This window comes from Vidua macroura (assembly GCF_024509145.1).
Source record: "Vidua macroura isolate BioBank_ID:100142 chromosome W unlocalized genomic scaffold, ASM2450914v1 whyW_random_scaffold_48, whole genome shotgun sequence".
Classification (NCBI taxonomy): domain Eukaryota; kingdom Metazoa; phylum Chordata; class Aves; order Passeriformes; family Viduidae; genus Vidua; species Vidua macroura.
This window is the reverse complement of record NW_026530536.1, coordinates 656,473-727,848: the sequence shown is the minus strand read 5'-3', so window position 1 is coordinate 727,848 and position 71,376 is coordinate 656,473. Positions and strand designations below refer to the sequence as shown.

The 71,376-nt window shown below is 48.9% G+C and overlaps 1 protein-coding gene across 1 annotated transcript; it reads left to right on the top strand.

The window, feature by feature from the left end:
- Positions 1 to 19,670: 19,670 nt before the first annotated feature.
- LOC128822750 (uncharacterized) lies at positions 19,671 to 54,451 on the top strand. Its single transcript, XM_054004559.1, is given in 14 exon segments — positions 19,671 to 19,762; positions 20,633 to 20,773; positions 20,921 to 20,978; positions 21,910 to 21,950; positions 22,130 to 22,266; positions 22,601 to 22,684; positions 35,079 to 35,614; positions 35,616 to 35,767; positions 35,769 to 36,378; positions 36,380 to 36,515; positions 40,825 to 40,900; positions 41,819 to 42,052; positions 53,816 to 53,863; positions 54,157 to 54,451. Coding segments are annotated over 14 exon segments (2,640 nt in total).
- Positions 54,452 to 71,376: the final 16,925 nt, after the last annotated feature.

Sequence of the window (71,376 nt, the reverse complement as noted above, 5' to 3'; positions counted from 1 at the left end):
AGGCTTGGGAAGCTTGGTCTCCCTGCCGAGGTAAGGTCGAATGTCCTGCCGAGCCTTACACTCGATCTTATGCTAAGCCCACTTGCCTCACCTTACTCGGCTTGGGAAGCTTGGTCTCCCGGCCGAGGTAAGGTCGAACGTCCTGCCAAGCCGTACACTCAGACTCCAGCCAAGCCCCCTTGCCTGACTCTCCTACAAGGCTTGGGAAGCTTGGTCTCCCAGCCGAGGTAAGGTCGAAGGTCCTGCCGAGCCTTACACTCGACATCCAGCCAAGCCACCTTGCCTGACCCTACAAGGCTTGGGAAGCTTGGTCTCCCTGCCGAGGTTAGGTCGAACATCCTGCCGAGCCTTACACTCGAACTACGGCCAAACCCCCTTGCCTGACTCTCCTACTAGGCTTGGGAAGCTTGGTCTCCCTGCCGAGGTAAGATCGAACGCCCTGACGCGCCGTACACTCGAACTCCGGCCAAGCCCACTTGCCTGACACTCTGACTCGGCTTGGGAAGCTTGGTCTCCCTGCCGAGGTAAGGTCGAACGTCCTGCCGAGCCTTACATTGTACCTCCGGCCAAGCCCCCTTGCGTGCCCCTTCTAGGCTTGGGAAGCTAGGTCTCCCTGCCGTGGTAAGTTCGAACGTCCTGCCGAGCCATACACTCAAACTCCGTCCAAGCCCCCTTGCCTGACTCTCCTATTAGGCTTGGGAAGCTTGGTCTCCCTGCCGAGGTGAGGTCGAAGGTCCTGCCGAGCCTTACACTCGATCTTAGGACAAGCCCCCTTGCCTCACCCTACTCGGTTTGGGAAGCTTGGTCTCCCTGCCGAAGTAAGGTCGAACGTCCTACCGAGGCTTGCACGCAAACTCCGGCCAAGCCCCCTTGCCTGACTCTCCTACTAGGCTTGGGAAGCTTGGTCTCCCTGCCGAGGTAAGGTCGAACATCCTGCCGAGCCTTACACTCGAACTCTGGCCAAGTCCCCTTGCCCGACTCTCCTACTAGGCTTGGGAATCTTGGTCTCCCTGCCGAGGTAAGGTCGAACGTCCTGCCGAGCCTTACACTCAATCTCCGGCCAAGCCCCCTTGCCTGACTCTCCGACTAGACTTGGGAAGCTTGGTCTCCCTGCCGAGGTAAGGTCGAACGTCCTGCCGAGCCTTACACTTGGACTCCAGCCAAGCTCCCTTGCCTGACCCTACAAGGCTTGGGAAGCTTGGTCTCCCTGCCGAGGTGAGGTCGAACGTCCTGACGAGCCTTACACTTGAACTCCGGCCAAGCCCCCTTGCCTGACCCTACAAGGCTTGGGAAGCTTGGTCTCCCTGCCGAGGTTAGGTCGAACATCCTGCCGAGCCTTACACTCGAACTCCGGCCAAACCCCCTTGCCTGACTCTCCTACTAGGCTTGGGAAGCTTGGTTTCCCTGCCGAGGTAAGATCGAACGTCCTGACGCGCCGTACACTCGAACTCCGGCCAAGCCCACTTGCCTGACACTCTGACTCGGCTTGGGAAGCTTGGTCTCCCTGCCGAGGTAAGGTCGAACGTCCTGCCGAGCCTTACATTGTACCTCCGGCCAAGCCCCCTTGCGTGCCCCTTCTAGGCTTGGGAAGCTGGGTCTCCCTGCCGTGGTAAGTTCGAACGTCCTGCCGAGCCATACACTCAAACTCCGTCCAAGCCCCCTTGCCTGACTCTCCTATTAGGCTTGGGAAGCTTGGTCTCCCTGCCGAGGTGAGGTCGAACGTCCTGCCGAGCCTTACACTCGATCTTAGGCCAAGCCCCCTTGCCTCACCCTACTCGGTTTGGGAAGCTTGGTCTCCCTGCCGAAGTAAGGTCGAACGTCCTGCCGAGGCTTACACGCAAACTCCGGCCAAGCCCCCTTGCCTGACTCTCCTACTAGGCTTGGGAAGCTTGGCCTCCCTGCCGAGGTAAGGTCGAACGTCCTGCCGAGCCTTACACTCGAACTCCGGCCAAGCCCCCTTGCCTGACTCTCCTACTAGGCTTGGGAAGCTTGATCTCCCTGCCGAGGTAAGGTCGGATGTCCTGCCGAGCCTTACACTCGAACTCCGGCCAAGCCCCCTTGCCTGACCCTACAAGGCTTGGGAAGCTTGGTCTCCCTGCCGAGGTTAGGTTGGACATCCTGCCAGGCCTTACACTCAAACTCCGTCCAAGCCCCCTTGCCTGACTCTCCTACTAGGCTTGGAAAGCTTGGTCTCCCTGCCGAGGTAAGGTCGAACGTCCTGCCGCGCCTTACACTCGAACTCCGGCCAAGCCCCCTTGCCTGACTCTCTGACTAGGCTTGGGAAGCTTGGTCTCCCTGCCGAGGTAAGGTCGAACGTCCTGCCGAGCCTTGCACTCGACATCCAGCCAAGCCACCTTGCCTGACCCTACCAGGCTTGGGAAGCTTGGTCTCCCTGCCGAGGTAAGCTCGAACATCTTCCCGAGACGTACACCCGAACTCCGGCCAAGCCCCCTTGCCTGACTCTCCTACTAGGCTTGGGAAGCTTGGTCTCCCTGCCGAGGTAAGGTCGAACGTCCTGCCGAGCCTTACACCCAAACTCCGGCCAAGCCCCCTTGCCTGACCCTTCTTGGCTTGGGAAGCTTGGTCTCCCTGCCGAGGTTAGATCGAATGTCCTGCTGAGCCTTACGCTCGAACTCTGGCAAAGCCCCCTTGCCTGACTCTCCTACTAGGCTTGGGAAGCTTGGTCTCCCTGCCGAGGTAAGGTCGAACGTCCTGCCGCGCCTTACACTCGAACTCCAGCCAAGACCCCTTGCCTGACTCACCTACTAGGCTTGGGAAGCTTGGTAACCCTGCCGAGGTAAGGTCGAACATCCTGCCGAGCCTTACACTGTACCTCCGGCCAAGTCCCCTTGCCTGACCCTACTAGGCTTGGGAAGCTTGGTCTCCCTGCCGAGGTAAGGTCGAACGCCCTGCCGAGCTGTACACTCGAAGTCCGGCCAAGCCCCCTTGCCGGACTCTCCTACTAGGCTTGGGAAGCTTGGCCTCCCTGACGAGGCAAGATCGAATGTCCTGCCGAGCCTTACACTTGAACTCCGGCCAAGCCCCCTTGCCTGACTCTCCTATTAGGCTTGGGAAACTTGGTCTCCCTGCCGAGCTAAGCTCGAGCGTCCTGCCGAGCCTTACATTCAAACTCCGGCCAAGCCCCCTTGCCTCACCCTACTAGGCTTGGGAAGCTTGGTCTCCCTACCGAGGCTAGGTGGAACATCCTGCCGAGCCTTACACTCAAACTCCGGCCAAGCCCCCTTGCTTGACTCTCCTACTAGGCTTGGGAAGCTTGGTCTCCCTGCCGAGATAAGGCCGAATGTCCTGCCGAGCCTTACACTGTACCTCTAGCCAAATCCTTTTGCCTCACCCTACTAGGCTTGGGGAGCTTGGTCTCCATGCCGAGGTAAGTTCGAACGTCCTGCCGAGCTATACACTCGAACTCCGGCCAAGCTCCCTTGCCTGACTCTCCTACTAGGCTTGGGAAGCTTGGTCTCCCTGCCGAGGCAAGATCAAATGTCCTGCCGAGCCTTACACTCGATCTCCGGCCAAGCCCCCATACCTCACCCTACTAGGCTTCGGAAGCTTGGTCTCCCTGCCGAGGTAAGGTCGAACGTCCTGCCGAGCCTTACACTCGAACTCCGGCCAAGCCCCCTTGCCTGACGCTCCTACTAGGCTTGGGAAGCTTGGTCTCCCTGCCGAGGTAAGGTCGAACATCCTGCGGAGCCTTACACTCGAACTCCGGCCAAACCCCCTTGCCTGACTCTCCTACTAGGCTTGGGAAGCTTGGTCTCCCGGCCGAGGTAAGGTCGAACGTCCTGCCGAGCCTTACACTCAAACTCCAGCCGAGACCCCTTGCCTGACTCTCCTACTAGGATTGGGAAACTTGGTCTCCCTGCCGAGCTAAGCTCGCGCATCCTGCCGAGCCTTACATTCAAACTCCGGCCAAGCCCCCTTGCCTCACCCTACTAGGCTGGGGAAGCTTGGTCTCCCTGCCGAGGCTAGGTGGAACATCCTGCCGAGCCTTACACTCGAACTCCGGACAAGCGCCCTTGCCTGACCCTCCTGCTAGGCTTGGGAAGCTTGGTCTCCCTGCCGAGATAAGGTCGAACGTCCTGGCGAGCCGTAATCTCAAATTCCGGCCAAGCCCCCTTGCCTGACTCTCCTACTAGGCTTGGGAAGCTTGGTCTCCCTGCCGAGGTAAGGTCGAATGTCCTGCCGAACCTTACACTCAAACTCTGGCCAAGCCCCCTTGCTTGACTCTCCTACAAGGCTTTGGAATCTCGGTCTCCCTGCCGAGGTAAAGGTCGAACATCCTGCCGAGCCTTACACTGTACCTCCGGCCAAGTCCCCTTGCCTGACCCGACTCGGCTTGGGAAGCTTGGTCTCCCTGCCGAGGTAAGGTCGAACGTCCTGCCGAGCTATACACTCGAACTCCGGCCAAGCCCCCTTGCCTGACTCCCCTACTAGGCTTGGGAAGCCTGGCCTCCCTGCCGAGGCAAGATCGAATGTCCTGCCGAGCCTTACACTTGAACTCCGGCCAAGCCCCTTTGCCTGACTCTCCTATTAGGCTTGGGAAACTTGGTCTCCCTGCCGAGGTAAGGTCGAACGTCCTGCCGAGCCGTACACTCGAACTCCGGCCAAGCCCCCTTGCCTCACCCTACTAGGCTTGGGAAGCTTGGTCTCCCTGCCGAGGTAAGCTCGAACGTCCTGCCGAACCTTACACTCAAACTCCGCCCAAGCCCCCTTGCCTGACTCTCCTACTAGGCTTGGGAAGCTTGGTCTCCCTGCCGAGGTAAGCTCGAACGTCCTGCCGCGCCTTACACTCGAACTCCGGCCAAGCCCTTTTGCCTGACTCTCCTACTAGGGTTGGGAAGCCTGGTCTCCCTGCCGAGGTAAGGTCGAACATCCTGCCGAGCCTTACACTGTACCTCCGGCCAAGTCCCCTTGCCTGACCCTACTAGGCCTTGGGAAGCTTGGTCTCCCTGCCGAGGTAAGGTCGAACGTCCTGCCGAACTATACACTCGAACTCCGGCCAAGCCCCCTTGCCTGACTCTCCTACTAGGCTTGGGAAGCTTGGTCTCCCTGCCGAGGCACGATCGAATGTCCTGCCGAGCCTTACACTTGAACTCCGGCCAAGCCCCCTTGCCTGACTCTCCTATAAGGCTTGGGAAGCTTGGTCTCCCTGCCGAGGTAAGGTCGAACGTCCTGCCGAGCCTTACGCTCGAACTCCCGCCAAGCCCCTTTGCCTCACCCTACTAGGCTTGGGAAGCTTGGTCTCCCTGCCGAGGTAAGCTCGAACGACCTGCCGAGTCTTACACTCAAACTCCAGCCAAGCCCCCTTGCCTCACCCTACTAGGCTTGAGAAGCTTGATCTCCCTGCCGAGGTTAGGAGGAACATCCTGCCGAGCCTTGCACTCGAACTCCGGACAAGCCCCCTTGCCTGACCGTCCTGCTAGCTTTGGGAAGCTTGGTCTCCCTGCCAAGATAAGGTCGAACGTCCTGGCGAGCCGTAATCTCAAATTCCGGCCAAGCCCCCTTGCCTGACTCTCCTACTAGGCTTGGGAAGCCTGGTCTCCCTGCCGAGGTAAGGTCGAACATCCTGCCGAGCTATACACTCGAACTCCGGCCAAGCCCCCTTGCCTGACTCTCCTACTAGGCTTGGGAAGCTTGGTCTCCATGCCGAGGTAAGTTCGAACGTCCTGCCGAGCTATACACTCGAACTCCGGCCAAGCCCCCTTGCCTGACTCTCCTACTAGGCTTGGGAAGCTTGGTCTCCCTGGCGAGGTAAGATCAAAAGTCTTGCCGAGCCTTACACTCGAACTCCGGCCAAGCCCCCTGGCCTGACTCTCCTATTAGGCTTGGGAAGCTTGGTCTCCCTGCCAAGGCAAGGTCGAACGTCCTGCCAAGCCTTACACTCGATCTCCGGCCAAACCCCCATACCTCACCCTACTAGGCTTGGGAAGCTTGGTCTCCCTGCCGAGGTAAGATCGAACATCCTGCCGAGCCTTACACACTAACTCCGGCCAAACCCCCTTGCCTGACTCTCCGACTAGGCTTGGGAAGCTTGGTCTCCCTGCCGAGGTAAGGTCGAACGTCCTGCCGAGCCTTACACTCGAACTCCGGCCAAGTCCCCTTGCCTGACTCTCCTACTAGGCTTGGGAAGCTTGGTCTCCCTGCCGAGGTAAGGTCGAACGTCCTGCCGAGCCTTACACTCGAACTCCGGCAGAGTCCCCTTGTCTGACTCTCCTACTAGGCTTGCGAAGCTTGGTCTCCCTGTCGAGGTAAGGTCGAACGTCCTGCCGAGCCTTACACTTGAACTCCGGCCAAGCCCCCTTGCCTGACTCTCCTACTAGGCTTGGGAAGCTTGGTCTCCCTGCCGAGGTAAGGTCGAACGTCCTGCCGAGCCTTACACTCGAACTCCGGCCAAGCCCCCTTGCCTGACTCTCCTACTAGGCTTGGGAAGCTTGGTCTCCCTGCCGAGGTAAGGTCGAACATCCTGCCGAGCCTTACACTCGAACTCCGGCCAAGTCCCCTTGCCTGACTCTCCTACTAGGCTTGGGAAGCTTGGTCTCCCTGCCGAGGTAAGGTCGAACGTCCTGCCGAGCCTTACACTCGAACTCCGGCCAAGTCCCCTTGCCTGACTCTCCTACTAGGCTTGGGAAGCTTGGTCTCCCTGCCGAGGTAAGGTCGAACGTCCTGCCGAGTCTTACACTCCAACTCCGGCCAAGTCCCCTTGCCTGACTCTCCTACTAGGCTTGGGAAGCTTGGTCTCCCTGCCGAGGTAAGGTCGAACGTCCTGCCGAGTCTTACACTCCAACTCCGGCCAAGCCCCCTTGCCTGACTCTCCTACTAGGCTTGGGAAGTTTGGTCTCCCTGTCGAGGTAAGGTCGAACGTCCTGCCGAGCCTTACACTCGAACTCCAGCCAAGCTCCCTTGCCTGACTCTCCTACTAGGCTTGGGAAGCTTGGTCTCCCTGCCGAGGTAAGGTCGAACGTCCTGCCGAGCCTTACACTCGAACTCCGGCCAAGCCCCCTTGCCTGACCCAACTAGGCTTGGGAAGCTTGGTCTCCCTGCCGAGGTAAGGTCGAACGTCCTGCCGAGCCTTACACTCGAACTGGGGCCAAGCCCCCTTGCCTGACCCTACTAGGCTTGGGAAGCTTGGTCTCCCTGCCGAGGTAAGGTCGAACGTCCTGACGAGCCTTACACTCGAACTCCGGCCAAGTCCCCTTCCCTGACTCTCCTACTAGGCTTGGGAAGTTTGGTCTCCCTGCCGAGGTAAGGTCGAACGTCCTGCCGAGCCTTACACTCGAACTCCGGCCAAGTCCCCTTGCCTGACTCTCCTACTAGGCTTGGGAAGCTTGGTCTCCCTGCCGAGGTAAGGTCGAACGTCCTGCCGAGCCTTACACTCGAACTCCGGCCAAGTCCCCTTGCCTGACTCTCCTACTAGGCTTGGGAAGCTTGGTCTCCCTGCCGAGGTAAGGTCGAACGTCCTGCCGAGCCTTACACTCGAACTCCGGCCTAGTCCCCTTGCCTGACTCTCCTACTAGGCTTGGGAAGCTGGGTCTCCCTGCCGAGGTAAGGTCGAACGTCCTGCCGAGCCTTACACTCGAACTCCGGCCAAGCCCCCTTGCCTGACCCTACTAGGCTTGGGAAGCTTGGTCTCCCTGCCGAGGTAAGGTCGAACGTCCTGCCGAGCCTTACACTCGAACTCCGGCCAAGTCCCCTTGCCTGACACTCCTACTAGGCTTGGGAAGCTTGGTCTCCCTGCCGAGGTAAGGTCGAACGTCCTGCCGAGCCTTACACTCGAACTCCGGCCAAGTCCCCTTGCCTGACTCTCCTACTAGGCTTGGGAAGCTTGGTCTCCCTGCCGAGGTAAGGTCGAACGTCCTGCCGAGCCTTACACTCGAACTCCGGCCAAGCCCCCTTGCCTGACTCTCCTACTAGGCTTGGGAAGCTTGGTCTCCCTGCCGAGGTAAGGTCGAACGTCCTGCCGAGCCTTACACTCGAACTCCGGCCAAGTCCCCTTGCCTGACTCTCCTGCTAGGCTTGGGAAGCTTGGTCTCCCTGCCGAGGTAAGGTCGAACGTCCTGCCGAGCCTTACACTCGAACTCCGGCCAAGTCCCTTTGCCTGACTCTCCTATTAGGCTTGGGAAGCTTGGTCTCCCTGCCGAGGTAAGGTCGAACGTCCTGCCGAGTCTTACACTCCAACTCCGGCCAAGTCCCCTTGCCTGACTCTCCTACTAGGCTTGGGAAGCTTGGTCTCCCTGCCGAGGTAAGGTCGAACGTCCTGCCGAGCCTTACACTCGAACTCCGGCCAAGCCCCCTTGCCTGACTCTCCTACTAGGCTTGGGAAGCTTGGTCTCCCTGCCGAGGTAAGGTCGAACGTCCTGCCGAGCCTTACACTCGAACTCCGGCCAAGTCCCCTTGCCTGACTCTCCTGCTAGGCTTGGGAAGCTTGGTCTCCCTGCCGAGGTAAGGTCGAACGTCCTGCCGAGCCTTACACTCGAACTCCGGCCAAGTCCCTTTGCCTGACTCTCCTATTAGGCTTGGGAAGCTTGGTCTCCCTGCCGAGGTAAGGTCGAACGTCCTGCCGAGTCTTACACTCCAACTCCGGCCAAGTCCCCTTGCCTGACTCTCCTACTAGGCTTGGGAAGCTTGGTCTCCCTGCCGAGGTAAGGTCGAACGTCCTGCCGAGTCTTACACTCCAACTCCGGCCAAGCCCCCTTGCCTGACTCTCCTACTAGGCTTGGGAAGTTTGGTCTCCCTGTCGAGGTAAGGTCGAACGTCCTGCCGAGCCTTACACTCGAACTCCAGCCAAGCTCCCTTGCCTGACTCTCCTACTAGGCTTGGGAAGCTTGGTCTCCCTGCCGAGGTAAGGTCGAACGTCCTGCCGAGCCTTACACTCGAACTCCGGCCAAGCCCCCTTGCCTGACCCAACTAGGCTTGGGAAGCTTGGTCTCCCTGCCGAGGTAAGGTCGAACGTCCTGCCGAGCCTTACACTCGAACTCCGGCCAAGTCCCCTTGCCTGACTCTCCTACTAGGCTTGGGAAGCTGGGTCTCCCTGCCGAGGTAAGGTCGAACATCCTGCCGAGCCTTACACTCGAACTCCGGCCAAGTCCCCTTGCCTGACTCTCCTACTAGGCTTGGGAAGATTGGTCTCCCTGTCGAGGTAAGGTCGAATGTCCTGCCGAGCCTTACACTCGAACTCTGGCCAAGCCCCCTTGCCTGACTCTCCTACTAGGCTTGGGAAGCTTGGTCTCCCTGCCGAGGTAAGGTCGAACGTCCTGCCGAGCCTTACACTCGAACTGGGGCCAAGCCCCTTTGCCTGACCCTACTAGGCTTGGGAAGCTTGGTCTCCCTGCCGAGGTAAGGTCGAACGTCCTGCCGAGCCTTACACTCGAACTCCGGCCAAGTCCCCTTGCCTGACTCTCCTGCTAGGCTTGGGAAGCTTGGTCTCCCTGCCGAGGTAAGGTCGAACGTCCTGCCGAGCCTTACACTCGAACTCCGGCCAAGTCCCCTTGCCTGACTCTCCTACTAGGCTTGGGAAGCTTGGTCTCCCTGCCGAGGTAAGGTCGAACGTCCTGCCGAGCCTTACACTCGAACTCCGGCCTAGTCCCCTTGCCTGACTCTCCTATGAGGCTTGGGAAGCTGGGTCTCCCTGCCGAGGTAAGGTCGAACGTCCTGCCGAGCCTTACACTCGAACTCCGGCCAAGCCCCCTTGCCTGACCCTACTAGGCTTGGGAAGCTTGGTCTCCCTGCCGAGGTAAGGTCGAACGTCCTGCCGAGCCTTACACTCGAACTCCGGCCAAGTCCCCTTGCCTGACACTCCTACTAGGCTTGGGAAGCTTGGTCTCCCTGCCGAGGTAAGGTCGAACGTCCTGCCGAGCCTTACACTCGAACTCCGGCAGTGTCCCCTTGCCTGACTCTCCTACTAGGCTTGGGAAGCTTGGTCTCCCTGTCGAGGTAAGGTCGAACGTCCTGCCGAGCCTTACACTCGAACTGCGGCCAAGCCCCCTTGCCTGACTCTCCTACTAGGCTTGGGAAGCTTGGTCTCCCTGCCGAGGTAAGGTCGAACGTCCTGCCGAGCCTTACACTCGAACTCCGGCCAAGCCCCCTTGCCTGACCCTACTAGGCTTGGGAAGCTTGGTCTCCCTGCCGAGGTAAGGTCGAACGTCCTGCAGAGCCTTACACTCGAACTCCGGCCAAGTCCCCTTGCCTGACTCTCCTACTAGGCTTGGGAAGCTTGGTCTCCCTGCCGAGGTAAGGTCGAACGTCCTGCCGAGCCTTAGACTCGAACTCCGGCCAAGTCCCCTTGCCTGACTCTCCTACTAGGCTTGGGAAGCTTGGTCTCCCTGCCGAGGTAAGGTCGAACGTCCTGCCGAGCCTTACACTCGAACTCCGGCCTAGTCCCCTTGCCTGACTCTCCTATGAGGTTTGGGAAGCTGGGTCTCCCTGCCGAGGTAAGGTCGAACGTCCTGCCGAGCCTTACACTCGAACTCCGGCCAAGCCCCCTTGCCTGACCCTACTAGGCTTGGGAAGCTTGGTCTCCCTGCCGAGGTAAGGTCGAACGTCCTGCCGAGCCTTACACTCGAACTCCGGCCAAGTCCCCTTGCCTGACACTCCTACTAGGCTTGGGAAGCTTGGTCTCCCTGCCGAGGTAAGGTCGAACGTCCTGCCGAGCCTTACACTCGAACTCCGGCCAAGCCCCCTTGCCTGACTCTCCTACTAGGCTTGGGAAGCTTGGTCTCCCTGCCGAGGTAAGGTCGAACGTCCTGCCGAGCCTTACACTCGAACTGCGGCCAAGCCCCCTTGCCTGACTCTCCTACTAGGCTTGGGAAGCTTGGTCTCCCTGCCGAGGTAAGGTCGAACGTCCTGCCGAGCCTTAGACTCGAACTCCGGCCAAGCCCCCTTGCCTGACTCTCCTACTAGGCTTGGGAAGCTTGGTCTCCCTGCCGAGGTAAGGTCGAACATCCTGCCGAGCCTTACACTCGAACTCCGGCCAAGTCCCCTTGCCTGACTCTCCTTCTAGGCTTGGGAAGCTTGGTCTCCCTGCCGAGGTAAGGTCGAACGTCCTGCCGAGCCTTACACTCGAACTCCGGCCAAGTCCCCTTGCCTGACTCTCCTACTAGGCTTGGGAAGCTTGGTCTCCCTGCCGAGGTAAGGTCGAACGTCCTGCCGAGCCTTACACTCGAACTCCGGCCAAGTCCCCTTGCCTGACTCTCCTGCTAGGCTTGGGAAGCTTGGTCTCCCTGCCGAGGTAAGGTCGAACGTCCTGCCGAGCCTTACACTCGAACTCCGGCCAACTCCCCTAGCCTGACTCTCCTACTAGGCTTGGGAAGCTTGGTCTCCCTGCCGAGGTAAGGTCGAACGTCCTGCCGAGTCGTACACTCCAACTCCGGCCAAGCCCCCTTGCCTGACTCTCCTACTAGGCTTGGGAAGCTTGGTCTCCCTGCCGAGGTAAGGTCGAACGTCCTGCCGAGCCTTACACTCGAACTCTGGCCAAGCCCCCTTGCCTGACCCAACTAGGCTTGGAAAGCTTGGTCTCCCTGCCGAGGTAAGCTCGAACATCCTCCCGAGACTTACACTCGAACTCCGGCCAAGTCCCCTTGCCTGACTCTCCTACTAGGCTTGGGAAGCTGGGTCTCCCTGCCGAGGTAAGGTCGAACATCCTGCCGAGCCTTACACTCGAACTCCGGCCAAGTCCCCTTGCCTGACTCTCCTACTAGGCTTGGGAAGCTTGGTCTCCCTGTCGAGGTAAGGTCGAATGTCCTGCCGAGCCTTACACTCGAACTCCGGCCAAGTCCCCTTGCCTGACTCTCCTACTAGGCTTGGGAAGCTTGGTCTCCCTGCCGAGGTAAGGTCGAACGTCCTGCCGAGCCTTACACTCGAACTGGGGCCAAGCCCCCTTGCCTGACCCTACTAGGCTTGGGAAGCTTGGTCTCCCTGCCGAGGTAAGGTCGAACGTCCTGCCGAGCCTTACACTCGAACTCCGGCCAAGTCCCCTTGCCTGACTCTCCTACTAGGCTTGGGAAGCTTGGTCTCCCTGCCGAGGTAAGGTCGAACGTCCTGCCGAGCCTTACACTCGAACTCCGGCCAAGTCCCCTTGCCTGATTCTCCTACTAGGCTTGGGAAGCTTGGTCTCCCTGCCGAGGTAAGGTCGAACGTCCTGCCGAGCCTTACACTCGAACTCCGGCCAAGTCCCCTTGCCTGACTCTCCTACTAGGCTTGGGAAGCTTGGTCTCCCTGCTGAGGTAAGGTCGAACGTCCTGCCGAGCCTTACACTCGAACTCCGGCCAAGTCCCCTTGCCTGACTCTCCTGCTAGGCTTGGGAAGCTTGGTCTCCCTGCCGAGGTAAGGTCGAACGTCCTGCCGAGCCTTACACTCGGACTCCGGCCAAGTCCCCTTGCCTGACTCTCCTACTAGGCTTGGGAAGCTTGGTCTCCCTGCCGAGGTAAGGTCGAACGTCCTGCCGAGCCTTACACTCGAACTCCGGCCAAGCCCCCTTGCCTGACCCAACTAGGCTTGGGAAGCTTGGTCTCCCTGCCGAGGTAAAGTCGAACGTCCTGCCGAGCCTTACACTCGAACTCCGGCCAAGTCCCCTTGCCTGACTCTCCTACTAGGCTTGGGAAGCTTGGTCTCCCTGCCGAGGTAAGGTCGAACATCCTGCCGAGCCTTACACTCGAACTCCGGCCAAGTCCCCTTGCCTGACTCTCCTACTAGGCTTGGGAAGCTTGGTCTCCCTGCCGAGGTAAGGTCGAACGTCCTGCCGAACCTTACACTCGAACTCCGGCCAAGTCCCCTTGCCTGACTCTCCTACTAGGCTTGGGAAGCTTGGTCTCCCTGCCGAGGTAAGGTCGAACGTCCTGCCGAGCCTTACACTCGAACTCCGGCCAAGTCCCCTTGCCTGACTCTCCTGCTAGGCTTGGGAAGCTTGGTCTCCCTGCCGAGGTAAGGTCGAACGTCCTGCCGAGCCTTACACTCGAACTCCGGCCAAGTCCCCTTGCCTGACTCTCCTACTAGGCTTGGGAAGCTTGGTCTCCCTGCCGAGGTACGGTCGAACGTCCTGCCGAGCCATACACTCGAACTCCGGCCAAGCCCCCTTGCCTGACTCTCCTACTAGGCTTGGGAAGCTTGGTCTCCCTGCCGAGGTAAGGTCGAACGTCCTGCCGAGCCTTACACTCGAACTCCGGCCAAGTCCCCTTGCCTGACTCTCCTACTAGGCTTGGGAAGCTTGGTCTCCCTGCCGAGGTAAGGTCGAACGTCCTGCCGAGCCTTACACTCGAACTCCGGCCAAGTCCATTTGCCTGACTCTCCTACTAGGCTTGGGAAGCTTGGTCTCCCTGCCGAGGTAAGGTCGAACGTCCTGCCGAGCCTTACACTCGAACTCCGGCCAAGTCCCTTTGCCTGACTCTCCTACTAGGCTTGGGAAGCTTGGTCTCCCTGCCGAGGTAAGGTCGAACGTCCTGCCGAGCCTTACACTCGAACTCCGGCCAAGTCCCCTTGCCTGACTCTCCTACTAGGCTTGGGAAGCTTGGTCTCCCTGCCGAGGTAAGGTCGAACGTCCTGCCGAGCCTTACACTCGAACTCCGGCCAAGCCCCCTTGCCTGACTCTCCTACTAGTATTGGGAAGCTTGGTCTCCCTGCCGAGGTAAGGTCGAACGTCCTGCCGAGCCTTACACTCGAACTCCGGCCAAGTCCCCTTGCCTGACTCTCCTACTAGGCTTGGGAAGCTTGGTCTCCCTGCCGAGGTAAGGTCGAACGTCCTGCCGAGCCTTAGACTCGAACTCCGGCCAAGTCCCCTTGCCTGACTCTCCTACTAGGCTTGGGAAGCTTGGTCTCCCTGCCGAGGTAAGGTCGAACGTCCTGCCGAGCCTTACACTCGAACTCCGGCCTAGTCCCCTTGCCTGACTCTCCTATGAGGTTTGGGAAGCTGGGTCTCCCTGCCGAGGTAAGGTCGAACGTCCTGCCGAGCCTTACACTCGAACTCCGGCCAAGCCCCCTTGCCTGACCCTACTAGGCTTGGGAAGCTTGGTCTCCCTGCCGAGGTAAGGTCGAACGTCCTGCCGAGCCTTACACTCGAACTCCGGCCAAGTCCCCTTGCCTGACACTCCTACTAGGCTTGGGAAGCTTGGTCTCCCTGCCGAGGTAAGGTCGAACGTCCTGCCGAGCCTTACACTCGAACTCCGGCCAAGCCCCCTTGCCTGACTCTCCTACTAGGCTTGGGAAGCTTGGTCTCCCTGCCGAGGTAAGGTCGAACGTCCTGCCGAGCCTTACACTCGAACTGCGGCCAAGCCCCCTTGCCTGACTCTCCTACTAGGCTTGGGAAGCTTGGTCTCCCTGCCTAGGTAAGGTCGAACGTCCTGCCAAGCCTTACACTCGAACTCCGGCCAAGCCCCCTTGCCTGACTCTCCTACTAGGCTTGGGAAGCTTGGTCTCCCTGCCGAGGTAAGGTCGAACATCCTGCCGAGCCTTACACTCGAACTCCGGCCAAGTCCCCTTGCCTGACGCTCCTTCTAGGCTTGGGAAGCTTGGTCTCCCTGCCGAGGTAAGGTCGAACGTCCTGCCGAGCCTTACACTCGAACTCCGGCCAAGTCCCCTTGCCTGACTCTCCTACTAGGCTTGGGAAGCTTGGTCTCCCTGCCGAGGTAAGGTCGAACGTCCTGCCGAGCCTTACACTCGAACTCCGGCCAAGTCCCCTTGCCTGACTCTCCTGCTAGGCTTGGGAAGCTTGGTCTCCCTGCCGAGGTAAGGTCGAACGTCCTGCCGAGCCTTACACTCGAACTCCGGCCAACTCCCCTAGCCTGACTCTCCTACTAGGCTTGGGAAGCTTGGTCTCCCTGCCGAGGTAAGGTCGAACGTCCTGCCGAGTCGTACACTCCAACTCCGGCCAAGCCCCCTTGCCTGACTCTCCTACTAGGCTTGGGAAGCTTGGTCTCCCTGTCGAGGTAAGGTCGAACGTCCTGCCGAGCCTTACACTCGAACTCCGGCCAAGCTCCCTTGCCTGACTCTCCTACTAGGCTTGGGAAGCTTGGTCTCCCTGCCGAGGTAAGGTCGAACGTCCTGCCGAGCCTTACACTCGAACTCTGGCCAAGCCCCCTTGCCTGACCCAACTAGGCTTGGAAAGCTTGGTCTCCCTGCCGAGGTAAGCTCGAACATCCTCCCGAGACTTACACTCGAACTCCGGCCAAGTCCCCTTGCCTGACTCTCCTACTAGGCTTGGGAAGCTGGGTCTCCCTGCCGAGGTAAGGTCGAACATCCTGCCGAGCCTTACACTCGAACTCCGGCCAAGTCCCCTTGCCTGACTCTCCTACTAGGCTTGGGAAGCTTGGTCTCCCTGTCGAGGTAAGGTCGAATGTCCTGCCGAGCCTTACACTCGAACTCCGGCCAAGTCCCCTTGCCTGACTCTCCTACTAGGCTTGGGAAGCTTGGTCTCCCTGCCGAGGTAAGGTCGAACGTCCTGCCGAGCCTTACACTCGAACTGGGGCCAAGCCCCCTTGCCTGACCCTACTAGGCTTGGGAAGCTTGGTCTCCCTGCCGAGGTAAGGTCGAACGTCCTGCCGAGCCTTACACTCGAACTCCGGCCAAGTCCCCTTGCCTGACTCTCCTACTAGGCTTGGGAAGCTTGGTCTCCCTGCCGAGGTAAGGTCGAACGTCCTGCCGAGCCTTACACTCGAACTCCGGCCAAGTCCCCTTGCCTGATTCTCCTACTAGGCTTGGGAAGCTTGGTCTCCCTGCCGAGGTAAGGTCGAACGTCCTGCCGAGCCTTACACTCGAACTCCGGCCAAGTCCCCTTGCCTGACTCTCCTACTAGGCTTGGGAAGCTTGGTCTCCCTGCTGAGGTAAGGTCGAACGTCCTGCCGAGCCTTACACTCGAACTCCGGCCAAGTCCCCTTGCCTGACTCTCCTGCTAGGCTTGGGAAGCTTGGTCTCCCTGCCGAGGTAAGGTCGAACGTCCTGCCGAGCCTTACACTCGAACTCCGGCCAAGTCCATTTGCCTGACTCTCCTACTAGGCTTGGGAAGCTTGGTCTCCCTGCCGAGGTAAGGTCGAACGTCCTGCCGAGCCTTACACTCGAACTCCGGCCAAGTCCCTTTGCCTGACTCTCCTACTAGGCTTGGGAAGCTTGGTCTCCCTGCCGAGGTAAGGTCGAACGTCCTGCCGAGCCTTACACTCGAACTCCGGCCAAGTCCCCTTGCCTGACTCTCCTACTAGGCTTGGGAAGCTTGGTCTCCCTGCCGAGGTAAGGTCGAACGTCCTGCCGAGCCTTACACTCGAACTCCGGCCAAGCCCCCTTGCCTGACTCTCCTACTAGGCTTGGGAAGCTTGGTCTCCCTGCCGAGGTAAGGTCGAACGTCCTGCCGAGCCTTACACTCGAACTCCGGCCAAGCCCCCTTGCCTGACCCTACTAGGCTTGGGAAGCTTGGTCTCCCTGCCGAGATAAGGTCGAACGTCCTGCCGAGCCTTACACTCGAACTCCGGCCAAGCCCCCTTGCCTGACTCTCCTACTAGGCTTGGGAAGCTTGGTCTCCCTGCCGAGATAAGGTCGAACGTCCTGCCGAGCCTTACACTCGAACTCCGGCCAAGTCCCCTTGCCTGACTCTCTTGCTAGGCTTGGGAAGCTTGGTCTCCCTGCCGAGGTAAGGTCGAACGTCCTGCCGAGCCTTACACTCGAACTCCGGCCAAGTCCCCATGCCTGACTCTCCTACTAGGCTTGGGAAGCTTGGTCTCCCTGCCGAGGTAAGGTCGAATGTCCTGCCGAGTCTTACACTCGAAATCCGGCCAAGTCCCCTTGCCTGACTCTCCTACTAGGCTTGGGAAGCTTGGTCTCCCTGCCGAGGTAAGGTCGAACGTCCTGCCGAGCCTTACACTCGAACTCCGGCCAAGTCCCCTTGCCTGACTCTCCTACTAGGCTTGGGAAGCTTGGTCTCCCTGCCGAGGTAAGGTCGAACGTCCTGCCGAGCCTTACACTCGAACTCCGGCCAAGTCCCCTTGCCTGATTCTCCTACTAGGCTTGGGAAGCTTGGTCTCCCTGCCGAGGTAAGGTCGAACGTCCTGCCGAGCCTTACACTCGAACTCCGGCCAAGTCCCCTTGCCTGACTCTCCTACTAGGCTTGGGAAGCTTGGTCTCCCTGCCGAGGTAAGGTCGAACATCCTGCCGAGCCTTACACACGAACTCCGGCCAAGTCCCCTTGCCTGACTCTCCTACTAGGCTTGGGAAGCTTGGTCTCCCTGCCGAGGTAAGGTCGAACGTCCTGCCGAACCTTACACTCGAACTCCGGCCAAGTCCCCTTGCCTGACTCTCCTACTAGGCTTGGGAAGCTTGGTCTCCCTGCCGAGGTAAGGTCGAACGTCCTGCCGAGCCTTACACTCGAACTCCGGCCAAGTCCCCTTGCCTGACTCTCCTGCTAGGCTTGGGAAGCTTGGTCTCCCTGCCGAGGTAAGGTCGAACGTCCTGCCGAGCCTTACACTCGAACTCCGGCCAAGTCCCCTTGCCTGACTCTCCTACTAGGCTTGGGAAGCTTGGTCTCCCTGCCGAGGTAAGGTCGAACGTCCTGCCGAGCCTTACACTCGAACTCCGGCCAAGCCCCCTTGCCTGACTCTCCTACTAGGCTTGGGAAGCTTGGTCTCCCTGTCGAGGTATGGTCGAACGTCCTGCCGAGCCTTACACTCGAACTCCGGCCAAGTCCCCTTGCCTGACTCTCCTACTAGGCTTGGGAAGCTTGGTCTCCCTGCCGAGGTAAGGTCGAACGTCCTGCCGAGCCTTACACTCGAACTCTGGCCAAGCCCCCTTGCCTGACTCTCCTACTAGGCTTGGGAAGCTGGGTCTCCCTGCCGAGGTTAGGTCGAACGTCCTGCCGAGCCTTACACTCGAACTCCGGCCAAGTCCCCTTGCCTGACTCTCCTACTAGGCTTAGGTTGCTTGCCTTCCTGCCTTTCTGCTTACTTGGGTTAATGCCTGCTCTGACGGGGACATCCTGCCCTGCCTTCCAGGGACATTCCCCTATCTGCTCTGACGGGGACCTCCATCCATGCCTGCCATCGACATCCTACCTGCCCTGTTATCCTGTCCTGCCTGCTGGGGACATGCCCTCTGCCTGGCGGGACTTGCTGCTCCTGCTTGCTAGGACATCCCGCCCTACATGCCCTGTTCTCCTGTCCTACCTGGCGGGGACATGCCCTCTGCCCGGTGGGGACATGACGTTCCTGCCTGCTTGGACATCCCACCTGCCCTGTTGTCCTGTCCTGCCTGGCAGGGACATGCCTTTTGCCTGTCGGGGACATGCTTTCTGTCTGCCAGGTACATGCCCTCTACCTTCCAGGTACATGTCACTCCTGCCTGCTAGGACACCCTGCCCTACCTGCCAGGGACATCCCACCTGCCGTCCTATCCCATCCTGCCGGCGCCAGGGACATGTCCTCTAGGACCTCCACATCCCACCTGCCCTGCTGGGGATATTCCCCTTGCCCTGATTGCCAGGGACTTACTTTGCCCATAGGGCACCTCCACACGCTGGGAGGAGGTCCTGCTTTACTTCTAAGGAGACGCCTCAGTCGCTCCTCTATTCCACTCGCTTCCCCCCGTTCCCGGTCGGCCCCTTCGCAGGAATCCGGAAACGCGGTACTAGCGGGTCCCTCTCACTTCGGGGGTCCGAGCTGCCGGCCCCCGTCTCACTCACTCACTCACTCACTCATTCGCTCGTCTCCCGGTTTTTCTTACCCATCCGATGCTCCTCTGCGTTGCTCGTCTCACGCGGATCCTAGGGTCCGAAGGTAGCCAGCAACTCCCGAGGGTCCCTCGAAGCAGATGGTCGAGCTGTCCAGCTGTCCGGGGGTCCTCTTCCGGCGTGGCTATCCCGGACGAGCCCTCAAATTGAAATGAACAGAGCTAATGCCTTTATTAATGTTCAGCTCTTTATTAAAAAGATCAGCTGGGCAGGGGGCTCAACGCAGAGCTCGCCCCCGCGGTTGTAGCTTTCCCAGGCAGCCGGAAGGAAGGCAGCGTGCAGAGTCGGTCACTGGAGTCCCGAGCAGCAGCTGTCCTTTCTCCTTTCCTTGTGGCACACCGGTGGCCCGAGAATGAGGAGGCGTGGCGTGCAGAGTCTGTTGCTGAAGTCCAGAACAACAGCTGTCCCCGCTCCTTCCGTGGTGGCAGCACCAGGGCTCTCTGTCTCTATCTCCCTGCTTCTCAGAGCCTAATATAGTCTGTTCTTTCTTAGGTGATGGCGATGGTTAAAAGCCAGTCAGGGGATGTGTTTCCCTCTTCCTCAGCTAGGGCATTTATCTAGACTCCTCTATTGTGTTCAGTTTTTGATTTATATTCATTTTTATCTCCTAAAAATACTCCCATGATCCTAAGGGGTTTTTATTTGCATGTTAGTCCCAGAATGGCAGCGTGGAGGGGTGGGAGGCCAGGTAGTTTAGAGAAAACAAACAGAGCAATTAGCTAATTAGCATTTCAATATCGGTACTTAGCTAGAGTTAGTAGTTTTCTTTTAGTGTTGTCATGGGAACTAGGAAAGCCCTGCCCGAGTCTCTGGGGAACACCTGGAAACTGTTCATAACAGGACCCAAGTCAAAAGCATGCAGAAAGGCTGTTTTAAACTTACACTTTTTTCTGCCGAAGCTGTGTCAGAAACTGCTGGGTGGTGGTCTGTTCTGTCCAACTCCTGAGGACTTTCGTCCCACATGGTGATATTCAGGTTCGTTGGACGCCTCTTCCAGATAGCTTCTTCTATAACGGAGAAGTTACCCTCAGAGGGTCGTGGCGGGCCTAGGCAGTAACGATCCACGGAGGAATGCTGCTCTCAGGAGTACCAGGATGTCCGTTCTCCCATTCGGGCTGCCACATATCACGGCTTGGAGTCCCGGGGGTCCGTCTGGCCCCCGGGGCAGCAGCTGCCGTAGGTGTCCCGGATAGCACTGTGCTGATGAGGCGCAGCCTGCCTGGGCCCCCCGGCTAGCTCCGAGCCTCTGGTTACTTTAGTGAGCACTTGTGGTGTGATTTCAGCTCTTAGTGATTTCAGCTCTTCGTGATTTCAGCTCTGTGCTCGCAACGTGCCTCGGCAGACGCAGGGAAGGAGAGAGGTGAAGGCTGTGTGGAGTTCTGCGGAGATGTCTTTATTGGCACCTTCTGCAAAAGGGTTCCAGTGACAGCTCTTCCGTCTGAACTGGGCAATGGTATGGGTTTATATAGGGTATTGGGGGATCAGGATTTGTCCTATGGCTGAGGTCGAGGAGAATACGACCTATAGCCTTACAGAGAGATAACAGGGGTCTGAGTGCAGAAGAGGGACAGCTCTGGTCCACTCATCATGACTCTGCATTTCTTATCTTAGGTTAGTGACCGCCATGGAGGCCTTTCAGGGCCTCTGACTGCTACATGCCATCATCCTTCACTATATGGATGATGTGCTTGTGTGTGCCCCCAATGACTCTATACTCCAACACACGCTTGACCTAGTGGTTGAGATTTTAACCTCTGCTGGATTTCAATTGCAGAACGACAAAGTTCAAAGGATGCCACCTTGGAAACACCTGGGTCTGGAGATCGCTGCAAGGGCCATTGTCCCGCAGAAATTGGAGATCAATTGCAACCCCAGAACACTAGCGGACCTCCACTCTTTGTGTGGGTCTTTGAATTGGATAAGGCCCTGGCTAGGCCTCACGAATGAGGACCTAGACCCCCTCTTCAATGTACTGAAGGGGGAGAGGGAGCTGGCCTCCCCCAGGGAACTGACCCCACAGGCAAAGACAGCAATCGAAAAGGTACAGAAGGCCTTGTCAGAGAGGTAGGCACATCGGTGTGATCCAAACGTGCCTTTCCAATTCATTGTTCTAGGAAAGCTGCCACATTTACATGGGTTGATTTTCCAATGGATCGAGGGGCAGAAGGATCCACTCTTGATCATAGAGTGGGTTTTCCTCTTGCACCAAAGAGCCAAGACCATCACTAAGCCACAAGAGCTGATAGCAAAGCTGATTCGGAAGGCCAGGGTGAGATTGTGCGAATTAGCAGGGTGTGACTTTACATGTACTCCCCTCCCAGTCAGGCTTTCTGAGGAGGGAAGGAACTCTCCTGAGAGACTGACCAAAGGGATGTTTGAGCATTTGCTCCAGAGCAGCGCCAGTCTCCAATTATCTCTGGACAGCTACAGGGGACAAATATCAGTCCATGCCCCATCTCACAAGTTGTTCAACGAGGAATTCCACCTTATTCCTCTAGAGAAAAGGAGTCGGAGACCACTCAATGCTCTCACAGTGGGAGAGCAGGCCGTGCTCAAAGAAATAGAGAATGAACATCTCTTCAGATTGCTCTCAAGGCTGATTTATTTAATCTCTCACCTAGAGCATCCATTATTTGTGATGCATGTGAGGTCACACACTGATTTGCCAGGTGAGATTGCAGAGGGGAATCGCAAAGCAGACTCCCTTGCTGCTCCAGTCAAAAAAGCACGTCTCCCTGACATCTTCCAACAGGCAAAGCTGAGTCACCAGCATTACCATCAGAATGTGCCAGGTCTGATCCGACAGTTCCAGCTAACACGGAGTCAGGCTCGAGCCATTGTGGGCAACTGTCCCAGTTGCCAGCTCCAGGCTGTGCCATCGATGGGCATGGGGGTAAACCCCCGGGACCTTGGCAGCTGTGAGGTGTGGCAGACAGGCATCACACACATTCAAAGTTTTGGTCGCCTTGAATGCATTCATGTAAGCGTGGACACGTTCTCAGGTGCAGTGTATGCCTCTGCTCATATAGGACAAAAGGCTGCACATGCCAAACAGCACCTAATGCAGGCATTTTCAGTATTGGGGGTTCCAAAAACGATTAAAACGGATAATGGCCCAGCGTATGCATCCAAGGAGTTTCTGGAATTTCTCCAGCAGTGGGGAGTGGAACATAAGACTGGCATTGCCCACTCCCCCACAGGTCAAGCCATGGTCGAGCGTGCACACCAGACACTCGAACAGGTATTGAAAAGACAGAGCAGTTCAGCTCCGTGGATGTCTCCACGGGAGAAGCTCTGCAAAGCTATGTTTACCATCAATTTTCTGAATTGTTCATTTGAAAACATGAGTCCACCAGTTGTACGTCACTTTAACAGTGGCAATCAGTTCAAATTGTCTCAGCGTCCACCGGTCTTGATTAGGGATCCAGAAACTTGGGAAACCAAGGGTCCCTATGAGCTCATGACCTGGCGTCGTGGCTACGCGTGTGTAGCTACTCCCTCAGGCCCTCGGTGGATTCCCCAGAAGTGGGTGAAACCTTTTGTCCCCAAGAATCCAGGTCAGACAGAAGGGGATGAGAAGCAAGTAGCTGATGCTTCAGAGAGAAGACACCGCCGAATGGAAGAAGGAGAATTTTCCTAAGTGTGAATTCCTTCTGGCAGAAACAGAGACTTTAACATGTTCTCAAAATGTTTGTTTTTCCCTTTTAAAGAAAACCTACCTTCCACTCAGCCCTGTGATGAACCCCATCCAAGTTGTCATCAGAGAACAGTTCAAGGGCTGGGGATTCACGGGGTGGTGGACATCTATTGTTAGATCAATTCTGTTACTTCTTGTTATTCTGTTCCTTGTAACCTTGGCGTTCGGGATCCTGTGTCACTTGATTTTCAAAGCTATCAAGGGTCTCACACCTTCTACCTCAGAAGTCAACCACATAGAGTTGGCAAACCTGAGGAGATATGACTATGCCGCCAACCGTAGGTGGTGGGAAACCCATACTCAGGGTTAAATTGAGCCCAGTGAATTCCTGTAACCTTGTTAAACAAAAAAGGGGGAGGTGTTACAGTGCGCTCGGGCTATACTTTCCTCCGTTTCGGGGACCCCTGTGACTGGAATCAGATAAACAGGGTCCCTTCCTTCCTGCTCCCCTGGGGTTGGCGGAGAGCCAGAAAGCCCTTCCTGTCCAGAGCCTAGATAAGGCCATGACCCTTCCTGTTTGCTTTTTTTCCCCCTCCATCTCATGGATTAAACAAGCTTGGAGAACCACATCGGGAATTGGAGCCTCTTTTGTACCTGTGCCCATCTCCTTATGTGCCTTCCCTCAAGGCCTCGTATATCTGGGCTGGCCTGGTGATTCGGGGGGCTGAGAGGGTAGGCTCGTGATTAATGTAGTTCCTAAAACTATTTTAGTACTTGCACGCGTGATCAATTGTTTAACACAGCTTAAAACAATGCACAAAATCACTATAATAATTAGTATATAAACCACACTGTCCTGGTTGCAGAGGGGGGTGGAGCTTAGCACTGTGTGGGCATGACTAATTTGTTTTCCTATACCACTCTCATCATTGCTGGGGGGGCATGGTTTTGGGAAGAAAAGTGGGTGCACCCTCGGAAGTGGGCACCAGTTCTGCTTCGCTGTCCAAGAGGAAGGTTGTCTGGATCAGTCCTGTGGCCTCCATCCTCTCCCACTGCTGTCCATCCCCTCCTCATCCCTTCGAGCTGTGGCACTAAGGAGTGGTACTGAAAAAAAGCAGCAAAACAGGAAATTGAGGTGGTGCTGAACAACAGCGCTGGCGGGGAGTCTGCCATGGGAAATGGAGCGGCAGGGGTAACCCCAAGTCAAGATGAGCTGAAGGGAACCCAGCCGAGCTGAGCTGAGCCAAAAGGAGCACAGCCGAGCGATATAAAAGCAACAGAGCTGTGCTGGACCAACCCTCAGCACAGTGGAACAGTAGAAGCAGCGTGAGTCAGATAACCTAGTTTTCAGGGAGTTCATCCCTCACTGTTTTTCACTGTCTCAGGCTTGGGGGCAAGAAACGTTAGCCCCAGGAGCCCCTCACCATCTTGCCTTTGTTCCCGGTGTCCACATGGCATGGCATGTGGGAATGGTCACCATCTTGTCTTTGTCTGGGGAAGCCATGTGGACATGACCTATGGGGAATGTCCACCATCTTGTTTTTGGTCCTGGCAGCCACAAGGAACTAAGTCAAGGTGGTGAACATCTTTTTATGGGTAAAAACCCTTCTCTTTTTGTATACTTTTATTATTAATATTGCTGTTGGTACTGTGCATTTCTTATTCCATTGACTGTTTTTGCTTTCAGTAAATTATCTCAACCCATAGTCTCTGCTTTTGTCCCTCCCTTACCTGAATGGGTGGGGGAAGGGGAATGGCTTATTTGGAGTTTAATTTCCAGCTGGTGTTAAACCATCACACACACCTTGAAGTAGGCTACAAAGCCAGCCTTTTAAGGACAATCCAAAACATTGCAAGAGTTTATTTAACCATCCACCTTCTATTGCAGTCCTTAAAGCTCTACTAGATTTAACTACTTGTTTGATGTTACCCAATTGCTAGTCTAAATCCTAAGTTACATTATGTATGTGTACACAACAGTTTTTATTGGTTAAAGTATCCACATATGTGGATATTCTCAGTTCAGTCAGAGAGAAAAAGAGAAAGATTTCTGCCAGGCTAAGCCTGGGAAAAAGTCCGAGAGGAATGCAAACAATCTATTATCTTGCTTTCCGTTCATATTGTTTATAGATATGTTCTACCACACTGACCTAAGTCCAGTGTACCAATCAGGTGAAATGTTTTTACTTTAAGACCAATGGAATTAATGTTCATGATGTTCTCTGTAAAAGAGAGAAGTGCTTTTGAATAAATGCTCATTTTGCCTTCTGAAATCATGCGAGTCTTTTCGCCTGTCCCTGGCTCAACAGCATCACACATACTCCATGTTTATGCACTAACAGGTCAAAAGCCAATCTGTTTTGCAAAGTCATTTTTGATGTGGCCTGAGGTTGTATATTTAGGTCTTGCAGTCCCACTTTTGTGGCTTTGGATAAGGCCACTTGTCCTGTTAAATTATCTAACCAAATAATATTTTGTGATTATCTAATTTTGGGGCTAAATATTACTTCTAGTACCAAAGCTACAATGGTCCCAGTAGAGAGGTGTCTCCATTTGTCAGTATTATCCTGGTTTAGTTTTTCCTGTAATTGTTTCTCTAAGGGCCATTTTCTCCATAATGGACAGTGTGTTAACATTCCCAAGGTGTATTGTTTCATCCTTCCTGCCATTGGCAGGTGGGTTGTCCATGTTCCATCTTCATTTAACCATATGGTATGGCCCATAGATGATAGCTTATCCTCATTGCACCTAAATCTTTTATCAGTTATTGTATTTTTCCAAGTGTACATTGACATCCTTCTTGTGAGTCCTGGGCTACTGGTCCTATAGTTTGTATATTGCTATCCACAGGGGAACAATAATATGTTTTGGAACAACTTTGGTTACTATGTAATGGTTAGCTTGAAAAACACCATGAACTTGGCTGCATATATTTCCATATGCCTTCCTCAGGACCTTTCCAGACCTTTGGGACATTGAATCCTCAAGGGAAATATTTGCAGTCTTTTACAGATACTTTCAATTTCGATAACGGTAATGGTTACTGTTACATTATTAGTGTTGTAGATTCTCCCAAAAGACTGGATTAATTGAAGAATAAGGTTTCATATTACTAATTTGAATACAAGACAAAAGGTAACAAAAGAATACCAATCCTCTTTGTATTTCAATTTTAAAGGAATCCCTTAATTCTATCTAATGAAAGGTTAACATTGACAATAATATTGGTTGAAATTAACCATTACAATTAAAAATGCTACTACCCCTTGAGAGCACTTTAGTTTTACAAAAAGAAGGCCCCTTTTTCCAAGTATATTTCATGGAGTTTGTCACAGGAAGAGTGGAAGCTTCAGACAAGCCCTGCCTTAGCCTCAAATTTAGGCAACAGTTTAAGTTTAAGGAATCACTCTGGCCCACAAGTTCTAATGATGGCAAATCAGATCTATTTATAAAAATTAATTAGTCGTGGGGACAGGACATTTTCATGCTCATTATCCCAATCGTGGTTTCTGTTCCCTGTTCTCAGTTTGTTTTGTCTTCCTTCCCCCCCCCGGCTCGCTGCTGGCTTGCTGCTTGGCTTGCTTGCTGCTTTTGCTTGCTGCTGGCTGCCTGCTTTGCTGGCTGCCTGCTTTGCTGGCTCTGTTTTCCTCTCTTTTTTCTTTGCTTTTCGCTTGCTTGCTTTTTTGCCATTTTTTTCCTTTTTCCCCGGTTTCCGTTGTTCCCTTCCCCCCCCCCCCCCCCCCGAAGATATCGGACCTACTCTGGGCAGGAGCTCCCCCGGGGCCTGCGAAAGAAGCTTCGTACCCTCTGCGGCGAAGAGAGATACAACTCAACCCCCTTGGACTGGTGAAAACATCTGTGGTCATCTCGGGCTATTTCTCTTGTGCTGGGGAGTGTTTTTTGTTGTTCCTTAATAAACAAGTTTTTTCCACTTCCCCTCTGAAGAAATTCCTCCCGAACCCGGTGGTGGGGGGAAGTTGCGGAGGGTTTGGTTTCCTATAAGGGGCTCCTTTGGGGATGTTTTCCCCTAATTTGTCCTAAACCAGGACAAATAATTTGGTGGCCCGTACGGGGATCGAACCCGCGACCTTGGCGTTATCAGCACTTGGAGGGAACCTCCAAGACATATGCCCAAGGAAAGAAGGATAACCAGGCATAGAGGGGCCCTGCCTCTAGCCAGGTAGAGGCATGGGAAAACCGTATCTTCTGGACGGTGTGGATCCGATGGCCTGGCGCATCAGAGCCACAAGAATATGACGCTTTAGTGGATACTGGTGCACAGTGTATGCTAATACCATCGGGATATGTGGGGGCAGAGCCTGTTTCCATTGCTGGTGTGACAGGGGGATCACAACAACTGACCCTGGTGGAAGCTGAGGTGAGCCTGACTGGGAAGGAGTGGAAGAAACATCCCATTGTGACCGGCCCAGGGGCTCCGTGTATTCTGGGCATAGACTTCCTCCGGAACGGCTATTACAAAGACCCGAAGGGACTCAGGTGGGCCTTTGGAATTGCTGCTGTAGAGGCAGAGAACATTAAGCAATTAAACACCTTGCCTGGACTGACAGAAAACCCATCTGCAGTAGGGCTCCTAAGGGTGGAAGAGCAACGAGTGCCAATTGCGACCTCGACAGTGCATCGCCGGCAGTATAGAATGAATCGAGATGCCGTGATCCCCATCCACAAACTGATTCGTGAGCTGGAGAGCCAAGGGGTGGTTAGCAAAACCCACTCGCCCTTCAACAGCCCTATTTGGCCTGTGCGTAAATCTGAAGGAGAATGGAGATTGACTGTGGACTACCGAGCATTGAATGAAGTGACTCCACCACTGAGCTCTGCTGTGCCGGACATGCTGGAACTCCAGTACGAGCTGGAGTCCAAGGCAGCACAGTGGTACGCCACTATTGACATTGCTAATGTGTTTTTCTCCATTCCTCTGGCAGCAGAATGCAGGCCTCAGTTTGCCTTTACGTGGAAGGGAGTGCAATACACCTGGAATCGACTGCCCCAGGGGTGGAAGCACAGTCCTACCATCTGCCATGGACTGATCCAGGCTGCACTAGAAAAGGGTGAGGCTCCAGAACATTTACAGTATATCGATGATATTATTGTGTGGGGGAAAACGGCAGCAGAAGTGTTTGAGAAAGGAGAGAAAATAATCCAGATTCTCCTGAAAGCCGGTTTTGCCATCAAGAGGAGCAAAGTCAAGGGACCTGCTCGAGAGATCCAGTTCCTGGGAGTGAAGTGGCAGATGGGCGGCGTCAGATTCCTACAGATGTCATCAACAAGATCACAGCTATGTCCCCACCAACCAACAAGAAGGAGACGCAAGCTTTCTTAGGCGCCATAGGCTTTTGGAGAATGCACATTCCTGAGTACAGTCAGATCGTGAGCCCTCTTTACCTGGTCACCCGCAAGAAGAACAATTTCCATTGGGGCCCTGAGCAGCAACAAGCTTTTGCCCAGATTAAGCAGGAAATTGCTCATGCAGTAGCCCTTGGCCCAGTCAGGACGGGACCAGAGGTCAAGAATGTGCTCTACTCTGCAGCCAGGAACCATGGTCTGTCCTGGAGCCTTTGGCAGAAAGTGCCTGATGAGACTCGAGGCCGACCGCTAGGATTTTGGAGTCGGAGCTACAGAGGGTCTGAAGCCAACTACACCCCAACAGAGAAGGAAATTTTGGCTGCCTACGAAGGAGTCCAAGCTGCCTCAGAGGTGATTGGTACAGAAGCGCAACTCCTCCTGGCACCCCGACTACCGGTGCTGGGGTGGATGTTCAGAGGAAAGGTTCCTACTACCCACCATGCCACCAGTGCTACATGGAGCAAGTGGATTGCCCTCATCACGCAGTGCGCCCGTATTGGTAAACTGAATCGCCCTGGGATTTTGGAAGTGATTACAAATTGGCCTGAAGGTGAAAACTTTGGTGTCACAGATGAAGAACAAGAACCAGTGACACGGGCTGAAGAGGCTCCACCCTACAACCAATTGCCAGCAGAGGAAACACGCTATGCTCTTTTCACTGACGGTTCCTGTCGCGTCGTAGGAATGAATCGGAAGTGGAAAGCAGCTGTATGGAGCCCCACACGACAGGTCGCAGAGGCCACTGAAGGAGAAGGTGGATCAAGTCAACTTGCTGAACTCAAAGCCGTTCAACTGGCCCTAGACATTGCAGAAAGGGAGAAGTGGCCAAAGCTCTACCTCTACACTGATTCATGGATGGTAGCCAATGCTCTGTGGGGATGGCTGGAGAGATGGAAAGGGGCTAACTGGCAGCGTCGAGGAAAACCAATTTGGGCTGCTGAAGAATGGAAAGACATTGCTACCCGGGTAGAGAAACTACCTGTGAAGGTTCGCCATGTAGATGCTCATGTCCTCAAGAGTAGAGCTAATGAAGAGCAGCAAAACAATCAGCAGGTAGATCAGGCTGCAAAGATAGGGGTGTCAAAGATAGATTTAGATTGGCAACACAAGGGGGAGTTGTTCCTAGCGCGATGGGCCCATGATGCCTCAGGCCATCAGGGTAGAGATGCCACCTATAAGTGGGCACGAGACCGAGGGGTGGATTTAACCATGGACAGTATTTCTCAGGTTATCCATGATTGTGAGACGTGTGCTGCCATCAAACAGGCCAAGCGAGTGAAGCCCCTATGGTATGGGGGACGGTGGTCCAAGTACAAGTACGGGGAGGCCTGGCATATTGACTACATCACACTGCCGCAGACACGCCAAGGCAAGCGCTACGTGCTCACAATGGTGGAAGCCACCACAGGATGGTTGGAAACCTACCCTGTGTCTCATGCTACCGCCCGTAACACCATCTTGGGCCTTGAAAAGCAGGTCCTTTGGAGGCATGGTACCCCTGAGAGGATTGAGTCAGACAATGGGACTCATTTTAAGAACAGCCTTATCAACTCCTGGGCTAGGGAACATGGCATTGAGTGGGTGTACCATATCCCCTACCATGCACCAGCTGCAGGCAAGGTGGAGAGGTACAATGGACTGTTAAAAACCACCTTGAAAGCATTGGGTGGGGGATCTTTCAAAAACTGGGAGCAGCATTTGGCACAGGCCACCTGGTTAGTTAACACCCGAGGTTCCACCAATCGAGCAGGTCCTGCCCAGTCTGAGTCCCTGAATATAGTAGACGGAGATAAAGTCCCAGTGGCACATATCAGAGATTTGTTAGGGAGGACAGTGTGGATCAATTCTGCCTCGAGTACAGACAAACCCATTCGTGGGATTGTCTTTGCTCAGGGACCAGGTTGTACATGGTGGATAATGCAGAAAGATGGAAGAACACGATGTGTACCTCAGGGAGACCTGATTGTGGGGTGAGACTCATATGCAAACATCTCAATTTGCTGGATGTTACTGCCATTGTTTGTACATTAAACCACACAGACATGGGACAGAAGGAAATGTGTAAATGTCGAAAGTCAGAGCAAGTAAGAATGGAAGGGAATGTGTAAGTGTGGAAGGTTTGAGCAGGGGGGAAGGAAGTTCAGTAACATGTTCACGATATGGGATAAGGGGTGGAATGTCGTGGGGACAGGATATTTTCATGCTCATTATCCCAATCGTGGTTTCTGTTCCCTGTTCTCAGTTTGTTTTGTCTTCCTTCCCCCCCCCCCCGGCTCGCTGCTGGCTTGCTGCTTGGCTTGCTTGCTACTTTTGCTTGCTGCTGGCTGCCTGCTTTGCTGGCTCTGTTTTCCTCTCTTTTTTCTTTGCTTTTCGCTTGCTTGCTTTTTTGCCATTTTTTTCCTTTTTCCCCGGTTTCCGTTGTTCCCTTCCCCCCCCCCCCCCCCCCCGCCCCGAAGATATCGGACCTACTCTGGGCAGGAGCTCCCCCAGGGCCTGCGAAAGAAGCTTCGTACCCTCTGCGGCGAAGAGAGATACAACTCAACCCCCTTGGACTGGTGAAAACATCTGTGGTCATCTCGGGCTATTTCTCTTGTGCTGGGGAGTGTTTTTTGTTGTTCCTTAATAAACAAGTTTTTTCCACTTCCCCTCTGAAGAAATTCCTCCCGAACCCGGTGGTGGGGGGAAGTTGCGGAGGGTTTGGTTTCCTATAAGGGGCTCCTTTGGGGATGTTTTCCCCTAATTTGTCCTAAACCAGGACATTTATTAATCGGACAAGAGATAAAAGAGGAAAGCTCTTAATCAGAATTACTTTCTACACAGTATAAAACTAAAGAACTACAGGTAGATTACAGCATAACATAAAACAGTGCATGATATCAAGGTGCCTATATTAAAGCTAGCAAAAGAAATGGTATTGATTAGGAGTCAATTGTAACTTACCACTGAAATTATGATAATGTATGGATTCCTTCACTTAACCTCTGGAGGAGTAACTGTGAGGCAGGTGTCCCTACTCATAGGAGAAACTCCACACATTTCCAGGAAAATGCATAGAAAAATTCTGCTTTGTGAAAGCTTGCTGTGGCTTTTATAGTTTGTAAAGTGAGTGGCTGTCAGTCAGAAATCCAGCTCATCTTCCAGATCTTACTTCAACAGTAAGTAATTTATTGGCAGTTGGGAGATGACAGACCAGTGTTAATCCCATGGCAGCAAATAACTCAAGACAGCTTGTCCTGCTTGAGTTATCTGACCGGTTAACAAACAACAGAGAAACTCTTAAGGGGGGGGGGGGGGGGTGTGTGTGAGATGCCCTACTACATTTCACCCCTTGACTACAGTCTATCACTTTACATCATGAAGTTGTCACCAAATCTCTGAAAAATTGGAATAAGACTCCTTAACACTAACGTGGTCTTAAAGAGGGCATCACTTATTCAGGCCTCAGGTTGCACATGGGATACTCCTAACCTTACATGGACCCATGATTTTACAAGAGTGTTGCTTATATACAGTTGCTACATGTATATTATAATTTACCCATTACCATAAAACCAACCTTGAGTTCCCAGATTCAGTCCTTGTTTTGCATATTACTACATTCTTGAGCCAGATGTCTTCTTATCTTCCAAATGTCTTTGCTGGGAAAGCAGTTTTTGCATACCTTGTTTCTCTGCTAAAAGTTCACAGGCACAGTAAAAATTTAATTAACCCTTTTGGTATTAATTTCCCCCTTTGAAACTTTTCAAATTCCTTAATGTAATTTGATAAGTTTCAACCTGATTTCTCTCTATAGTTGCATACATTCTTCTGAGGTCATGATTGATTGGTCTACAAACACAACTAACAGCAAGACCGATAATTACTATAATAATTATAACAATTATAATTACAATTATGGTGGTTTCCAGTATTCCAGCCAGCCATTCTCTCAGGGACCATCCTCCTATTCCCTGAATAATTTTATTGAACTAATTAGTTTCAGAGGCCTTTTGGATAGCCTTGCTATCTTCAGCAACTTGCTGCATTTTGTTAAGTTGTTTTTGGTTCTCTATCCAATTTCAAATACCTACAAACCCTTTGTTGGCTAGTAATAGATCTAAGGCCAGTCTGTTTTGAACACTCCTTACCTTTCTCCTCCCCCCAAAATAGTTATATTATCCCTTGGCAAGAATATAATTTCCTTGTTGCCTTCATCTCTCCTTCTCATGAAAATAGTGGGTGATATTTGCCTTTGCTATTGCATTAGTCAGATTATCATATTGAATCACCGTGGACAGATTTATAGGGATAATTCCCCAATGTTGTGTGCTTCATACTAATCAACAAGGAAGGCCTTGTTGATGATGTGAAGTTTGGGGGCAGCCTTGGCTGTAGTGACCATGAGATTGTGGAGTTCAGTGTTGAATGAAGAGATAGGACAGTGTAGTGGTTTTGGTTCACCAACTTTAGTTTTCCCAGCCAATGCACCAATTAATGTGGTGGTCTAGCACAGGCCAAATGTCCATGTACCCTACAGAATTATCCACTCATTTCCTGCTGTGAGATAGGATTAGGAGGAAGGCAAAGCAGGCCCAAAACTTTAAAAGGGTATAAAGAAAAGTTTATTAACAGTAACTAAAAGAAAGAATAAGAATGAGAACAAAACCTTCAGAACACTTCTCCTCCCCCTACAACCTTTTCTTTCCCACTAACCATGTACAGAAACAATTCAGTCAATTTATCACCTCTGGAATAGTCTTTTTTCAGTTCACTTAGGGAGAGAAGTCCCTCTTGTTATGGTACGGAGACTTCTCCACAAGACAACAGTTGTCTCGTGGCTTTTAATTTCCACAAATAGGAGCCACCCGGGAAACCTGCAATGGTGAAGTCCCTTCCATCTTATCACAGCTTTTCCCACAGCTCCATTTATGGGCCGTGTCAACTTATGGGGTACTATTTTAAAGATGAGTTATTCAAGAGCAAAGGTTCTCTTTATCTATCTCTGAGATCATCTCTGAGAACAGAGGTCTTCTTCTTTCCCTGAAGGCAAAGGGTCTTCATCACTCTTCTCTCTCTCTCTGTTCAAACTTTTCATGGGATCACTGTGGGTTCTTTGCTTGTTTTTTCTACCTCTGTCGAGGTCGGGATTGAAGGTACTTGAGACGGTGTTTCATGTTTGGACTCAGGTGTTTATTATTTCTTATCAGTGAAACAGCCTCACAGCCGTGAGTTCTGCAGTCTTCCATTAGCAAGGCACAAAATGGCTATTTCTTGTTACAAAGTCTTTTAAGGCTAAACTATCCAATTAAGAAATGACACCTAGACTATTTTCCCTTTTAACCCAATAACTGATCCCTCAAAGCCTGCAGTGCGGACTTTTCTGTCCAATTACAAAACATCACCCAAACCTATGAAGAAGAAGGAAGAAGAAAGTGAAGAAGAACAACCTGCCTCCACCCTAAAACCTCCATCTTGCTTCATATTTATTTCTATATTCTAAAATCCCAAACTCTTAAGTTTTCCACCCTGTGATATTACACACTTCTAACCAACTACACACTCGTAATCCCAGTACTATTAATCAATTTTGGAAGTCTTCTCTACAACCTCAGGTCAAATGCAGTGCTCTCTTGCAAGTCTGTGCCTTTCAGCACAGAAAGTTTAAAATTCTTAGCATCCAGGATTCCAACAGATCACAGCTACTTCAACATCTGCTTGCTTTAGCTTTGCTCATATCAATCTGAACACTTAATCTCCCCATACTTTCATGTGTTACAGGGAAAGAGTCTGATGTATCAATTACATTCTTCTCCACAGCTTCACAAGAGGATTTCAGCTTAAGGCATCTCCTCATCCCTCCCATCTGGGACTTGACTTTCTCTTCACTGAGCTTGGTGTCTTCATGTTGTTCCTTTACATGTCTGCACTCTGTCCTTTTCTCTCACTTGAGGGAGGATTGAAGCACTGAAAGAGTTAATATTTTGCCAGGGACTTGCAGATAGTCATGTGATCCCTGCTGGGTGGTGGCCAGAGCACTCATGGTGAGGGCTCTTCAAGCCATGCTGGGGCTATGTCAGAATCTCAGGGGGCCCACGCCAGAATGGCAGCTGCCGCTCTGGCCACATGGCTGTTTTCTGGCCCCCTGCTGTGTTCCATTCCAGCTGTGGGGCTGCTTTCTTTGCAGGCTGCAGAGCCACCTCTGGGTTTTACTGGCAGCTGCGCTAGGGAAAGGGCTAGGATCTCAGCAGCCAGGCTTGGACTCAGTGGCCGATGGCCTCCCCTTCCCCTGCCCTGCAGCTGCTAGGGCCTGGCCTGGCCGGGGCAGGGCCCAGTGGGCTCCCCAGGAAGAGGCCCTGTGCCATTCATAGTCTCTGGACAGAGCGACATAATTCTGTCTCTCATGAGAAGCACAGAGAGAAGAAGAGAAAACAATATTTATCTCTGCTCCTTTGTTTTCCCCATGTGGAATTTGGTATGGAGATTGTTTACCTGAAGTGATTGCTTGATTGGATTCTGGTGAAGGTTGTTTGGGTTCAATGACCAATTGGATCCAGCTGTGTCTCGGACTCTCAGCAGAGAAGTCACGAATTGTTAGTTGATAGGTAAGTAAGAAGTATGTATGTAGAATACGATAGTCTCTCTTTAAATAGTATATTAATGTAATATAGTATAGTTTTACTAAAGCTATCCTTCAGCCTTCTGATCTGGAGCCAGACATCATCATTTCTTCCCTGAGTCGGGGTTGCCCTTTTTTACAATAGGGCCCGGCCCACATCAGGGGTCATCCAGCCTGGCCCGGCCAAGACGGAGGCCAGGCCAGCCTATGTTACCTGCTTTCACACTGGAAGGAAAAGAGACCCTTCAGGGCTTTTTCGTCTTTAACATGTGTATTCACAGAGGTGTGTACAGTTTTCTTAGTAGCTCAACATGTTGTCAATTCGCAAAGCTAATTACTGATTGGTCTTTTTGTCAGACACGGAAGAAACTGCTAGCAGCTTCTCTTAGAAAGTCACTTCCGTGAGTGCCTCCAATATAAAACCATCACAGACAGCAAGCAAAATTATGACCATGGAGTTCATGTGAGCTAACTTCGGACTCTTTTGGGATATTCTTGGAAGAATTCCATGGGAGCAGGCCCTGCAGGGAAGAGGGGTCTGAGAAAGTTGGTCAATGTTCAAGGCTCACTTTCTCCAGGCTAAAGAATGATGCATCTCAATGAGAAAGAAGTTGGGACAAGGGTGTAAGCAAACTTTGTGGATGAATAAAGAACTCCTGTCATTGCTCAAGTATAGGCAAAAAAATCACAGGAAATGGAAGCAAGGTCAGGCCACTTGGAGTGAATATAGGGAGGGGATCAGGATAAGTAGAAATGAGACTAGAAAGGCCAAGGACCATCAAAGGCCAAGGCCCATCTAGAATTAAGTCTGGCCAAGGATATAAAGGATAACAAAAAGGGCTCTTTCAAATACATAAATAACAAAAGGAAAGCAAAGGACAATGTGGGTCCATTAGTAAATGGAGAGAGAACCCTGATAACAGAGGATGCAAAGAAGGCAGAGGTATTGAATGCCTTCTTTGCATTGGCCTTCACTGATAAGACCACCCCTAAGGGATCTCTGACCCAGGAGACCAGGGTAAAGGAATGTTGGAAGGAAGACCTTCCCTTGGTCAAGGAGGATTGGGTCAGAGAACACCTAAACAAACTCAACATCCACAAATCCATGGGCCTTGACAGAATGCATCCACTACTGCTGAGAGAGCTGACAGACATCATAGCTAGGCCTTTCACGATCATCTTTGAGAGGTCATGGAGATCAGGAGAGGTGCCTGAGGACTGGAAGAAAGCAAATGTCACTCCAGTCTTCAAAAAGGGAAAGGAGGACCCAGGGAGCTACTGGACAGTCAGCCTCACCTCAATCCCTGATAAAGGTGATGGAGTGCCTTGTTCTGGAGGCTACTTCTATCCACACGGAAGACAAGAAGATGATCAGGAGTAGTCAGCATGGGTTCACTAAAGGTGAGTCATGTTTGACCAACCTGATTGCCTTCTATGAAGAAACAACTACCTGGATGGATGAGAGCAGTGGATATTGTCTACCTTGACTTCATCAAGGCTTTCAACACTGTCTCTCATGAAATCCTCATAGGCAAACTTAAGAAGTGTGTGTTGGATGAGTGGACAGTGAGGTGGATTGAGAACAGGCTGAGTGGCAGATCCCAGAGGATTGTAATCAGTGGTACAGGGTCTAGTTGTAGGCCTGTCACTAGTGATGTCCCCCAGGGTTCTATACTGGGCCCAGTATTGTTTAACTTGTTCATCTATGACTTTGATGAGGGAATAGAGCACCTCCTCAGCAAGTTCACTGATGATACAAAACTGAGAGGAGTGGCCAATACCCCAGAGTGCTGTGCAGTCCTTCCAAAGGACCTTGATAGGTTGGAGAGATGGGCAGAGAAGAACTGTCTGAAATTCAACAAGGGCAAATGCAGGGTCCTGCACCTGTGGTAGAATAACCCCATGCACCAGTACAGCCTGGGGACTGACCAGCTGGAAAGCAGCTCTGCAGAGAAGGACGTAGGTGTCCTGGTGGACAACAAGCTGTTCATGAGTCAGCAGTGTGCCTTTGTGGCCAAGAAGGACAATGGAATCCTGGGCTGCATTAGGAAGAGCATTGCCAGCAGGTCTAGGGGGAATGATCCTGCCCCTCTACTCAGCCCCGGTGAGGGTACATCTGGAGTATTGTGTCCAGTTCTGGGCTCCTCAGTACAAGAGAGATATGGAGTTCCTGGACCGGGTCCAACGGAGGGCTACTAAGTGCATCAAGGGTCTGGAACATCTCTCTTACAGGAGTGTGGCAGGACATCCCCCTACCACAAGAGCTTATCTGAAGCTGGTGCGATGGCTCTGGACATTCTTTCCCCCATGTGAAGTGTTGAGATAACCCAGGCCAGCTCTCTGGTGCCAGAAGTACAAACTCCCAATAAACAACTGGGCTGAAAACAGATGTGGGGAGATAAGCTGGAAATTCCTGACTGAGAGACACTTTACTAAATATAAAAGCTACACAAAATTCCATCAAGGTAAAAGCCTCCTACACATACCCTGGAAATGTGCAGGAGACTTCTCCCATGTGTTCAGATGTGAATTCTGCAGATGCTTTCCCAGGGAATTGAGAGAAAGAATTCTATGTGTACTCCATCACCCATTTGATGGTAAATTACATTGAATCCTAATCTATACTATTTCTTTGCTAGCTGTAATGTAGGTAACTCTATTGTGCACTGTATGTTATTTACTAGTAGTGTTTCTTTTGTTTATCCTGTGTAGTAAGTAATCTGTTTAAAGTCTTACGTCTGTTTTTCCTTGTGTCTATTCAATAAATAATTTATTTTGTAATAGACCTAATCAGCCCTTCTTAAGAACTTGCGAGCGAGAGCGATCTGGGGTGTGGGCTACCCCAAACAGAGCTACTACCAGAAATCTGAGTCAAAGGCAGGACTTGTTTAAGGTCTCTATTTGTAACAGAATGGCTGAGAGAGCTGGGCCTGTTCAGACTCAAGAATAGGTGGCACAAGACAGATGATGGACTTTGGACCTGGTTAGCATAAGAGATTCGACAATCAGGAGGCCTTGGCAAGAACAAACAGATTTGAAGATTGCAAGAAGATTCAATCAGACTGGCTTACCAGAAAAAGAAAATTACATCAAGATTTCTGCAAGCAAGAGATGTTGTAAAATGTATGTTTGTTTATGTGATGATTAACCCAATCATTGTGATAAAACATTATTAGTCTTCCTAAAATGGTATATAAGCATATGTAGCCCACAGTAAAATCGGACTCTTTGACCATCTCAAAGTCTTCCCTGTCTCTCCAATGGCTAATAGCTGAGAAGGGACATGATTAATAGGTATAAATATCTAAAGGGTGGGTGTCAAGAGGAAGAAGCTAGGCTCTTCTCAATGGTTCCAACCAATAGAAAAAGAGGCAACAGGCAGAAACTAATGCACAGGAAGTTCCACCTGAATATGAGGAAGAACTTCTTTACTTTGTGGGTAACCACTGTGAAAAACATGTTCACTCTCCTGTGAAAATTTAAAAAGTTTAATAAAGTGTGGGAACCCAGGACATCCCTCTGGCTGCCCTGGATGTCTCGAGACCATGGCAGGGGGCTCGGAGACCTTGGCACAAAGTCAAAAACACCTATGGCTTTGATTTTAGCCTGTGGAAAAAAACTGCCAACTTTGTGTGAAGATTTACAGGTCACAAGAGTTTGAGTTACTGTAACACATGGTGAAAAAGTAGAATGTTGGGATTTTTTAGAATGGGGTTCAGGAGGCAAGATGGAGGAATTTGGGCGTGTCTTGTCCTTCTTCTCGTCCTCCATCTTTCACTGTGATGGTGACACTTTTCATTGGTTTAGAGACATACTGTCTAACAGAGGTGATAGGTATTGGGAATTAATTGTAAATAAAGTACACGTAGTTCATAGTATAAAATGTAAACACCACCCAGAGGGCAGACAGATTGCCACGATCCGACTTGCTAGACAGAGCTTAGCAGGTCAGAGAAAGAATGTTATAGACAAGAGAAAATAAACACCCTTGAGAAGCAAAACCAACACATCTGGACTTCTTTAGCTGCGGGGCTGGGAGGAAAAGACTTTTTATGATCTTGGGGTCATCTTGATCCCGGGGGTCATCTTGAACCCCAAGAATAAAGGACAATAGGAGACAAGGACAGTAAAGCAAAAGTTATTATGGCATCTTGGCACTCAGCCAAGACCACACTGTTATCTTCGAGGCTACCCCTTAAATACCTTTTTCCTTACATCAGCCTGTTGCATATTCATAGACTCTTATGCATAGTAAGCTTTTTCACCAAACTAGTTTACATGTTCCAAGAACTGTTTAGCATATCTTCTTATTGGGTCCACCTTTTCAGAGCATGCATATTCCTTGGTTGTGGTTTTAGTCCATTCTTATAATCTCCAGTTTTAGGACCTTGGACCACACTGTCTTCAGACGGTGAGTGCTGATAGTTGGCATATCTGTAGCAGGTGTCCTCTACCTATGTTCATTGGATGTTATCCCATCCAAGCAGGCATTTTAATACAAGCATACTTGTATCAAGTATTTCACTACTATGTCTTAGCTTAATTAACAAAAGAAATAAAAACATTATTTTTACAACAAAGTTACTTTAACACTACACATATAAAATCCATTTTAATATTATAATATGTATCTATAACAATCCCCAATCTTATTCTTCATAAATCATTTGGCTTGAGCAATATTTCTTATCCACTTGCATACTTTGGACTATGCTGGTAATTAGTCAAATAAAACAGGGGATGAAACAAGGAAGAAAAATCAAACCAGTTGTAACACATAAAAGGAAGAAGCTTAATTTCTTCCACCATTCTATCCCAAATACATTACCCCACCAGCTACTTTTTAACATTGTTTCCTAATTTTGGACCAGTACCTGGGTTATTTTTCTGATAGCTTTTGCTTTTTCCAGGATGACATCCCCATTGTCATCTATTTTCAACAATCTGATATATTAAACTTTCCACAAACACTCCTTTCTTTAGCCAATAAATAGTCTAAAGCAAACCTATTCTGATACACTACAGTTTTTGTTTGGCTTTGGTGGCTTGATATTAATTCCAATGCCTGAGCAGCTTTGTTTGCTATCATCTCTATAACTGCTTGGAGTCTTATAATACAATTCAGCATATAATTTGGGGTTGATACAGAGTTAGATTGCTGTGCTGGCTTTACCTTTTTGTTTACTAATCGTTCTTTTACTGAATCTTGGACTATATCCCTAAGGTCAAATGTGAAACTGAATTGTGGTGAAAAATCAAGACCCCACAATTCCAATATAGATTTGTAGGGAACGGTATGTTTTTTACTACAGCGCTGGGCGCACGCAGGGATTTCCCTTCAAAGGGCGTACGCACCCCTGAGAACTCCCTATCCTTTTTTATTACTCTTGCTAATTTACATATTCATAGAATTTCACAATAGGTTCATGCATATTCATTCTACTGATTTTGCGTTACACTTACAGCTATTTACACTTGTACTCAGTTTTTGTCAGAAAGTACAGAAAGAACTCCTGGGTCACTCTGCGCTGTCTGTTTCAAGGTCCGAGGAGTCTTTCTTATCTCTTATCTCTTTAGCTTGGAAATTTGCATTCTTTTTCCTTAGCTGGGGCAGTTTTGCTAGTGCTGCAGTTACCAGACTAAACAGCATATTTTACTTATGTTAGCAAGCTCAAAGCGGCACATTTCACCTAAATCCAAATGGATTTTCTACCCCGTTAAATTTTTACTCTGTTTCAAAACAAATCCATCTCTCTCCTTTTAGACATTCAATTCCCAGTCTATTACTACTTTTTCCTAAGTTTCTTGCAATCCAATATTTTTCCCCATTTTGCTTACAGGTACTTAATTTGGATGGGTTATAACAGTGGCTGTTGACATGGGTGTGTATAACAAAAAAGGAACTTTGGTTTCTTTCCATGTAATGCTTTCGATAGCATTTGTGACATGATCTTGCTGGTATCCCAAAAGGGAAAAGACAACAAATGAGTGACAGAAACAGGAACAACAGAGGTCTGGTATGACTTATACCCCCACCCTCCCTGCCAATGGGGTTGCAACCCATAGCAGGTGTATATAATCTTATCTTTGGTGAGTACAGCAGCCAGTCCAGGCTTGTCCTCTATATCCTTGTCACTTCCTTTTCACTAATTTCTAGGCAAATAGTTTTTGACACTCCTTAACCGTAGTTTCCCACCATTCCTCAGGTATCTCCCATTCAACAGACATTCATCATTCCCATCCACAAAGCAAAGTTACTATTTCAGTTGTTTTGAGTTTTATGTAGACAGGGGATAGATTTGGTACTCAACACTTCCTGCAATGAGAGTGTCAATTTTGTGAACTACAATACCAATTTTTCCCACAATTTAAACATTTGCATATAACCCGGCTAGCGTGTCCAGTACTGGGACGAATCAAACAAAGTATACAGTATGGCACTGATGGAAACTGTAATTCCCCCTCTTTGTATAAGTCACAGGCTAAGGCCAGAATATGAGACTTCTCTGACTGAAACAGTCCTGATCCTCCTGTTTGAAGTGGAAGTATTCCTCCCCAAGGAGGTGTCGGAGGCATCTCAGGACTTGTCCAGGCGGTACTTGAAACCACTGATATAAGCTTGGCCTTATTTCCCAATTAGGTGTGATTCTTTGTACATTCCTTGGATTATTTGGGTCTTCCCAAGCCATTACCACCCAGTCCCCATTTGAGAGTCAATTTGGTATCACCTGGTTTAGGTGTGATAGTCCATTCTTCAGGTTCCTTCACAAATCCTTTGATTTTGCTGGCATGAATCCATCCTCTTTCCCTGGTTCGGATTGCTGTCCCAGTAGTACCTGAAAAAGACTTCTGAATAGCACAGGGACAGTGACAAAAGGAAGACAATACTACATCAGCATTCCCCAAAACATTCTGGGTTTAGCAAACAGCTTTTTCCACAGCTGCCTCTTCTTGTACCGAGCTGTGCTAACAGCTGCAGAGGCAAATTCTTCTTTCTGTGAGCCACAATTAGTTAAACAAGAAAGGCCAGGCGGATCTTGACACGAGATGAATCACATCTATTGCTTTTTACCCTCTGGGCAATATTTAACTGTTTTAGCCTCACAGACCCATTCCTCTAACAGTTTCCCAGAACAAAAGCTTCCCCTCCTAACAGCAAGAAAAAAAGAAAAGAAAGAAAAAAGGAATCCCTCGTTAAGAAAGCAAAAAATAACTTTGCAAGGTTTGGAGAACTAGCGAGAGATTAAGGCTATCTCTGCCTTGGTCTTATTGCTCGTGCTGGCTCCTCTCCCTCTCTTCACAGCGGCACTTTGAATCCTGTCCCTCGCCCCTCCCCCGCTGCTGCTACTGCACCGCAGCTCCTCGGCAAGGGTGGACCCTGTCCTAGCAGCTCACTCCGAGAGCGGGGGGGAGGGGAAGTCTCAGACAGCCATCTGCATGGGGACCCTGGGGGCGTGCCTCGCCTCCCTTTCACCCTCTCTCTCTCACTCCCTCGACCCACTTACTGGGGCAGAGGCCGCTGCCCCAGACTTGGGACACTGGCAGGCTGGGAGTCACCCCTGGTAGCTCCGCCACTGAGTCAGCCCACTCCTCAGCAGCAAACCCGCACGATCCGTGCCCAGCACCACCGCCAGGCCGGCAAGCGCATCCGGCAACCCCTCGCCCTCTGGGACCCTGGAACAACTAAGCCAGCTCCCAACCCCCAGTGGCACCCCATGCAAACCATGTCTTGCGCCGCCTCCACCAGGTGGGCGAACACTGGAAGTTGCCACACCAGGTCACCCTCATAAATCAGGCCCTGCCGCAGCCCCTGAGAACTTGCCGCTTGCTCGAGAGTGGCCAAACACCTCCTAAACTTGACAACCCCCATCCTGGCATCCCCAGGTGCTCCTGACATTCTTTTTCTTTAGTAAGCATCTGGACAAACGATCAACATATATTCTTTTCCCTTCAAGGAGGGCTTGTTCTGCTAGATCTTCCCGAACCGCAGTTTGGCACTGAACAACCTCCAAACAACCATGTGTTAAGGCACCTCCCTCCTCTTCATACTGTGAGAAATGACTGCTGACTTTAAATTTTAAAAGGTTTATTCAACCTTAACAAAAAAATACAACAAAAGGACTAAATAAGGAAAAACAGCACTGGAAGCCTGCCCCCCCCCCCCCCCATGGCTGCCTGCCACATGGCTGGCTCATCTTCAAGATGGATGCTTCACCTTTTATATCTCTAGCCACTCCTAGAGCCTTGTCAGTCAACTCCTTCGTTGCTGTTCAGTGGTGGAGGTCACTTTCTTACATTCTGATTGGAGGTCAGGTGCTGCCATAGTAACAAGCCAACCTTCCTAAATGGCTGGATTACCAAGACCATCCCATGATAACAAATACGGGGGGTGGGGGGGGAACACACATTGCAGTAACATAGCTATACATTTATAAAACTTCTTTTAACATACATATAATGTTCACTCCTTAATTGTGAGAGCCATCCATCTCATTACTCATCTATAACAATACAAAAATTGATCTGGATTCAAATTCCTGTTCACCTCCAGCACCAAGTTATCATTATTCCACATTCCAACATCCTAGAGTCTGTTAACCACATTATTTTTTTTTTCTCTGATTTAACACACTTTGGACAGCATGAGGTGTACACACAAGTAGTTTATCTCTAAAAGTAAGTCCACGGCCGTTTCTTCTTCTGGTACAACTCCCATTTCCAGTTGCATCTGCAAGTGTCTCCCCAGCAAGCTGATGCCTGCCCCAGGAACGAAGACATCTATCCCTATGCTGGTCTCTCCTCTAATTACTACATCTTCAATGACAGGGATTTTAAACCTTTCTCCTTCTGCCCCTGCTACTTCCACCATGTCACCACCCATATCACATCTCCCTGGAATCCCCATGACACAAGTTCTCTCCTCCCCAGAAACAACCACAAATTCCAATATTTCAGTAAGAGCCTGAGACGAGAGATGTGGGACTCCAGGCGGCTCTTCAAAATGCTGTTTATTGTATATTACAGCAGTCCCAGGTCATGGGTGACAGAGGCACACATACAGCTGTCAGCTACAGCTGTAGACAAGCCTGAAGACACTTTAGTTTTGGTTACATTGCATTATATACTTTGCTGAGCATCTTAATACATAAGAACCAATCTATACCTTTACTTTTACCTATAGCCTATCATAACTACTATCATTACCATATTATGGTTAATACTATCCAATCACATGAGTTAGTATGTTACAGTTTAAGCTTAAAGTTGTTTTCCAGTTTTCTTACAGAGGAAAATTCTCAGACCTTTTTTCTACTTGCCACATTGACACGTCTTTTTTGCCTGTGGTATCTTTCTGCTTGGTAAAAACATCTTTTTGTTTGTGGTCAGCTTATCCTTTGCTCTAAGTCATAAAATCTCTTTCCAACTCGACATAACCTTTGCCTTCTTAGTTATCCAGTAAGACTGGCTCAGCAATCCTCCATTTACACATCCATTATTCTTCTATATCAAAACTTGCTTCCATCTCTATTTCGTTCTCAGGTTCTACATTTAGAGATCTTTCTGCCAAGCATACATATCTGTTAAACTTTCTTGTCAAACTTTCATCCTTCCCAACATCTCCCCCATTCTGATGAACAGCAAAGATGCTAGAAATTGTCTTATTCATCATTCTCTGCACACATTGAAGTGTGCAGGGTACCACTACTATAATTACAATTCTTAGTACTAAAACAATCAAGCCTACTTTACAAAGTTCCTTCAGCCAAGGTGCAAAGCTCCAACCGTCAAACAAACTGTCTAGCCAAGATGGTTCATCTGTTGTAATTTGGTTAGCTAAATCTCTTAAGTTTTGCAGCTGTTTATGAATAGAAGTAGAATGATCGGATAAGTTCATACAACACAATCCTTCAGAATCTTCACAGCCATGCCCATGTGCTAGTAAAAGATAGTCAATAGCAGCTCTATTTTGTAAAGTGGCATGTCTGACTGCCTCTTCATCTGTCAGCAAATCACTAATCATAGCAGCGGTGGCATTTACTTCTTTACTGAGCCAACATCCTAATTTGTTTAACTGTTTCAATGCAATTGAAGAACTTAGCTGAGGCAAAAAAATGCTTGTAACAATTGATTTTCCAGAGTTCCAAGGGTGAAATTCACTATCATAAGTTGCCCTCATAATGATGTCCTAAAAATGATCTTATTTTTTTGGTTTTCTTTTTAGTTGTTTTTTTGACACTGGAAGCAATTATTGTAAGTTGTCCCAGGGTGCAAGGACCACCATCTATTTTTGAGGGAATACCTTGCCAAGCCCTGTCTCCACAAATGAGCCAAATTCCTTTAGGAAATCAAATAGGAAGTTTGCTAAAACAATCTGTGTGAGGTTAATAATATGTAAGAAGCTTAGTCTGGTGACACCAAGAAGTCATATTGTAGGAATGTGCCCCCTGTTGACGGAGTGACCAAATTATCCTTTGTCTCCTTAAAAAGGAAAAAAGCCCAGAAGTTTCTCTCCTCAATTTGGCAAAAAGACACCTCATAGGACTTTTGGGACTTCACCTCAAACCTAGGGCTGCCAATTGGACAGAAGCCAAAAGGTCTCGCCTAAGTAATTCACCAGAAAAAGAAGAGAACAAAAGAAATCATCGCTTTTGTGAAGTGTTTTAGCTGGAACAAGAACCTCTTGCCCCTAGCTCCAGCTTTTCTCTGCAAGAGCTTTGTTATTTTGCCTTTTATTAAAAGCTTTTCTTTTTCCAACACTTCCTCAGAAGCCATCCTGCTAATTTTATTCCATTTGAGGTAACTGAGCTATCGTGGGTGTTATAGGTTCTCTGAGAGCTCATAAGACCTAGCTTGAGGAGAAAAAACACCACTTTGCACCCGAACTGGTGATTTCTCATATTGAGAGACATAGTTTGGGAATTTTTGATTGGCCCTCAATCAAAATAAGACATTTTTTCCTTGGTCTTGCGTTTTGGGGAGTGCAGGCCTGCAACTGGGTTTTTGTGGCACCAAAGAAAAAAACCCAGGTTACAGAGGATCTGAGGCCATTAGAGGGGGCCCCATAGATCAAAGCCTCATGCTGGTGGAAGGAGGCTGAAAGCTGTGATGGGCTGGAGAGCACACAGCGAAGTCCTAAGGACCTCTTCAGAGACAGCTGCTATTGGCTGAGACACTGCTGTGTTTCCAGACCTGGGGAGTTCAGACCAAGGACAATAGCCGCTCTGAAAACCATAATTTGGTGAGTAAGAAAATGGGGAACAAGCTATCTGTAACTGAGCAGGATCTTTATTTTTATTTGAACTACAAATTAGAAATTCAAGATGTAAAATTTGAGAAGAAACAGCTTTAAAAACTCATCAGATGGGTTTTCACAGAATTCCTGCCCCTAAATACATCTGAGACACTTACTCTAAAGTTCTGGGATGCTGTGGGACTAAGATTATACAGTTTGGAAAAGAATAAGAAGTCCAGCCTAAAACTACGTCCAATATTTCAGACTGTGTTACAATTTGTAACACTGGAGAGTGAAAAGCAAGCTAGAGACAGCCACAAAACACCTCAGAGCATAGAGAGCTGACCGCAGGCTGCAGCAGAAAAAAAAGGAAGGTGGGGAAAGATTCTGAGACCCCAATCCTGTCCCCGACCGACCCTGAAGCACACCGACCCTGGGAGGGCAGGCAGGAGACGGGCAGGCCAGCTGCTCCTCATCCCATCCCTCCTCCTCCTCCCCCGGGAGGGAAACAGATTTTTCCTGGCCTGACCAGTCTGCACCACGTCTCTCTTAACCCCCCTAACCTGACAAATTCCCCTCAGTTTCCTCTCAAAAGTAACCTCAGACGCACTAAATCGGTGAAATTTGGAAGTGCAATTGAAAAAACTTGAGCTGAATCCATGCTCTGTGAGGAGAATAGCTCATGTGGCCAGCGCCATGTTTAGGAGCTGCCAAGCTTTGCCCTTTATGAGCTTGTTCCATCCTCCTCTGATGCACAGAATTCCCTTTCTGATTTGTTACTAAGCTCCTGCCCATCAGACGTGGGACACTCCCCTTTTGTGGGTCAAGCCCGGTCTGCCTTCCTGCCCCTACTCCCCGCCCACACCCCAGGACAGCATGCCCTCATGCTGCCTACGGTGGGCACCGGATGTGACCTCCCGGAAGTGACTCCATCCAAAATGGTGGTGCCCATATCGGGAGAAGCCCCGATCCTGAACAGGAGATAATTCCCACACCCCCCGGGGCAGCCCCTAAAATCTGAAGACGAGTTTTATACATCAGGAGGCACAGATACCTGGCAGAGGATAAGAAGGGACACAGTCCAGGACAGAGAATGGGAAATTGCCTCTAAAATATCAGTGTTTCCAGTCTGATATAATGTCGGAGGTGAGGGGGGACCACAGTGGGAACAAATAAGCTTTGCAGAAATAAGAGATATGCAAAGTGGCAAGGTCATATGGAAGGGAATCAGCATATTTCTGAGGTCTATTACAAGCCACCTTTTCAGCCAGTGTATTCACCCCTCGTGACCTAAGACAGCTTTGTACATCTTTGCTGTCTCTGACAGAGTATTCTCTGTGGGAACTTGTGGGAAAGACATTTCTGTGCTGTTCTTGTGAGCCAGCGAAGGCTTCCTGAAGATAAGGAATGTAGGAACCCAGGGCAAGGGGAATATCCCCCTGTCTGCGCTGGGGTGCTCTGACTCCCAGGAAAACACTTTGACCCTCATTCATAGAGAAGGCCTCCTAAGCCTCAAAGTAAACTAGAGACCACAAAATTGTGAAATAGATTGTAGGGATTGTAGAGAGTAGTTTAGTATGTCACATGGGTGATAAATTTAGATTTTAGGATTTTTAGCATATTGTAGATGGGTACAAGATGGAGGATACAGGATGTTGTCTCGAGTTCCTTTCTTCTTTCTTCTTCTTCCTTCTTCTTCTTGGGTTTGGGTGGTATCTTGTAATTGGGTAGAAAAATCCGCATTGGGGGTCTTTAGGGGTCAGTTATTGGGTTAGAAAGGAAAATAATTTAGGTGTCAGTTCTTAATTAGGTAGTTTAGTTTTTGATTAGACTTAAGAAGACCTTGCAGCACAAGTTTGGTAGCCATTTTGTGCTGCTTTCACGCATGCAAGGTCTGGGTACAGACAGTGTACTGAAGTCTTGATAAGATAACAATAAAACAAGAACCTGAAGACCGAAAAAGTCCTGTGCATCTGCTTTTCCTGACATGAACTGCTTCAAGAGGGTTTCCCCCTGCCAGGGGAGCCCTCAGGGAGTTGCCCAACTTGGGGCCCGCAAACTCACAGTGGGAACAAATAAACTTTGCAGAAATAAAAGATATGCAAAGTAGCAAGGTCATATGGAAGGGAATCAGCATATTTCTGAGGTCTATTACAAGCCACCTTTTCAGCCAATGTATTCACCCTTCGTGACCTAAGACAGCTTTGTACATCATTGCTGTCTCTGACAGAGTATTCTCTGTGGGAACTTGTGGGAAAGACATTTCTGTGCTGTTCTTGTGAGCCAGCGAAGGCTTCCTGAAGATAAGGAAGACCTCACATCTCTCTCAAGGAAATTACCAAGGCTATCACCATAATGACACGAAAGAGAGAGAAAAAGTGTAAGCAAAAAAAATCTGGACTTTGGTTGGCTTACAGTGGCGTGGCTCCTTTCACCTATTGAAAGCTTTGTTTCTTCTTTATGACCAACGGGCAGTGTATGTGTTCATTAAGTAAATGTAAATATCTTGTAAAACTATAAAAGCAACATGTTGCTTCAATAAATATGTCTAAACAGCCTTCTGACAGAGCTCTGGTGCTTTGCGCCATATGGGGCTCTATAGCGACATCTGGTGGCCGTCCAATGTGATTACAACTGGGCTGTATTAAAAAAAAAAAAAGAGAGAAAAAAATGTTGAAGGCGCCTTAATGACTGAAGGCAGCAAGGAGGCTGCGGAGGTCCCGACCTAATTCAGATGTCTAATTCGAAGTGAGTGACTGGGAAAAATAATGGGAAATAATTTATCAAATGAGGAAAAGACTGTTTTGTCCACGTGGAAAGCCTTATTGAAAAGGAAAAATGTTCAGGCTTCTGATTATGCCCTTCGTAGTTTACTGATATGGTGTAAATCACAGGACTTTGAAGATGATGCCAACACTGCCTTCAGTGTCAGGGCATGGAAAAATGCTGGAAAGAGACTATGGGAAGTGATATCTAAGGGGGATAAGACAGTTGTTGATTTGGCTACTACCTGGAGATTGTTGTATGAGGCACTGAAGGAATGGAAAGCAGAACAAGATAGAGCGGAGGAATTGGAGGAAGAGGAATTAGAGCAAGAAACTGAAGTAGAGGAACAGGAGGAAGATGGGGCTGAGCCTGTCAATGTAGCTCCCCCTGAGGAGTTTGCTGCAGTTGCTGTGGAGGCTTCCCCAGGGTTTGCTATAGTGAGAATCAAACAGCTGGCTGACACTGCTCCTCAGTATTCATCTCCAAAAGACTATATTAAACCTGTGTATATTTCGCCTGCTCAGCAGTTAGTTGAACTGAGTACTAAATCAAAGTACCTTATGTTTGCACAGCAATTAGCCAAAATGAAGTTACAGAAGAAGCGAAGTGAAGAATAGGCTGGGTCATTGGCCCTTCTATCTCCCCCTGGGCCATTTGCCCCCCCCCCCCTTGCCATCCCATGGGTCCGCTGTTCCCCCCTCACTTACCTGTGGGTCGGCTGCTCCCCGCTCACCCTCCTGTGGATCGGCTGCTCCTCCCCCACCCTCCCATAGTTTGGTTGCTCCCCCTTCACGTTCCCTTGAACCATCTGCCCCTCCTTTGCCCCCTTCAAGTCGTCTGCCTCCGCTCCACCCTCTGTTGAGCCATCTGCCCCCTCTCTTCCTTCTGAACTGGCTGAACAAATGCAATCTTTAACAATGTGTCCTTCTTTGCCTAGCGATAGTTCCGACAATGAACTGCCGGTGATAAGTACATCTAAAATGACGCAGGGATCTGTTTCTGTTAGACCTCATAGCAGATCCAGGCTGGCTGTTTCTTGGACTTTGCCTCCCTGCCAGGTGGCTGTAACTCCTCGACACCCTTTGCAATTTTGGGAGCATGTGAGAATGAAAGCAGCTGAAGTGGGGGATTGGAATTTGTTGGAGAAAATAGGTCCACCTAAAAGGATGGAGATGGCTGCTGCTGCTTCTGGTGGGCCTGTGGCTTGTCCTGTTTTCAAAGTTGCTCCTAATTCGGGACAATGAGATAGCCATCAGGTTTTTGCATGGAGGGTTGTGCAGGATCTCCAGGCAAAACTAGATCAGTATGGTGTTAATTCTTCGCAGGTGATGCAATTGATTCGTGTTCTAAATGCTGATGTACTTGCTCCTTATGATATTGTTCACCTTGCTACGATTCTGTTTCAGCCAGTGCAGTATGGTGTGTTTCAAGCTACCTGGAAACAAATGGTTGAAAGAGTAGCATTGGACAATATGCAGTTACCTAAGTACGATCCACATCATGCTGTGGGAGTTGATGCTTTGCTGGGCAATGGACCGTTGTCTAACCTGGATTTGCAGGCAAGATGGGACCCTCTGGTTCTGGCACAGGCTCAGCAGCTGGGTATGAATGCTTTGCTTAAAACAATGGAAATGGCAGCTCCTAAATGGAGGTATATTACCATCCAGCAAGGGGTAAAGGAACCTTTTCTGCAGTTTGTGGAAATGCTCTGGCAATAGTCTTGAAGTCTTCACCCAGATGTTCTGCTTGTGAAGAATCAGGGCATGTGAAGGTACAATGCCCTCAAACTGCTGGACGGTTTGTACACTCTAGGGTAATTTGGACCAATAAAGTGCCTTGTTATCATTGTGGTAACTTTGGCCATATTGCTAAATTTTGTAAGTTATGATCTTTTTCAGGTGGTTGACAAGTGCAGGGAAACTGGAAGAAGAATGCGAAGGGGCGCGTGGAGACACAAATACCCCGATGACAATCGCGAGCCCTGCCAGCACTGCGAAGCTCTCCATTTGTGAACTGTTGGAATCCTGGATGCTGAGAATTTTAAACTTTCTGTGCTGAAAGGCACAGACTCGCAAGAGAGCACTGCATTTGACCTGAGGCTGTAGAGAAGACTTCCAAAATTGATTAATAGTACTGGGATTATGAGTGTGTAGTTGGTTAGAAGTGTGTAATATCACAGGGTGGAAAGCTTAGAGTTTGGGATTTTAGAATACAGAAATAAATATGAAGCAAGATGGAGATTTTAGGGCAGAGGCAGGTTGTTCTTCTTTACCTTCTTCCTTCTTCTTCATGGGTTTGGGTGATGTTTTATAATTGGACAGAAAAGTCCACATTGTGGGCTTTGAGGGATCAGTTAATGGGTTAAAAGGGAAAATAATCTAGGTGTCCTTTCTTAATTGGATAGTTTAGTTTTAAAAGACCTTGTAACAAGAGATAGTTAGCCATTTTGTGCCTTGCTAATGGAAGACTGCAGAACTCACGGCTGTGAGGCTGTTTCACCGATAAGAAATAATAAACAACTGAGTCTGAACATGAAACATCGTCTCAAGTACCTTCAATCCCGACCTCGACAGAGGTAGAAAAAATAGGCAGAGAACCCACTAACTGGTGCCTCTGTGTAAAAGTGGCAGCTCAGCAAGAAGAAACTGTGCCAGGAACCCTTGATGAAAACCAGGACCCAAGAAAATTCCTCCGCAGATGAACATCTAGGCGTTTGGACATTCGGAGAACCCGGTGGAAAGAGCCGATTTCCATGACATGCAGGTCACATCATGGACCAGACCCGAGAAGAGCAGACCCATGAGGGTCCGGTAAGCTGTCAAGGAATCAGGATGGGGGGTAACCTCTCAAAAACTGAATCGCATGTTGCAAATAATCTAGAGATATTGATGAAACATCATCCAATTCAAGTCTCAAGACAGGAACTGGAACTTTTGCTGTCCTGGGTGAGGGAGGTGCTCCCAAATATCTCTGTTAATGACTTATTTGACCCAAATCTGTGGGAAGATGTAAATAGCAAGTTTTACCACGCAGCTACGCGTAAAGACAAAAATGCTACGAGCTTGATTTCCGTTTGTAGAGTTATGCATGAAGTTATACATGTGAGAAAATGCAAAAAGCCCTCTGCAGAAGCTGCTTTGCAAACATCTCAGCAGCTCCAGGGCATTTCCTCGCAGGCAGGAGACCAGGGACCTGTGTTCCCCACAGGGGGAGAGACTGCCCTCCCTGAATTGCAAGAGGGATGTCTTATCCCTGTAAATGCTGGCTTGGAGTCATCCCTTGGTCCGGGGGAGGTGCGTGGTGGCGGTGATGCAGCCCAGGCAAAGCCCGAAAAGGACCCAGGAGGATTTCCAAGGATGAAACTGCTGGTGGTGGATGCGGACGAAGCAGACATGGCATTTTCTGAATTCTTTACATCTGCGCACGTCTTGGAGACAGGAGCGGGGGGCCTCGGGAAGCCGCCACTTTCCCCATCCCTCTCCACACCTTTGGGGCAGTTCCAAATGGCTGAACCAGCCTCCGGAGCTTGGGTGGCAATGTCCCTGTTACCTGGTGGTGCACCCATAGCTCCTGTCCCCGTCCATGCCCCAAAACCGATGTCAGAAAGGTCTCTCCACCCCCCTCGGTCAGCAGGGGCGGCCCCGCACCCAGCAGACGTCAGCTTTGCCCCACCCCCTCCCGCCTCCGAGCCCCAGGACGTGGCACAAAGGGCGAGACCCATGGCAAGTGGGTTGGACGTAATTCCACGGCCTGGAGCAGCCCCTCCCCTCCAAACTGGGCAGCCTCCAAGCCTGCACGGGGCAGCCCCTCCCCTCCAGCCCTCGCATCCAAAAGCAGTGGGAGGGGGATTCCCCCCCTGCTCCCACTCCAGCAGCATCAGCAGAGCCTGCGAAATCGCTCACCACAGCTCCTCCAGGGGACAGGGGTCATTCTAACCATGCGGAGGTGCTCCCCACAGACAGGGGACCCCCTGAATTACTGGGGACCAGCCCGAGAGCGGGTGGATTGCTCCCCAGTGCACAACAGTTTGAAACCGCGAAAAGCTCGCAAGATACACAATCTGCGCAGCCAGGAACTGCACAGACAGATCAGGCTACACAAAGTGTGCAGCCTTTGCAAACAGCGAAAAAATAAGGAAATAGAGCAGTCCGATGCCAGTGGGATGGTACCCAGTGCCAGCGGGGTGGTCTCAGCGGCTCCGCGGCAAGTTCTAAACGCAACAAACACAGCTTTGTCTTTAGCAAGTTTGAAGAGCCCGGCCAGGACGAGCCGGGAGCAGACGGAGGTCGCAGGAGAACAGGGACTGCTCGGACCAAGTGAACGGAAACACGGTTCGGGTTCCGGACCAGGTGTTGCAAACGCAAACCCAGAAATCACAATCGGTGATTCACTAATGCTCATAGCACCAGCGCAAACTCTTCCTTCCCTGCCTGCTTTCCCTCAAACGCCGACAGACCACACGGCAACAGCCGCGGTCTTTCTGGGTCCTTGAATGCCCTCAGGCATCTTGACAGCACTGATGGCCTTTCTCTTTGCACAGTCCGTCACATACCATGAGGCGGTACCGTGGGAATTCCTCACAGACCTTTTCTTTCAGCTCAGAGATTGTACGCAGGATCTGTCTGTACAGCAAAATGGCGGCGCCTTGCACACATCTTCCGTAGAGTAAAATGGCGGCATCCTCGGCGCTTCTGTGAACAATGCTATGTATTTCCATCAACGCCATTTTGCAACCAGCAAGATGGTCAACCTCCTGCTGCAGCGCCGCCTCTGGCCGCTTCTTATATTGCACCTTCCAATTCTAATAATATGCAACAAAGAACGCAACCACCAATTCCTTATACAAAAGGACAGGGAATGAATACAGCTTCGAAGCCTGAAGAAGGAGCACCTTTGCAGGACACAAACCCACAAAATACAGAGTATTAGTCTCCTTTCCTCATATTCCAGAAGCCATTTCAAATAATAATACAAAAGATTCTTCAAGAGACACATCCAATTCTACCAATTGGACAAAGATTAAGAGAAAAGCATTAAAAGAAAGAGACATCGACACAGCATCAACACAATTAATGGCCATGCCAAGGAAATATAGCAGACAAAATGCAAATCCCAAACAGATCAGCAGCACCCAGTTAAAGTTCCCAGAAAGGAATTTGAATCCCTGCTGATGTGGACAAAAAAACCTACCCATCTTTTTACAGAAAAATATCTATTTGAACCCTGTTTATGGACAGATGCTAGCATGAAATTATATGATTGCCTCACCTTGCAGAACCCAAATGCAGGGACACTGTTTCTGCTTGTAGAGCTTTCTACCAAGCAACATACGATACGAAATACTTAGAATCTGCTGCACACCCAGAATCTACTGCAAACTCATCCTTACAGACCCCCCAAGCAACTGAGGACTTTTCCCCATGGGCGGAAAGGCAGGAGCCCACTGTCCCCCCACCCAGATCCCCGGAGATGTCCCCTGAAGCTCATGACCCCCCGCGCGTGTCTCCCCAGGTCCCGGAGGAAACAAGACCCCTTGGAGGAACAAGGGGATTTTCCCGGGTAGGAGAGGGAAGCGGAGGGTGACTCCAGGGAGGAAGAGGACGATCGGGAGGCTGTGGCTCAAGTAGACCCTGAGAGGGGACCAGTTCCCAATTTAAGTTACTCCTCCGTGAAGAGGAGGAAGATAATATATCCTTTTCCGAATTCCTTGCACCTGTGCATGTCCCTGAGGTGGAAGAGGGAAGGCTTGAGAAGCCACCCTGTTCTCCACTGATTTACCTGCTCCATTCCTCACTTTGGGAGGTGTCACAGGCACCTGAGACTTCGGTGGCAACGCCTCCTGTTTTCGACAGGCCACCCACAGCCTCTGCCGCCACCCAGTCTCTGAAAAAGGCATCAAAAGGGCCTGCCCCACCCCATCGCTCGGTTAGAGCAGTCCCGGGGCCAGCCGATGTCATCCAGGTCCCACCCCCACCCGCCCCTGAGGCCTGGACTGTGGAACGAAGGGCGGGACCTATGGCAAGTGGGTCCAACGTCACCATTCACCCCTCCCAGTGGTCCATGCAGGCTCGATCCATGCCAGGGACGGTGCATGTTGCCTGCACACCCCCAAGCCAACCCGCTGCAGTGGCGGCCATGCCTCGCTGACAACCAATGCGGTTAAGCATCACTGAGTTTGGACAGTCATCGTCTCCCGAAGAGGCACATCCCGTCCCTGCCAAACGCAGGCTTTCAAAACATCCCAAGCCGTGGCAGCCTCTGCTGCTGCAAAAAGCGGCTCACGGCTGATCCATGGAACAACAGGACCTTTTCCAGTTCCCTTTTCAGATGAACAAGATACAATGAATATATTCCCAGGTGAATGGGAAGTGTCAGGACAAGTCACATCAGCTACAGCACATTTTCCAAAGACTGATCAGAAGAGCAGAGCTCAACTCATGGGTGATTCAGGAGCACAACTTCCACCACCCCAAGATATCAACAGCGAAAATGCTATAACCATCACAGCCGGACAACACATCACTATGCCATCAGGGATCCCACCCTGCTTTTGGCCCACAACAGGCAAAACTCCAGCACCTCACCTGCCTGCCCCAAGAGCTTGGTTTCCAGGGCAAGGGTCCAGCTCTATGATTTACCCACATGTTTTCCAGTTTTCAAAAGACTTTTAACTACAACTCCTCCTCCAACTTAGGGAATGTGCTCGGGACTTCCTACCACAACATAGTGCACACTTTCCTCAAACCTCCTTTCCAGTGCAAGATGGCAACACCCTTTCTGCATCCTCTGTAAATACTCCCTATATGTCTACATCGATGCCATCTGTAGTGACACTGATGGCGGCTCCAGCCATTGCATCCTCATTTACCCTGTGTGCACAATCACAGGTGTTCCTCCCCATGCCTCAAACAAGAGGGGGAGGGATGCCTGGGATGCATGCACCCTTTGGGCCAGAAGAAGGTGCAGCCAGATGAACTACAAATCCACCAGATACAGGTATGGATTTGGTTTCAATTCCCAGAAATAATCTGCAAGATGCCTCGTAAACAAATTGGGCAAACGTCAGAACAACAGCATTGAAAGAAAGAGACTTTGATATAGCAGACAGAGATAGTATTGCATTGCCAGTGAAATACAAGAGATGAAATGAAAATCCTAGATGGGACCCTCTGGATCATCAGGTCATCAAAGATTTATCAGAAGCCATGAAAACCAATGGCCTTGCCTCACCATATTTCAAACAGCTTTTGAGAGGCATTTTCAACAATTATGCCTTGGTCCATTTCAATTGTAGATACATTGCCTTGACAATTTTTACAGATTCACAACTCCTACTGTGGGATGCAAGATGGCGAAGGGCTCTCACTCAACTGAGAAACAGATATGCAGGAGGGCCACACGCAGGTCTCACATTAGCTCAATTAGCAGGAGATGAATCCCATGACAGACCTGAAGATCAGTAAGCAGAGTTGCCTCAAGACGTGATTGTAGACATCAAAGAGGCAGCACAAAGGGCAATTTTGCAAATTCAGCCAATTGGAGCTCCAGAAGGTATTTACACAGAAGTAAAGCAAGGTCTCTCTGAGCCTTTCACTTCATTTATTGATCATCTCACACAAACAGTGGACCGACAAGTGAGTGATGAAGCGGCAAAGCTACACTTGCTTTGAAGTCTTGCTTTTGCAAACGCTAATGCAGAATGCAAATGTATAATTAGTGCCATGCCTGGTCAACCAACCATGACTGAAATGATAGAGGCATGCATCAAGGTAGGCACACCTCAGCACATTGCAGCCATTCAAGCAAGCATTTGGACAGAATAGGTCAGAAAAATTCTTCAACAGGCTGGTTCCACAGAAGTGATGGCAACAGCATTTGCCAGAGGACTATGCTTCAAATGCTGAAGATATGGACACGTGGAATGTCAGAGTCCAGGACATCCCTCTGGCTGCCCTGGCTGTCTCGAGACCCTGGCAGGGGACTCGGAGACCTTGTCAGGAAGTCAAAAACACCTGTGGATTTGATTCTAGCCTGTGGAAAAAGCTGCCAACTCTGTATGAGGAATTACAAGCCGCAAGGGTTTGAGTAGTGTAGTAGCTGAATTGACACAGGGTGAAAAAAGTAGAATTTTGGGGTTTTTAGAATGTGATTCAGGGGTACAAGATGGAGGAATTTGGGCATGGCCTAACCTTCTTCTCCTTCTTGTCCTCTATGTCTTGGTGTGATGGTGACACTTTTCTATTGGTTTAAGGTGGAGACACACTGTCTAACATAAATGATAGATATTGGCACATTACTGTAAACATAGTACACGTAGTTTTTGGTATAAAAGGTAAACACCGCCTCAGAGGGCAGGCAGATTGCCATGGCTTTCTTGCTAGATGGAACTCGGCAGGTCAGAGAAAGAATGTTATAGATAAGGAAAAATAAACAACCTTGAGAACTCGATTCTGCGCATTCCAGACTCCTTCTTTGGCTGCACCGGCTAGGAAACAAGGACTTTTACAATCTTGGGGTCATCCCGACATACAGAGACACCGAGACCTTGAGAGTGGAAAAGAACTGTCCAGAACCAGTGAAAAGTGCAAGAGTGCCAGGCCTTTGCCCAAGATGCAGAAAAAGGGGAACACTATGCAAATCAGTGTTATTCCAAATATGATATAGATGGAAAATTTTTACTGTGAAAAATGCTTCCCAGGGAGGGAAACCACCGTGTAAAGATAAAAGGATTAGTAATGAATTAACTACCCAAAAATGTCTCTGAAGACAGAGCATTTGGAACACGTCAATCAGATCCTATCTGTAGGGTCATCATCTGATTCCGCAATGATTCAGAGTTTTGGAGATTGTTGGTATTGAGTTTGTAACCTTTGTTATTTTTGGTTTTTATAAGTAATATTGATAAATAGTGATTGTTGTTAATGTTATATGAATGCTTTAAAAAGGTTGTCTTAACCCCTTCAAACACTTCCTGTTGATAAGTTGGTTATATAATGTGAATTCTCTGATTTTTCTGATAAGAATTATTATTAAGATATTGTTGTAGTATTTGCAGCCGGCTTTCATGTGTTTTATTATCTCTCTGTGTGATCATCTACAAGACACGTGTCTCTTCAGGATCCTGCCTTTTGTTTCTTAACTACTCATATAGGTTTCTTTATCAACTGCTAGTCTCATAACTTTCTTCAATTATTATTACAGAAGTACTCCAGCAGAGTCCAATTGTAACATTAACTTCATTTTTGGGTTTCAGTTTTGTACTAGGCAATCAGTCTTTCATTCAGCTACACTTCCTCGACCTTCACGCTTTCAGTTTCCAGGTCCAGGTTCACAATCCTGACTGTGACCAAATTCAGATCTCTGAAGAAGAGGTTTGCTGTGTTTGAAGAATCTCTGTCCTGAAGGAAACTTCGGAGGGATTCAATCACTTGATGGTTTGATTGGTTTTTAACCCTAAAGTTTCTTACTCATAACAGCTATTTTTAAGAGCTTTGCTTTAAAATGTGTTAAATGATACCCAGCAATTAGAGTTCAGGCTCTGGCCAAGCTCTAGCTCTACTTGGATGGAGTGATTGACAATCAACCCAGATGTTTTCTGCACCAAAAAGTATTCAAGTCCTTTTGGCTTGGCAATTTGACCATATATGACAGCTGAGTCTATTTTCAAGGGGACTTTGGAGAAATATGAATCCAGACATGATTTCTCCAATTCTCTGTTGTTTTAAGGTTTATCAGGTGTTGCAGACTCTGGGATGACAATTTAGTGTTGTAGTGCTTGGTAATTGTATGATTTTGTATGTGTAATTGATTATGTCTATTATTTGATTGATTGCTAATTGCTTTTAGTTTCTTCTTTACTACATGCATTGTTTTCTTCTCGATGTTTTCTCATGCTCATAACCATAGAATGTTAGTAATAGCAACTTATGTTATTATCTTTTATGTCTTTATGCAATTTTGTAAAACAGAACTGATCAATGTTTTATTTTCACATCAGGACCCATTTTTCACCTCCAGGATTTTGAGAAAATCCTCCACTCTCTGTGGGGGACATGGATTTATTTGTGTTTAACAGGCACAAAGTCCAGGTGGATTTCAGTGAAGAATGTGGAACTCTATCAAGTGCAATAAAATGCTGACCACTCCACAAGCAGAGAAGAAGACACACAGATGTGGACTGCACAGACAATCCAACCCTTGTGTTCCACCCACAGAAGACTGTGGACTTTGGGTTTCTTCATGGGTGTGGAAATCAGTGATGCTGTAGAATTTTTGTTAGATGATAGCTTAAGCGAACTATGGGGTGTGGTCAAATGTGTGTCTGACAGATGGTTGACAAATTGTCAATGCAGTGTTCATGGTTCAAACAAGAGGGGGAGATGTTGGAATCCTGGATGCTGAGAATTTTAAACTTTCTGTGGAGAGAGCAGAAGGGTCTCTGCTAAAAGAGGTTTCCAATGACCAGCTGTACGGTTTGCTCAAGAAATTAATCTTCCTTCTTTCGATTCAACAGGAACCCTACTTCGTAATACACATTCGTTCACATTCTGCACTCCCAGGTTTCCTAGCAGAAGGCAATGCCATGGCTGATTTTTTAGCCATGTCAATACAGAACAGACTTCCCAATGATGTCGAAGAAGCCAGAATGAGCCATGCTTTCTATCATCAAAATGCGCCTGCCTTAGTAAGAATGTTTAACATCTCTCAGAATCAGGATAAAGTGATTGTTCAGTCATGTCCAGATTGCCAAAAATTAGCCATGCTAGCAATAGCAACAGGGGTTAACCCTCAATGCTTAAATAGCCTGCAGATATGGCAAACTGACATAACTCAATATCAGTCATTTGCACAGTTTAAACATATACACTTATCAATAGATACATTCTCAGTAGCAATTTTCGTTTCCGCACATCAAGGAGCAAAGAGTAGAGATGTAATTAAACATTTCTTACAAGCATTTGCATCCCTAGGCATTCCTCAAGAAGTTAAAACAGACAATGGACCAGCCTACGTTTCTAACAAACTGCAAGAGTTTTTCAAAATCTGGGGTATCAAACATACCACAGGTATTCCACATTCTTCCACAGGCCAATCTATTGTAGAAAGAGCACACAGATCACTGAAAATGATCCTTGAAAGGCAAAAGGGAGGGACAGAAATGTTGTCTACCATAGAGAGGCTGAATAAAGCTATATCTGTTTTTAATTTCTTAAATAATTCTTTCATGGAGCAGGTACCACTGATTTTCAGATATTTCAGCAATACCAGTCAAGTGAAGCTCAAGGAAAGGCCACCAGTCTTCATCAAGGATCCAGAAACAGGACAAATTCAGGACCCCATCCTCTTGTGACATGGGGGAGGGGGTTTGCATGCATTTCTACAAATGCAGGTCTTCGATGGGTCCCTGCAAAAAACGTCAAACCACAGGTACGGCCAATCCATGAAAGAGATTGAAAATTTAACAGGGTAGAAATCCATTTCAGATTTAGGTGAAATGTGCTGTTTTGAAGTCTGGTAACCCTGCTGTGCTCAAGGCTCCCTTTCCTCGCAAAAAGCTTGTGCTCCCAAAACTGCCTAAGCCAAGGAAAAGAATGTGAACTTCCAAGATAAGGAGAGCCCCTTGAACTTTGAAACGAAGACAAGAACCTAAAGCTGAGGCTGCAAGAGATGGACAAGATGACCAGAGAGTTGTCTCTGTACAAGTACTGATAAGGACTAATTGCAAGTTGTAACGCGAAACCAGTAAAATGAATATGCATGAACCTATTGTGAAATTTTATGCATATTGAGTTGCGGTGAAAAATCAAAACCTTACAATTCCAATAGATTTGTTAGATTTGGTATTTATTTTTTAGTACAGTGCCGGGTGCACTGTACTGTTATTCTGATTATTTCTTTGGTATCATGATGGACAGTAATTAGGGTTTTTTCTCTGCTTTTTTTTGATTTTCTTCAAAATCTCTAATAGGTCTTGGTGTTCAGTTAATTGTTTTACTAATGAGAGGTCCATTCCAATAGGAGTGGGTGATAGTTTATGATACATTGTGTAATTGGTTTTAATCAGATGGTAGGATGTCACTGGGACCAAATATGAAAAATCGCACCCGATAATCTTAACAAAATTGCAAATACAAAAATTAGAATGATTTCTACTAGACAAAATAAAATCCCTGTTATCGATTTTTACATTATCACAAGCAGTTCTCAAGCATACACAACCTTTACCAGTATATACAAGCACAATTTTCTGATCGGTGAGTGGATGAATCTCAAAGTGGCAAATACCTTGTTCAGTGTCAAGACATACATCTTGAGTATTAATGCTATTGCCTTCACAAATGAATCCTAGTTGTTCCCTAGTAACACAAGATTCTAAATTTACTGTTTGCCACTTTTCATTCACCTTTCGTGCCCACACCCTATGTTCGAAAGGGTAGAGCACTGTTTTTTTATGATTTAATCCTAGTGCGATGATGGGGTTGATCACATAAACAGTGGCATTTCGTATGGTAAGCACAAAGGCAGTGGCCACATTAGAAGTAGGATCATAGGTAAAATTTACCATTGTCCACCAGGACTGAAACATTCTTTCAAAATCAATCACATTATCCCAAACAATCTTTTGAATTTCAGCTGGAAAATCACCTTCACTCCCTTCCCGTATGATCAGAGCTGCTGTTGCCTGCATCCATAACTGTGCTTGTATACAGCTGAAAGCTAAAGACACATTATCTTGAACTGTGCTAAGCGCTTCTATTATTAACTTGTGATCTTGGTCCCCGGCCTTTTCCCACTTTGGCGGTACTTTTGAAATCTGCCACTGGCTGGTTCCTAATGCCAATAGAGATGACTGTAAAGGTTGTTTTAATTTCATTAAACTACTTGTTGCAGTAGTCAGCTTGTTCATTAATATTTCTGAATCAATTCTATATAAAACCCCTAATCCTGTTCCTAATATCCCAGTTAGATCCCTTTTTATTTTACTCCTGAGGTGTATTTGTCTTTGTAACCACATTGTCCAGCCCTCAAAGGATGTTCTTAGGAAAGAGGAGCAGGCTGGCTGGATTTCTGAGATGTTAATTTGCATTAACAATTCAACACGTTTAAGAGACCACTCTGGATTGAACAACAGTTGTTGTTGACCCATATTTCTCACTATGTATGAGCCTATTTCATATACCTTGGGTTCGAGCGTGGTTTGGGTCTTAACTGCTTGAGTGCTGGTGTGAGTTTTATGTGGTTTTGCTGTTGTAAAAGGTATAATATCTATTTTAAATTTAAATGAGAGTCCGACTTAATCACGAGCCCACAGACAAATCACTTCTACAGGCTGAATTAATGTGAAATTACACCAACAATCTGATTTACTTGGGCTATCACAAACCTCCCGGTGCCTATATGCAGGAGAGGCAGAGACACTAACTTCATCTGGTCTCTCATGAGTGGTCCCATTGATCACCCGGCATCCTACCCTAATTTCCTCTCCTCTGATCCCTTGAAGTGTCCACAGTTTTTGTTCCTGCCACTCCTGTTTTTCATACACCTGATTCCCGTGGATTACTACAGTAGATAGGTTTAAATCTTTTATCTCAAAAGGTTCCCCCATGGATCCAGTACACTGATTAAAAGCCTGGAACGAAGGCCATTCAGTATCCATTTGGATAGAGGTGCTTTCTAATTCCAAGACTCCAATTATAACTATATACAAAATTGAAGCAAGGGACTTCATATAAAATCGGGAAAGCTGGACAAGACAAATGCAGATCCAAACCAATGTGGTTAATCATACGTTCTCCCTTTATTGTTTATAAGATGGCAGTTTATATACACTTCAATATAGTTTACAATTGTGAGCACAGTCTCATTGGCAAGCAAACATTGTTTGTCTTTGTCTTAAGGTGGTTAAAGTTTCACACTGCAGACCTATACTAATTCACACCCAGAAAGCCCATTACACTGTTCTTACACCTTAAGATAATTTCTAACTGCGCCACAGACTAATTTCTAATTGCGTCATAGGCTTCAAGGCTGCACCAAGGCCCGTATCTGAGGCCTAGGCTGGGGTAGCTCAACCTTCACTCTAAATATAAATCGTGTCCTCTCTTTCTCAGAAATTCTGCTACACAAAATAATTCTGTAAATAAAATTATAAGCTACTCCCAGCCGCAGTATACTCATTTTGCCCGGGTGTTTCAGTCCTTTGTCTCCTGGTGTCACTTTCCAAGGGGCTTCTGGGGCCTTCTTCACTAGAGAGTGGTGGATCCAGGCATTCTGCTCCTTGACTTTGATCGCGGTAGAGGTGGTGAGAAGCACCTGGAATGGTCCTTCCCACTGTGGTTCCAAAGACTTTTATGTAAGAGACTTAATATATACATAGTCCCCAGGTTGTATGTTATGTACTGGTCCATCTAATTCCCTGCTTCGAGTTCCAGCCACATGTTTTTCAATTTCTCTGAGCTGTTTACTTAAGGCCACCATATAGGTGGCCAATGTTACCTCCCCAATGTGGGTGGACGTCCCTTTTTGTATTCCATATGGCCTTCCATAAAGCATTTCAAAGGGACGCAGCTTTTCCTTAGCTCTAGGTTTAGTTCAAATTCGCAATAGTGCCAGTGGAAGAGCTTGGGGCCAGGGTAGATTAACTTCCTGCCCCAGCCTTAAAATTTGTTGCTTAATCAGATGATTCATTTTCTCCACCTGGCCGCTCGATTGGTGGCAGTATGGAGTATGAAGTTCCCAATCTATGCCCAGGTGGCTACTAATCTGTTGTACTATTTTGGAAATGAAGTGTGATCCCCTGTCTGAGGATATTGTGGCTGGAACTCCGAAGCGTGCTATTATTTCTTGTAATAATACTCTGGTCACTTCTCGAGCTTTGACAGTTCTGGTGGGGAATGCCTCTGGCCACCCTGAAAATGTATCAGTCAACACTAAGAAATACTTATATCCCCCTTTCCTTGGGAGTTCTGAAAAGTCAATTTGCCACTGCTGTCCAGGTCCATGGCCCCTCCCAGTTTGACTGAGTTTTGGCCTGGGGATATTCTTGGATTTAGTCTGGAGGCAAAGATCACATTGTCGGGTTACTTGGATAATAGTGGCATATAGATTCCTGGCAATGATCCTTTCAATCAAATAAGAGTTCAGGGCATCTACTCCTCAATGTGTTTTCTGATGCTCCTCCCTTACTAGTGACCACAATAGGTGGGAAGGGATTACCAGCTTCCCTTTAATGGTGGCCCACCCTCTTGGTTATATTTCCCTTTTAGATCCTCGATTAGTTTTCTGTCTTTCTTACTATATTCTGGCTTACCTTCAAGGGAAATTTGTCTATCTGGGATCAGAGCTCCTTCAGTAGTTACCTCACCTTTTGCCGCTTCTTTTGCCTCTCTATCTGCCAGCTCATTTCCTTCCTCCAATTCTGAGTTCACTTTCTGGTGTGCCTTAATATGCATTATTGCTACCTTTTCAGACAGCTGAACTGCTTCCAGCAGACGGATTATCTCTTGTGCATGTTTAATGTTTTTCCCTTGCGAAGTCAACAGTCCCCTCTCTCTCCAAATGGCTCCATGTGCATGCACAACTGCAAATGCATACCTCGAGTCTGTATAGATGTTTGTTCTCTTTCCTTTTGCCATTTCCAAGGCACAGGTCAGAGCAATTATTTCGGCCTTCTGCGCAGAGGTGCCTGTTGGTAAGGGTCCAGATTCTATTACCTCCTTACAGGTAGTGACTGCATATCCAGCATGTCGCTTTCCACTGGCGACGTAGCTGCTCCCATCAGTGAACCAGGTCTCTGCATCGTCCAAAGGAGTGTCCTTTAAATCTCAGTGACTGGAGTAAGTAGCTTCAATAGTCTCCAGGCAGTCATGGTGTACTGCTTCTCCTTGATTTCCACTGAGAAAAGAAGCTGGATTGACAATGTTAGTTACCACTATATCATCTTGTTCTACCATGATGACCTGGTACTTCAGGAACCTCTGTGGTGAGAGCCAGTGGCCACCCTTTACTTCCAGTACTGCAGACACTGTGTGGAACACTAGCACAGTCATTTTTTGTCCCAGGGTAAACTTGCATGTTTCTTGAGTGTTCTGCACGACTGCTTCTACAGCTCTGAGGCAACCTGGCCATCCCTTGGCCGTTGCATCTAGTTGCTTAGAAAAGTAATCAACTGCCCTCCGGTAGGGATCCAAGTCCTGAGCCAATATCCCCAGGGCAATTCCTTGTTTTTCGTGGGAAAATAGAAAAAATGGTTTGCTTACATCTGGAAGTCCCAAAGCTGGAGCTGACATGAGTGTCGCCTTCTGATGAGAAGGCGGGTGACCTGGTTTCAAGACACAGCACGGCGACCCGGCCTCCCCCGGATCACTCGGTCCACTGACATGCACAGACACCAATGTGGTGGATGGTCAAGTGGCGTTTATTATCTCATCTCGTGGGGTTAAATAGTCAAGGGGGCTTTACTACGTCAAAAGGGGATGGAAAGTAAGTAAGTAGTAAGGAGTGGAAAACTACTGAGTTAGGAAGGGCTGCATGCTTCAGGGGTGATTGATTACCTATAGCAGGAAGAGGGGGAAGGGTCTTGCTTTCCGTCATATCCCGAGATTTTACGTTTGCCTGTCCCTATCTACCACACATGAGGGCATTCTTCAGCTGGTGACAGGCCCTTTTGGCTTCCTTTGTCCACTGGAGCTCTCTATTTCCATTGGCAATAAGAGCATAGAGAGGTCTGACAAGCAGTCCATAATTATAAATCCACAGCCGGCACCACCCTGCCATGCCTAAGAAGGCTTGGAGTTCCTTTATTGTCTCGGGTTTCGGGGTTTGGCATATTGCTTCCTTGAGAGCTTGCCCTAAAGTACGTTGCCCAGCACTGACCTCGCAACCCAAGTAGATTGCCTTCTGTTTCACTACCTGTGCCTTTTCCTTTGATACTCTGTATCCTTGGAGCCCTAGGAAATTCAAAAGGCTTGCCATCCAGGCCACACACACTTCCCTCATCTGAGTGGCTACTAGAAGATCATCCATGTACTGCGATAGCTTTCCTTCTTCCTGTGGAGTTTCCCAGGACTCTAGATCTTTTGCAAGTTGTTCCCTAAACAGAGTAGGGGAATTTTTGAAGCCTTGGGGTAACACCGACCATGTGAGCTGGGTTTTGAGCCCACTTTTAGGGCTTTCCCATTCAAACGCAAAAATTTTCTGTCTGGCTTTGTGGAAAGGGAGGCAAAAGAAAGCATCTTTCAGATCTAAAATGGTAAACCAGGTTAGTTCAGGTGTCAAACATGTAAGCAAGGCCTTCTCCATGAATGAGGGTCAAAGTCAATGTTTTCCTGGGAGTCAGAGCACCCCAGGGCAGACAGGGGGATATTCCCCTTGCCCTGGGTTCCCACAGCTTTGAAGTTCAATATGTTCAAATCATATATAGCCAGAAACTTGAGGCTTGCCTGGGAAAATACTTCACCAAAGTTAAGATAGAAGAATAATTTACATGCAATAAAAATTATAACCAAATTTAAAAATTTTTAGCATAACTACAAATTGTCATCAAGGGTGAAACTTTTTCAGATCATGTTCCTTTCTCCTCTTTCCTTTATATATATATATAGAAAGGGTGAGATGTAGGAATGTGCCCCCTGTTGATGGAGTGACCAAATTATTCTTTGTCTGCTTAAAAAGGAAAAAAGCCCAGAAGTTTCTCTCCTCAATTTGGTAAAAAGACAGCTCATAGAATCTTTGGGACTTCACCTCAAACCTAAGGCTGCCAATTGGACAGAAGCCAAAAGGTCTCGCCTAAGTAATTCACTAGAAAAAGAAGAGAACAAAAGAAACCATCGCTTTTGTGAAGTGTTTTTGCAGGAACAAGAACCTCTTGCCCCTAGCTCCAGCTTTTCTCTGCAAGAGCTTTGTTATTTTAACTTTTATTAAAAACTTTTCTTTTTCCAACACTTCCTCAGAAGCCATCCTGCTAATTTTATTCCATTTGAGGTAGCTGAGCTATCTCGGGTGTGATGGGTTCTCTGAGAGCTCATAAGACCTGGCTCAAGGAGAAAACCCATCATCATATTACTATAAACTGGGTGACAAGGAGTAACATTTAGATGAGGGCCATCTTTTCTCACAAGGTGAAACAAAAAACAAGTGTCCATAGTTAATGGGCCTAAAATTTCTAATTCTTGAAGGTCAGATTTATCAACTTTATAAGTCTGGTGTCTCGGGCTGGGAGTTGGGGAAATGTGATGATCATCATATGGCCAATATTTATCAAAAGTGACATTATCAAAGCCTTCTGGGAAAGGCACTCCAACTAAATAAGTTGAAAAAGGTTTATCAGGGCTCGTATTGGATAAGCCAATGGTGTCGGAGCCTGTGGACGTGGCTAAAGAAACCCAAACAAATTTCTTTGGTTGAGTTACAGGTAAAGCTTCACTGCAAAAATAAAAACAAAAGGGTAAAAGCAGCATGCACCTGTGAAAATAATAATATAACTCCATTCTTTTCTTGAACCATTTCTGGCAGACAGTTTTCTCTAGGTGATTCTGCGTAGTTCATGTTTGGGTGCCTGTTTCTCGGCTTCCACTCCCGGGGTCACTGACTGATGTGGAAGCGTCAAAGGGCTTTGATGCGTGGTATGGTTTCACGCTTTTTGCTGGCAGCCACTTGAGTCCTGTATCTGTAGAAACACAGGCAAACCCCTTCCCCCGTGTTATAAGATCATATGGTCCTTCTATTTGTCCTGATTCTAGATTTTTAATTAAAACTGGGGGGTGCTCTTTCACTTTTGCTTTTTTTTTTGTTCATGAAATGTCTGTAAACAGGAGGATAAGGTTCTTCTGCAGGGCTAATAAAAAAATTATAAACATGCAAAGCTTTATTCAATCTCCTTTGAGGTGTATCCTGTGCCCCCCCCCCTTTCTGTTGATCTAAAATGCATTTTAGTGTTTGATGTATTCTTTCTACCATTCCCTGACCTGTGGGAGAGTAAGGAATACCAAATGTATGGCGAACACCCCAGTCATTCCAAACTGTGGCCACTTCTTGTGAAGCATATGAAGGACCATTATCAGTTTTGATTTCTTGAGGGACACCCAATCAGGAAAATGCTTGTGAAAAATACTGGCAAACATGCTTAGCTGTTTCTCCTGTATGTACAGAAGCAAAAATTGTGTTTGAAAATGTGGCAATAGAGACATGGATATTTTTAAATTTCCCAAAAGAAGGGTACTTTGTGACATCTGTTTGCCATTTCTGCAAACTTTCCAACCCTCTTGGGCTGATTGCTCCTGTAGAAGGGATAGGTTAGACAAGCTGGCAGTCAGGGCAAGCCCGTACAATGGCTTGTGCTTACTCTAGGGAAATGTGAAAATCTCGTCTGAGTGCCTGTGCATTTTGGTGAAAAAAGGCATGACTCAATTTAGCTTGTTCAGCAATGTTAGGTAAGGTAGCTGCAGGAAGCACTGAAGTGGAATCTTCAATGTCTACTGCTGTTCCCTCACTACATGCCATTGATGCCAATGCATCACCTTGTGCATTCCCTTTTGCCATAAATCCTGGGAGACCAGAATGAGCTCTAATGTGAGCAACAAAGTAAGGATTGGTTCTGTGTAAAAAAAAAATGATAAAGACAGGTGAGCCAAAGACACAATTTGTTGTTGCTAACATTTTTTAAAACAGACCCTTCAATTCTCTTAACAATGTTAGCAACATATGCTGAATCAGTGACTAGGTCAAAAGGTTCTGGAAAGAGCTGAAATGCTCTTACAACTGCTGCCAATTCAACAATCTGAGGAGAACCTTCGACTTTTTTAACATCTTGTTCCCAGGCTTTAGTATCTTTATTTTGCCATGTAACTACTGAATTGTGTGTTTGTCCTGATCCATCAGTGAAGAGAGTAACTGCATCTAAAGATTCTTCACTGATAAGGGGTTTCTCTTTGTAGCACAATTTAGCTTTGATCAATTTGTGTGATGGATAATGAATGGAGCAAACACCTGGAAAAGCTAACAAGGCATACAGCAAATCTTCTGATTTTTGCATTGCCCAATCAAAATAGGATTTAATCATAGGTAAATAGATGATTGTAAATTTGCAACCTGCTGTAGAAAGAAGCCTTGCTCCGCCTTCGATGATAATTTGAGAAATCATCTCTAAAGATGTGAAGATTGTCATTGGTGACCTGTAAGAAAGAAAAACCCATTCAATTATCAACTGTGGTAGTGGGATTTTGAAGTTTATGTTTAAGAAATTGTTTAAAATATTGTAATGGTTTGTTCCTATTCACCCCTGTTCAGTTTTCCTAATAGTCTCTCCCCAAAGTTGTTTTCCACCTGTTTTCCCACCTTTCCCCATGTCAATCCTGGTGTGTACCTCCCTTATTTCCAGACCCTTCCCTGTCCATCTTCCAAATCCTGCCCCTGCAGCTTGTCTGTTATTATTTGCTACACCCATTTATCTAGAAGCTTTGTTGTCAGTTGTGATATTTTCTTTCAGTCATTGGTATATTAAGTATGCACTCTCCCCTTCCCCATTGGTTTTATGTTTACATATATCCACCCCATACTCCTCCTATCTAGCCCTCGATTTGTTGTTAGGCTGCCCCCCCCCCCCCCCCGGGGGGCAGCCCCCTCTTAAAAGCCACCAGTTTTCTCTACTTCAGGCCCTTTGCCTCTGCTTTTACTTTGAGTTGTTACACTGTATCACCTGTGTCGCTGCTCCCTGCGCGGGGAGAAATAAAGACTGCTCAGAGACGCAAGAAAGGGTCCTTTCCTTTTCCTTTGCCTTGATCCTTCAATGTGGGTCCACTCTTATTGGCCACTTCTGTTGGTAAGGGACCACAGACGACAGCCAAACTGCTACCCTCTGCCTGCCGGTGGCTGAGGCAGGGAGCGGCCAGTTGTGACGCACGCCTAGGGGAGAGCGGGTCAGAGCTTGCCAGCAGCCTGTGCCACCCCCTTCTCCTGTGACCGAGGCGCAGCATCATTCAACAAAGGATCATTTTGAGAGGAGTCCCGTTAAAAGATGAGGCCATACAGTCTCAGCATTTCTCCTAAAACTGCAAGGAAATAAGGTTTATCTGGAACATAGTGATGTGCTTGTCTATTTTGCAGAGCATCGGTGATTTTCTTTAAGGCCTCGCGAGCTTCAGCAGTAAGAGATCTGTCATTGTCTGCTTTTAACAAATCAAAATGTGGAGCGAGTTCTTCAGTAGTGATTCCCAGTACAGACCTAATTCAATTAATTTCACCTAAAAGTTGTTGTAAGTCTTGCAAAGTGTGAACACTGGTTCTGAGTTGTATCTTCTGAGGTGTGATAGATTGTTCTGTCAGCTTCCAGCCTAAATATTTCCAGGGAACAGTCTCTTGTATTTTTGACTCAGAAACAACCAGTCCAGCTTTCTTTATTTCAGTAACAACACTGTCACAAGTATTTTCCATTTGTTTTTGTGTTGGTGATGCACTGAGCAGATCATCCATGTAATGAAGAATAATTGTGGGAATTGCTCTCGGACTGGAGACTTCCTCTTGGGGGTCTGCTTCCCATTTGTCCTGGTTTAGGACAAAATAGGGGAAAACAAGCAAGCAAGCAGCAAGCCAGCAGCCAGCCCGGGGGGGGGAAGGAAGACAAAACAAACTGAGGACAGGGAACAGAAACCACGATTGGGATAATGAGCATGAAAATGTCCTGTCCCCACGACACCAAGTTATCAAAGGCTCCAGATGGCATTCATCCCCCAGGAAACAGAGCCCATGTCCTTCCCACTCCTTCACCGGGTGTACCCCCTGAAGCACCTCCAAGTCTCCCTCTAAGTGAGGGTGCTCTCCCCTGCTGCAGCAGAAACAGGCATTCCTAGTCCCTTCCTGGGACCCTGACAACACCAGGGCTCTGCTTTCCTCTTGAACCCTTCCCATTGATGCAGAGGGAGCTGGAATCACTGAGGGAACAGAGACAAGAGCGGGCAGTGAGGCAGGAACCAATAAGGAGACAGAGTTAGGACCGGAAGTCAGCAGGAAAGCCAAAATCAGCCAAAAAGCAGAGGTAGGAGCAGGAGGCTCCAGAGTCACGGCGGGGACGGGAGTGGGCGGGGAGGGCTGGAGCTCCTGACACAGGCAGAGAAGCTGAAATGGGTAGGGAGACTGGAAGAGGCAACATTTCCAGGGGGTCCCAGTCCCTTTCTCTGGTTTCCCATCTCATTTCCCCAGGGCCCCACCCACTTGTCCCTGCTCCAATCCATTCCCCTGACAGCTCGAATACCTCCCACTCTTCATAGCACAGAAAAATCCTTCCTTTCCAATAGTATAATACAATCTATCTTCCTCCAGAAAATAAAGTTAGACTTTAAATCAACAATCTATATCACATATACTTTCATTCATTCACACTCACTCGCTTTAATTTCTTTAATATCTCACTCATTTTCACTCACAACAAGACAACAACAAGGCACCTTTTACTTTCAAGTCACTTGTTAATATCCACCCACGGGTATTATAAAATCTCAAAATGTTATTGGCCAACCTCAGATTTTCTTGGGTATCCCTCAATCCAGCAGTGTTGTCCAGCCCCAGATGCTCTTGGGCATATCCTCAATCCGGCAGCTTTGTGGGGCGCCTACTTTTGTCCCATTTTCCCAGTATATTGTGCCAGGAAAACCCTTGGCTCCCTTCCTCCAAGGGGTCCAAACCCTCCCTGGGACAAAGATATTAAGATTGCTAAACAAGAAAAGTGGCTTGTACTCTGTGCCTACACTGACTCCTGATGGTGGCTACAGCAATGGAAGAAGATTGATTGGCAACCCCAGGGGAAAACCCATCTGGGCTGCTACACTGGGGCAGGACATTGCTGCATGGATAGAAAACATTGCTCTAAAGGTTCATAATGTAGATGCTCACCTGCCCAAAAGTCGTGCCACTGAAGAACATCAGAACAATGAACAGGTAGACAAGGCTGCCAAAATTGAAATGTCGCTGTTGAGGCAGGACAGGAACAGAATGACTCCAAGTCAGAAGGCAAGGAATGAAGTGATTTATTTCAAATGCACCGCTCTATATATAGAGAACATAGTGCAGATTAATTTCAT